Source organism: Meleagris gallopavo, chromosome 4 (genome assembly GCF_905368555.1).
Source record: "Meleagris gallopavo chromosome 4, MGAL_WU_HG_1.1, whole genome shotgun sequence".
Lineage (NCBI taxonomy): Eukaryota > Metazoa > Chordata > Aves > Galliformes > Phasianidae > Meleagris > Meleagris gallopavo.
In genome coordinates, this window is record NC_139407.1 from 599,196 (window position 1) to 671,284 (window position 72,089).

General features: G+C 39.8%; 1 protein-coding gene across 1 annotated transcript; it reads right to left on the reverse strand.

The window, feature by feature from the left end:
* Window positions 1-6,875: 6,875 nt before the first annotated feature.
* Window positions 6,876-60,520, reverse strand: DCHS2 (dachsous cadherin-related 2). Its single transcript, XM_085221924.1, is given in 21 exon segments — window positions 6,876-8,306; window positions 8,308-8,376; window positions 8,378-8,440; window positions 8,442-10,630; window positions 11,989-12,127; window positions 15,105-15,391; window positions 16,891-17,021; window positions 20,458-20,609; window positions 22,399-22,610; window positions 23,478-23,588; window positions 30,918-31,775; window positions 32,968-33,177; window positions 33,391-33,525; window positions 37,485-37,724; window positions 38,591-39,431; window positions 40,092-40,249; window positions 43,551-43,650; window positions 44,439-44,682; window positions 45,938-47,003; window positions 48,395-48,631; window positions 60,448-60,520. Coding segments are annotated over 21 exon segments (7,767 nt in total). The 3' UTR covers window positions 6,876-8,054.
* Between the last annotated feature and the right edge of the window lie 11,569 nt (window positions 60,521-72,089).

The window sequence follows — 72,089 nt, forward strand, 5'->3', positions numbered from 1 at the left end:
CCCTTCCTTGAGACTTCAAATAGCATGCCTTCCTATGCTAGGCCAAGGACTATTCTTTCCCCTCTGTTTGATCATGTTAAAATCTCTGAGGTATCCTCCCACCTTCTGTGTTGTCCCATTTCCTTCCCTGCCCTTACTATTTGCTCCACCCTGTCATTCTTCCATGGTCAACATCACTAGCTTTACTACAAATTTAAGGTCAAACATGCTGTTACTTAAGCCAGGGGTCATAATTATTATTATTATTTTTTTTATTTCTACCTGATTCCCAGTAGTCCTATTTCTTTTCTTCCTTCTGGTGACCAAAGAATCTTCTCCAGTCTATCCACTTATTTTTGCAGTCCTTTGTGCCCTTCAAAACACAAACAATCCTTACTGGAGAACCAATTTCCTTTCCCTAGATAGCCTTCACTATCCAGACAGTCACAGAGAATGTTCACATCTTTGGCTTGACAAATTCTAAACTTCCTCTTTCTTTCAGACAGGAGTCTGAATGCTGTCAGAACATTGCCCCAGTGTCTTCACCTCTTATCTACAAAAGTTTGTTCTTTGAAGTCAGTAATCCTTGAATATATCATACATAGAAGGGAGCAGTAGGGAGTCTGATCAAAGCTATTTTGGGCAGTGTAGCTATGACAATGTGATGTTCCACTTGAGCTAATAACCTTCAATAAGTTAGCTGGAGCAAAGCATGCAGCAGCACAACTCGAGACATTTAGACAGCTCATTCAGAACTAATTTTGTTCTCTCTGCTGGCTAGATACTGTTAAGCAGACCATTTTAATTGTAGACCCATTTTTTCCTTTTATCCGAATAGTTATTTCTTAACTTGAACATACTAACTAGCAAGCATAGATGCAAGCTCGTTTTGTTTACTACAGTCTAGTGTTCTATAATATCCTAGTCACTTACCAGAATAAAACAAATTCACAGAATTACAGGGGTCTCTGCAGGTCATCCTGCCCAACCTGTCTGCTAAAGCACATTCCCTACAGTAGGTTGCACTGTAAAGTTATCATTACTAAAAAATGAAGGGCCGTATCACAGGACCGGTACATACTGCCTAGTACTGACTATCAGAGGACCCAGAATCATAGATTATCCTGAGTTAGAAGGGACTCACAAGGATAGAGTCCAACTCCTGGCTCCACGCAACCTTTCATTTTCCCCAAGTAGTCAATTTTGCAGGCAAGCAGAAGGACTGGATGTGCCTTTAACTCCATCTAACGTTTTAAAATTTAATTATTAAGATGTCCTCTTTACTTCTTCATTTAATTTATTTATATGTTACTTACAGTAATCACATTTTCCTGATGCTTTTTGTTTGTATGGTATAAATTAAGTAGTTATATTTAAGTCATAAAAATCTCTTAAGCCCCATACAGAGACTGTTAATAGAGGGCTTTCTGTTACTCTACCTCCATTGTCTAATTGTAATGATAGAACATATCACACTGGTTTAATAGGAAACACTAGCAACTCGATTTCACACCTTAACTGATTGGGAAGGGAGGGAGAATCAAAACCTCCAATTTTCAGTTACTAAAACAAAGTTACAAGAAACATATGAGGGATGAAAATCATGGACATTGGAATGAAAAAATTCTGGAAAAAAATGGTGGGAGTTCAAGCATGTCACTGATCCAGTACATGGGATATTCAGCAATTAAGCAATTAAGTTACAGTTTTCTGCCATTTTGCTGTCAGAGAACTGAGTAGGCAGCTGAAACCTCTTATCTATTTCCATCCAGTGAATATGTGGTCAACCAATGGCACAAGTTGTTCCAAAAGCGTCTCAGAAGCCAAAAATTCAGGCTGCAAGGTATGACCATTCAGGCAAGCCTAAAAGCAAGACTGAAATCAAACACATTCACTTCTCAAAACAATTAAAAAGAAACCAAAACACTAACGCCAACCAACAATCATTCAAACTCCAATCCTTTTCCTGCTCCTGTCACGTTAACAGTTGCTAGTGTAATTTTGAAGACTAATTCTACCCAGCACTTGGCCTCAGGTAAAGTGCTTATGGTATAAAGACAAGCAAAGGAATCACTATGGGACAGCATGCTTATTTCATAATTTAAATATAAGCAATAGCAAATCAGGCAACAGAATATACTTTATATAGCAGTAGAATGATGAAACAGTAAAGTGACCTCTTCTTTACAGACCTTCTCAGACTCGTGTAAAAGTATATAAAGCAAGGCTTGCATCAATCACCACAAAGCAGAGGTACCTCCCCTCCAAGTCTCGCCCACCACGTGCTGGTTCTACTCTCTTTTCCAGGGTCTTGATTTCCCTTTTTTCAATACTCCTTCCTGCTGCTTTACAGTCCTGTACACCAGGGAGCCCACTCTCCACTGCCAGGGACTCTTGTTAGAGTATCAGGAAGACGCACGTGTTGTCCATTTCTTCCAGGTGTATTTTTTATTTAGGCCCATTGAAATCAGTGGAAGTCTTAGGGTGTTGGATCAGAACCCAGCATTTTAAAATCTTTTGAAATTAAGTGAACCCTACAGTTTGTTTAAAGGGAGATGCTGGAAACGTGCCTATGCCCAGCTAAACATGGCTCAACACAGGAATTTGGAGGTCAGTGCAAGCAGGCTTCATTCACTACTTGCTTCTTTCCGATATGGCACCACTAAAGCTGTTTTATAAACTCTGTTGAATTTCCCATCTGAAAGTTTTCGACCAAATGCAGTGGGCACCCATAGGTAATGGCTAAATATTCCTCCAAGCTGTGCTGGTGAGGAGGCATCACTTAGCCATAATCATTCTCAAGTACTGCCTTATGTAACATCTATTTCTGGCTGGCCAGCTCTTACAGCACACAGCTCAGCTTCCATTTTCTAACATTTATGACAGCTTTTCATAAGCAATTTACACGGAGTTTTAGGGCAGGCAACTCAGGTTCAGTTAAATACTCTGTGCTTCAGAAGTGTTTAATATAAGATTATTTTCAAGTGGATAAGGTTACAAAGACAGGGCTGATATTTTAAAATGTAGTTTTATAGTGTTGCAAATTCCTTTGTTTTTAACTTATTAGAGATTTGAGTTTTCTAACTGTAATGAGACTTTCAACTGCAGTTTTGAACAGTGTATCATCTCAGTCTTTTACCACATGACTTGCATTCTCATGCACGTTGTTTGGCATCTAATGCTTCATCAGGCATAAGACTTGCTTGGGACAGTCAAACAAATAAACAATAAAGAAACTTTGATTCATGTGACTATAATTAGCTAAAAGGTTTGGTATTTTTTTCTACCTTGCTAAAGTAGCACATATGGTTCAAGAAACAGAACAATTTCACAATTCTAGAGCGCCCTCATGCCTTCCTGCATTCCTTATAGATGGCCCTCTATTACATTTCATACACTTTAGAAGAAAAGCATCTGCCTTTTTTTAATATGAATAATAGCCCTAGCTGCAAAGTAAAGTGCGAGTCTAAATCAGAAGGTTCTATCAATTTTCTTTTCTGTAAGGCCCCTTCTTTTGTCTAGATATCCATATTTTTTCCAATGTTTTAAAAATATTTTCTCTGTTTATAGTAGAATTTTCAAAGCCATCAAGAGGATATGTATGCCAGACTGCAGATCTATTTAATATGATCTGAACATACAAAACCACACTCAGACTGAACACGTATTGTATACATGATGATGAACAGCTAGCAGAGCTAACAGCTATGCAATACCCAGAAGGGCTCAATTTGATTTTGCAACATCTTAGTTATTTCAGCCAGATCATCAACAGTTAACTGAGACACATTGCCACAGTGAGTTGGTTGTTGTGCCAGACAATAGAGACAAAAAGCTGCAAAGCCACTTCATCCTCAGAGTAAGCTAAATTCTAAACATAAACCTCCCATTACAGAATATTCCATTACACTCACAAGTGCCTCCTATACCAATTAGTGTTTTTACTGGATTTTAGAGAAAAGTCATCCTCCATGCTTACCAATTCTGTGCCAGTTCCCTCTTTTACAACGATCCCTCCATGTTCTTCCATTGCAGGGTCTGGTTTTCAAGGAGTGATGCAGTCCACACACATTGGCAGCTCTGACTGAGGAGAAAGTCTAATTACTATGTTCCCACATACTGCATCCTGGAGTATGCTTAGCTACACAGCAGCTAAAGAAAAATGACAGACATCACAGAGAATTGATAGCAACCAAATATAATGATAGTAAGAAATCAATAACGCTGGTTTCTTAGCAACAAGATTCATTTTCACTTTTTTCCTATCTAGAATTGCAGTAGAAACAACTTCTGTCTTCAGCTGAAAAACTACAAACTAAATGTGGACACATGTAGTTAACCAGAGACTTTTCATATTCTTTTAGAAAAAAGTATGAGTATATATAAATATATATATATATATAAATTCTATATGTATATATATGTATGTATATAATATATATATAAAATCCCTACATGATGGATACCCAAAAAAAGTTTCTCTTCTTTGCACAGGAATCTGCTTGAATATCAATTTAATGATTACTACTGGTAGATGGAATTTGGATATCCATTTGGTAGTGATTTACACTAATGTTTTCAAGGCTGCCAACAAGAAATCCAGAAGGCAGGCAGCCAGAATTCCAGAAGAGACAACTGTCTTTTATAGTTATGCATTTTGAGCTTAATACGATTTTCCACTAACAAATTTTGTACCTTCTCCAAAGTGCTAAAACTGGTGTGTGGAATTGCACAGTAACAGCCTTTTCAATTCAAGCTAATATTAAACTCATGGTAAATTATGGATGTTATATACTGTTTACTTGGGAAAAAAAAAAACAGTAAGGTTAAAAGAACTATGCAATTTATTGCAAACATTCAACAGTCACTTTTTAAAGCTTGACTACATACAAAACGTTTCAACTGAATGTTGTTTCCTGTTCAATACAGAATGAGCTAATACTCATACAGACAAGGAAAAGGTTCTCATAAGACTTAAGAGGAACACAAAACATACACTGGTTAACTTGTGTGCATGAGAAACTGGATGCAAGTTTTCTTAGTCTTTCAGAGAGGCATCAAAATATATCTGAAGGAGCAAAAAAGGACAGACAGAAACAGGATTTGCTCACTTTTCAAGCAGAATTGTAGCAAGCAGAGAACAGCATGGTGAGGTCTAAATCTTGTACAAATTATGACTGCATGCTCTGAAGATCTCTAATGCTAATATTTCATTTGCAACAGCAGCATTAGTGAATAAAAAGCTATTCATTAATCTAGAATCTGTACATGAAAAAAAACCTGAGATACTATTTTATATTCATGAAAGTGAAGAATACACCATTTTGCTTTGTGAAGAACTTGCTCCTCCACCAAACACCCACTGCAAAGACAATCTCTACCAGGATAGCACGTGCTTTTTGCTCCTGCTCAGACCAACAGCTGCCACTTGACCATGACTGCATGACACTAACAACAGTTCGATGATGACTGTATAGAAAAGCTAGTTCTCTGGGCCGTGAGCGCCTCCCAAAGCTACAGTCATACATAGCAACACCATAACGGACACTTCTTACTAGAAATTACAATTCAAGATATTAAGTCAACACCGAAGGGGTTGTAGATAGCATAATTTTAACAGGTGGAAAATAAGTTATGTGGGTAATGTTTGTAGGTTAAGTTCTAGAAAATTACCACAATAATAGCAGGGTGGGAAAGTCTTCTACCACAGCAAATGAGAACAAGCCCATATGCAGCAGCTGCAGAAACGAAGGAAAAGAACCCCTTACCTTTGGATGACCTCAGGTAGGCAAAGATCTCCAACAAGACCTCCACTGCCAACCCCTGAATGAGGACTGGGAAGGGGTGGATCTTGGCTGCACCCCATCCATCAATCAGGTGCCTGTGCTCCCACGGGTTTGCCCTGCCTTCCCACCTGGTGCTCAACCACTGCCTCAGGTTGTGACTTAGCATTTCTGCTACAACCACAGATTGCAAAACAGTAAGGATCATGACTTACATGATTGAGGAAATATTGACACATGTCCCACGTAATCATTCAGTCTAACAACACTGTATGCATTTCCTCCATCTGTTACTTGAACAACATACATTTCTATATATATCCAACTTCCCTAGAGCCCAATTTTTATATGCAAAAGCAGCAAAGTCTTTTAAATATACACTGAAGAGAAGCCAGAGTTATTCTGGATGTATTTTCTATTTTATTAGTCTCATACAATATACAAGCATACACAGCAGTATATGTATGTGTACGTGACTGGATATACATACACAAAATGTGATATGTATGATACATACAGCAAACAAGGCCAAATATCTGGTCTTGCAAAGATGTGCCCATAACAGCACCAAAGATCAGCATGAAGGCATAGAAGACCACCTCAATTGCGACACTGTCCTATCCTACAGCTGCATGGAGAACAGGCTGTCTTCTGTAATGGGACAGAAAGACAACAGATAGTTATTTTAATTCTACTAATAAAGAAGGAGGTTGCTTTTATCTTACCATTATTCTTTTTTTTTTTTTTTTCTCCAAAGGTTTCTATGAGTAAGCCATTTTAATGCAGATTATCATGACATGCTGGCCCAAACTGCCAAACGTGCACATCATTCTAGTACCCTTTAGTGCCTGGTTACTTTTAAAGTAACAGCTTTTTCTGGAGTCTTAGTACAGAAACAGGCAATTCCAAAATGTCAGAACTCAAGCAGGTGGGGCAGAAGGCCAGTTTGACTGAACAGTGATCTTATTCTAGAGCTTAGATGGAAAGTGTATGGCTGCTGGAAACAAGGTCAGCCAGCATGAGGGGCACTACAGCGATGTCATTCACCTTCGTAGGGAGATGGCCAATACTGAAGGGGACAACTTGTTTGTTTGTTGGTGGGTTTTTTTAATATGTTAACAACAAAAGGAAGACCATGGAGAACATTTATCTGTTACTTGATGAGAATGGTCATATAAAAAACAGAGACATAGAGCAGAGACATTTAATGCTTTTTTTTGCCTCTATCGTCAACATCAGTGACAGGCTCTGGCACCCTAGGTGCCCTGAGTTAGAGAACAGTGACTGCAGTAACAATAAAATCCCTGCCAACTCCAAACTTGTGTGTGATTTGCTGCTCCACCTGGATACATACAAGTTCTTGGGCCTAATGGGATTCATCCCAAGGTACTATGAGAGTTGGCCAATATCATCTCAATTATTTTCAATGGTCTTGGGAATAGGGAAGGGTCCCAGTTGACTGCAAGCTGGCTAACATTGTTCCAATCTTCAAGAAGGGAAGAAAAAAAAAAACAAAGGAACAACCATGGTAAATTATGGACCTGTCTGTCAGTCTCACTTCAGTGCTGGTAAATTACGGAGCTGCATCAGGGAAGGTCAGGTGGGGGTTACAAAAAGGATCTTCAGCAGAGAGCGGTGGGCATCGAACAGCCTCCACAGGGCAGTAGGCACAGCACCAAGCTTGTTGGAATTCAAGAAGCATTTGGACACCACTCTATGTTATATGGTCTGATTTTGGGTGGTCTGTGTGGAGCCAGAAGTTGGACTTGATCCTTGTGAGTCTCTTCCAACTTGGGATATTCTATGATTCTGTGATTCTACCCTCTCATAATGCAACCACAGAAAAAATTTCCACAGAAAACAGCTACTACCATTAATTTCTTATTAACATATTTTGTTAAAAACATTAGAATTGATCATCAAGTTAGTTGTCAGGCACCAAGCTGTGTGATTTACATGGGAAACCACACTTGTTGGGAGCTGCAAAAGGAGAAACCTCATGGACTGGCAGCATACTCTGTAAAGAACATGATGGATTGTTACAAAGTTTGTGGCTACGTTATACATTAACCTTTTCAGATCATGAAAACAGAAAAGATAGCGGTGATGTTTTGACAGGCATGCTTTGCTTGTTTAAAAAAAAAAAAACAAACAAACAACAAAAAGCATTTCAAGCCATATATTTTTCCACAAGCTACCATCAGTTAATAATCTAGACTTGAATTTCCTCCTCTGCTGCAAGTTCATGGCTTGGACAAATAAGACATATTCCTAGCCTTCTTCCATCAGAGATTAACACAGAAGCGGTAGATGTCTGCATGATAAACAAAGAGAAGGAGAAAAACAGAGGGCCCCCGTTGGTGGGGGGTATCCATGACTCTGGATAAGGGGAGAACAAGGGCATTTTTTAAATACTTGCCCTGATACTACATTTGGCATCCGTGGTGGCACTGGCTTTAAACCAGGTTGAGCTACTGATTTACTCCCTTGGTAACATACCAAGGGAGGAGGTAAAACAAAAGGCTTCTCCTTAGGAAGGCTACAAAACACATCCACTTTCATCATTCAGTTTTGCAATGTCACCGAAGACTGAGGAGAAAGGCTGAAATCTGGGCGGGCTCCCAGCTGAGCACATAATCCCAGCTGTAACTGCCTCTGAGGTCCTCATCAGAGGTGCTAAGAATTTGCAAGCAAATCACAGCCAGAGTCCTGCCTATCTGATTCCAAGGCATAGTCTCTTGTGAGGTCTGTCAATATGTTCTTTTTTATGTCAGCTTTTTTAAGTGTCTGAGACAACACTTTGTTACTTGGATAGGCTGCATCACAGGCTTCTCCACCTTTGCCTTGAACAGCCTGTGTGCTCTCCATGCTTTGCGTGGCAGCCACAATGTTGGTTTCCCCAGACAGGCAGGAGAGCTGGTCAGACTCCCTTGGGATCCCTGAATCTGGCACCTGAGAGTCTCGCTCGCCCAGCATGGAGCCAGCACTCTTCCTGCAAGGATGGTCATTGATCCTTTTGATTTCTTCATCCTCTGCAGTTTCTCCTCTGGCAAAACTGCAGCCATTGAAGCCTGAATGCCTGCAGGGCACATCATCATCTTTTCTCTCTCTGACTCCTGACAAGCTCAGCTGATCTGCTATGGCACCCATGGGAAGTATACCACCGCTCTCAGTACTTTGGATACTCTGGCAGTCCTTAAGAACCATGTCTTCTCCGGCCAAATTCACATCAGTAGCTGAGGAAGATAATGTTTCTTTTTTCACATAAGAGTTCATCACATCTTTCTGCTTACGTCTCAGAATAAGTGCAATAAGACTGACAAGCAAGGAAAGCAGCAGGAACATCACGAGAGAGACGTAAAGGCTAATGGTCAGACTGTAGGCTGACACAATGGGATAGCTTTCAGGAGAATTGGAAACATTCACCAGAACAGTACATACTGCAAACTTTGACTCCGTTTTTGGGCTCTGAGCCCTTACCAACAATTTCAAGGTGTCATCATTCCTTTTCCTGTCACTTCTATTTCGATGAACAGTTTGAGTCAAATAAATACCACCACTGCTTTGATTTACAGAAAAAAATGCAGAAGTTTTTAGCAGGGAGTAATGAACAACTCCATCCGGTCCACCATCATTATCCGATGCTGTCACCTTGCCAAGCAACTGGCCTGCTTCATTTTTCGTAGGGAGATTAAAGAAATACTGATCTTGTGAAAAAACTGGGTCAAACTCATCTCTCCCCTCAATATCTACCTGAACTGTAATTGTGGCCAGTAAGTCACCTTTGTCTTTTGCTTGGATTATGAGACAGTACTTATTCTGACTTTCATAGTCAAATGTTTGCTTTGTATGAATATCTCCTGTCAAAGGGTCAATGAAAAACATGTGATGATCTCCAGGAGCTTCACGCTGAGCCAAACATGAAGACTGAATGGAGTAGGTGAGATGTCCATAGGAGCCTTTATCAAAATCCAAGGCAGTGACAGTGCATACAAAAGAAAAGCTGGGCAGGTTTTCACTGACAATACAGTTCATGCTGGGAAACAAAAACACTGGGGCATAATCATTGTCATCTAGGACGCTAATATGGACAACAGAAAAAGCCACATTTTTTACATCAGCTCCTCCATCTGTTCCTTGAATGAGCAAAGTAAATTTCGTAGTATCCTCATAATCCAGAGTTTTCATCAAATCCACAGATCCAGTTTTCCCATCCATCCGAAAATACTGCTTGTCATTTCCAGAAATTATAGCATAAGTGATCTCTGCATTACTGCCTTCATCAGGGTCATTTGCTAGAACTTCTATGACATGGCTACCAACAGGGAGGCTTTCTTTGATGTGAACGTGGTACTCCGAGCTGCTAAATTCTGGAGGATTATCATTGACATCCAATACAGTTATTAGCACAGTAGCAGTTGAGTTCAAGGAGGGCTTTCCATGATCAGAGGCAAGGAGAACCAAACGATGGGAAGCTGTAGTTTCCTTGTCAAGAACACTGCTCAAAACAAGATTGCCAACAAGCTTGTAGGATGTTTCTGACTCCGTGACACTTGTTTCCACGGTGAATAAGTTCTCAGCGTTGCCATCAATAATAGAGTACTCAATGTATGTATTTTCACATGTCCAGTCATAGTCGGTTGCTGAAAATGCAAGGATGCTTTCTCCTACTGAAGCACTCTCACTCACACTGAGACTGTACAGTGCCCTTGTGAACTGAGGGGCATGGTTATTTACATCCTCTATGTGTACCTCTACACAGGTGACTGTGCTCAGAGCAGGACTGCCACTGTCCACGGCAGCTACCAGTACCTGAATAAAGGCATTGTTTTCCCCACGTGCCACTGGCTCAGTAGTGAACAATGAACCTGAAAATAAAATACAATTTGTAAAAGTTTGCACTCTTTAAGGCATATAAACGTGATTGCAAAAGCTGAATCTTATCAGTCATGTTGGAAAATGGCTCAAATGTTACACACCCCAGTGTAACTCTATGAAATCACAGCTAATGCTGTAAGCCAAGGTCTGCCCACAAGGATGCAGTATCAAATACACATACTGCACTCAGACAAACAAAAATTTCTCTCTTCCTCATAGTAGGTTGAACATGCAAATGGCAGAAAATAGAAGGCAAAATAAAATATAACACGTTCATCTTTAGGGGTGGCTCTGCTGTTCATTACTGAACATCATTAGTTCTCCTTTGCTTGCAATCTAGTAGCAGCATTGTGGGCATATTTGTAATTTAGATAGGTTTGGCAATGTGTCAACATGTTTCATTCAACTTGCTTATCTGAATACGTTCATAAGCCATCCACTTCATTTTTTATTTAAGCACCACAGAGACAACCTTATGTGACAATTACAATTTTCTATTCTCTGTTAAGAACAACTTCAAGGTAAGCATAAAAGAAAGGTCAGTTAAATATTGAGTAAAAAATAGACAGTTTTATTTGGGCAAGACATTTGTACATTCAGTGTTTATAGTTAGCATCACTCAATAAACACACATTCAAAAATTTACGTCATGAATGCCTAGAAACAAAAAATAAGTGATAAGCACTTGCATACTAAACAGTTACACATCGTTTTTCCAGTATCTACAACAACTGACGCTGACATCAGCAAAAAATTATATGCATATATGTATATTGAGACACACACACACCATCTTTGTACCTCTCAGGGCATTACAACATGATATCAGAAAAATTAAATCACTAAATCTGTTAACTACTAACAAAGTTGGTATACTTCGAACAGTGAGTTCTCAAATTAGAAGACTTTTAAATTCCACTTTGGATAACTGAATAGCATGCAGTCCAAGCTGTAGAGAACCTCCATTATGTTAGGCTCAACTTATTTTGAAAAGCAGCAGGTATGAACCTAAACTTAATGCAGCTTAATATATGAGCTGAAAGACCCTGAAACACTGAAAAGTGTACAAGAGTTTCTCTGTTAAGCTACATCAGAGGAATAGTACCTATGCTAATAGATGTTGTGAGTAGCTGTTTTGAGCATGGTTCACGGACAAATTGAGAACTGGTCTTTGATGCTGTCAGTTCTTCATCAACAATGCCAGATCTAGCCAAAATATATAGTGGAATTGGTGAAATAACACCAATTATTTCCAAAACTGATCATTGGCAACAAGTGAGGAAGAGGAACATGACTTTTCAGTTTACAGTGAAAAAGTGGAAATAATAAACCATGCTTACAGACTCACCATTCTTGTGATCAATGGAAAATCCTTTCGAGGAAGAGAGGATTTTGTAGGAAATCAATCCATTATGCTCTGAATCTCTATCCACAGCAGAGAGAGTCATAACAGTGGTACCCACTGAAATGAACTCCAGCAAGCTCACCTGTCACATAAAGAAAAATTGAAGTTTTGATACAACTTCGTGAAAGATTTTAACATAAACAATTGTTTTTCCTTCATTTAACCTGATGCGGAAAAAAGAATACAGTTCTTGTCCTTAGAAAAGGTTTCACCTACCTGTTTCCTTAATGAACAAAAGAATAAAGAACAATTATACTGAAAATGATGCATACAACACAGTTGGGCTTTATAGAAACATTTAAACAGAAGTAAAATTAATCTAGTTCAGGCTCCATTTGATGAGGTCAATGAATCCATTAATCTCTCTTCAGTAATACACTAACAAGAGGAATACTTAGCATTGCACTGCAACTAGGACTGGCTTTTTTCCTTCATGTAAGGAACACATTGATTTCTGTACATACAATACAGTTTGCAGTCCCATTCTGTAGATACCAAAAAAAAAAACCACAAACCAAAACCAAATCCTCAACCCCCAAAACTTGAAAATCTCAGCACCAGAGTCTGAAAAATTACCAGATTACTCCAAATAATTTTTCAGATTTCTCCATTTCCTACACATAACCTGGGACAAGACAGGCCACGTCCTTCTTAAAAGCTCACCCACAGAATTTATTTTTGTAACTACTTTCCTTTTACTTTCTAAGTTCAGTTTCAAATTAATAGTAGATACAAAGGCAGCTGCTTCAAGTGTTAGTCTAAATCATTTCAACATGCAGATTATATGTGCATATAACAGACATATATAGTATAAATATGAAAACACTTTGAAGGACAACAAAAGGATAAAAATTACAGGGTTATGAATAGGGAACTATACATATCATTGACTGAGAAGAAGCAGTGCATCTTACTGTTCAAGCATATCAAATAATCAGGACTGTAGAGAGAGTTCAGCTGTTTCTGTTAGCACAGTCAATAGAGCTACACTGATTTACTACAGGTCATAACGCTGCCTGTAACGTTCACTTTGATCCACACAACCTTTCCTAGCACCTGCACAAGCAAGGACTTCCCTAAATCATTCTTCAAAATCAGACACACACGAGAGTTAAGGAAAACTTAAGGCCAGATTCTAAAAATCACTTGAGCCTTACAAGTGCATTTTTTTCTGGGATTTTGACTTACAGGTTTAAGTGGATGACTTACACAAATCCTTACAACTCAGGTACCTGAAAGTTTCACAGGTGCCTACAGTCTATTCCAGTTATGCGAGTGGCTTAGCTGCTTTCTGTGCACAGGCTCAGAGGTTGAAATTCTCCAGAACATCAACTACTTAAGCTTATTCCTTAGAGCTGCCTGAGATTTGTAAACGAAGCATTTCTCAATCCAAGTCTTCTGTGATGCCCCACATTTTTGGCTCCGAGCAGACCCAACAGACACAAAAAGCACCAACTCAAGCCAATAGCTGAATTCACAGGCTCGCAGAATGGCTGAGGCTGGTAGGCACCTCTGGAGGCTATGCTGTCCAGGCCCTGCTCAGAACAGGGTAACTTAAAGCATGCTGTCCGGACTGTAGCTGCCTCCAGAGATGTAGGCTCCACAACCCCACTGTCAGGACAAAGTTCTTCCTGAAGATTCAGTGGAATCTCCTGTACTTCAGTTTGTGCCCACTGCCTCTCTCCCTGTCACTGGGCACCTCGGAGAAGCTCTTCTTCACACCCACCAGGTATTTACATACAGTGGCGAGATCCTCTCTGAGCCTTTTGCTTGTCAGACTGAACAATCCATGCTCTAGGCTCTCCTGGGCAAGCCCCGCAACCTAGCCACACATGAACGAGCCCTAAGGAGACAAATTCCCCTCAGTTCCAGGCTGTCTCTCCCCTGTCCATAACCCTAACCTAAGCTACTACATATGCCTAGTCTTAGCCCAAGCCCCACGGCCTCTGTATCACATGAAGATGCCAGGCCAAAACCCTTTCAGCAGTCTGATCCCTACCTTCAAGAGCCTTGTATGACATATGTTCCAATTCCTTCAATCATCTTAGTGGCCCATAGTTGCTAAAACAGCAGTGGTTCAAAACGTCGTTGGACATCTTGACTTCTAAAACAGTCTAGCATTCAAATCTCTATCCAGAAGTCCAAAAGCTGAGCTGTGTCCTTGCAGTGGAGTTTGTAGGTCACAGCCTGAACCAGTACGTGAGCACATGAGGAGTAGGGGGAGCCTAGATCCACTCTTCCTCTCTCCCAGTCTCAGTGATGCTTCCAGGAGCACGTGTGCAGTCTGAGTCTGTGTGGGCCTCCCCCCACCCTTCTCCTTCTGGTGCATCAGAGTTTGAATCGCAGAAGGCTGCATTTCTCAGCCTTCCTTTTTTTTCAGGCTGTTGCTGGGAGAGGTGAGTTAATTCCTCTTTCTTTGATATCTTGTTCTGTGGTGCCTGTGTCTCAAATAAAGGCTCTCTCATTGCCTTTGTTTGCCTTACAGTCCTCCTTCCAGCAGGAGTTGCTAGGGAAGTCAAAACTGGTCTCCCTCACTGCCTACAAGTGTGCCACAGCTGTAAGACAAGGCTACATGCTACAAATGTACATGCCTAACCTGTCACAGGGACAGTTGCTACACCTCTATAGAGCTGTGTAACTGAAAAGGAAGAAATACATGACATAGTAATTGAGTCAGAATAAATTTACCAACTTTTTTTTTTTTTACTATTCTGTCAGAAGGAACAACCAGTCCTGAGCAATGGACACTGCTCACCAAACCAGTTTTGGATTATATCCAGTAACTTTGAGTGATGAATGCACAGTACAAGGAGTACAGCTGGCATTCTCACCACGGTTCTTCTGAAGCCACGAAACACAAACACGAAAAGTGAACAAAACCTTTGGTCTTTTTCACAGAATTCCTGGGAAAGGGCAAGGATTTCTGAGAAGAGCAGTTTGTCTGCTTTGTAGAGACATTCCTTCTCAGTGGTGATCAAATGCAATTTTAACACAAAACTCCCACTCCTAGTCCTCTCTCACAGAGACACCACATAGTTGTCTGTTTGCTGCTTCCTCACCTGATAGAAATCCTGAGTAAACACTGGTGGGTTATCATTGATGTCCAAAACATAGACTGTGAGTTCTGCTTCTGTTTGATGGACTGAGTCTGAAACCACGATTCCCAGCTTATACAGAGCAGTTTCTTCAAAATCCAGTGGTTCTACCACCGAGATTACACCGGTGTGTTGATTGATAGCAAATTTCATTCCAGAACTTTTATCATCAATTAAATCAAACTGAAGTGCTGGGCTAGAGTCCACATCAGTTGCTGACACATGAATCACTGTAAAACCAGGTAGGACATCTGAAACAGTAATTTTCAGAGTAAGTCACAGCTAAAGATAATGTTTCAATTTCTTAAGATCTTGCCTTTCCTGATACTAAATCTTAGATAGAGGTAACATTTCTGCATTAGGGTGTTTCTGGTCTTTTTTTTGTGTGTGCCTTTTGGCTTCATATTTTAGAATAAAAGCAAGATTCAGAAACAATACAAAAGTAGTAGTAGATTTCTTCAATCACATCTGATCCTTCCCAATTTTAAACTAGGTTTTCTTTAAACTTTCTCTGAGCCAAAATACCCTTAGACTGTTTCTTCACTCAGAACAGGAACTTTCATGTTTTTCCCATGCAGCAAAATGTGGAAATGTGATACATATTTAGCTGACATGAATTAATTGCACAGTCTCACAGACTTCCACAGGAATATTTAACTGAGGCATAGTCCCCTGATCTTTGTAGAATCAACGGCTGTAGTCCTGAAGCTTTTCCACAGGAGGAAGGGGCCACCAGAGGGACATCCAGGTAGAGCCAAGAGGCACAGAATCTTAAGAGACTGATGTTTACCTCTGTGAGATTTAGAGATTTAGAGACAGCTTTTGTCCTGTGTCAAACTGACAGATCAGGAACTGCAAACAGAACCCCACTATCAGTGATAATCGAATCAAGCCCAAAGTCAACAGAGATTAAACCATTTCCCATTTGCATTCCTGGAGCATTAAGCTTTAAACACACTGTGCCATGCTCTGGGACAAATGTTCTTCATCCGAATAGAAATAATGAGCAAGTACTTTACAGTTTCTATACTTCCATGACTCCCAATTCTTGCTGTTACAAGTGGAAGCTAAATTCAGAAAAAAAGCTATAATGAAAAGATGGCCTTCATGCCTTTTGCTGATAGGAGGATTGGACCAAGTATTTACAAACATGTTGCTGCTTATCTCAGTGCATCACATATACAATGCCTGTTATTTAAAATTCTGAAAAGACTCGAGATATGTAAATGCTGAGCTAATGTCACACAACCTTACCAACTGATTGCTATGAGAACAGGGTCTGAGTTCTCTCATTCATGCCATCAACCAGATCAAGCTACACGACACTTAAAACTTTCATTCAAATTTACAGAATTACTTTCATCACAGTGAACTTCAGTATGCCTCATTTCTATCAATGCTGGTTTTAGCACCAAGTTTTGTTATTGCAGAAAAGAAGAAATTGAAGACATCTGATCAATATGGCATCGGAGTCCAAAATGAACAGACTACAGATGTACTTCTGTAGTTTCTTCTCTTTCTGAATTGCCTATAGTTTTATGTGAAACTGTTCTTAAACACAATATCTAAAGATAAAGAATAATGCCTCTAAGAACAAAAGCATATTATAGTCTACTTAGATATTTCAATATTAATATGACCAGTTATCCATTTGGCTATAATCTCTTGGTTATATAAAATCACAGAAAACACTACAGTGGTCTGACAAGTGCCAGTCTTATACATTACCTAGCTGTACCATCACACTTACTTTCTGGGATCTTCACTTCACCAGGTGGTTGGACAATTGGAGCATTGTCATTAATATCTACCACTTGTATCCTCACAATACTTGTGGCAGAAAGCCTGGGGTTTCCTTTATCAGCAACTTGTACAACCAGTCTACAATTAAAGGAAGCAGTAACTGTCACCATCTGTCAGAAAACACAGAAATATTCACCAGGAAAAAAAAAAAAAAGCAGGTAAAAAGATAAGCTCTCCCTGCTCCTTGCTGTTTCTCCTATATTTGTCATGGTTTTGTGATTTTTGGTTATTGGTATTCCACATCATAACGTGGTGTAGTGCACCGGGAGTTAAACTATTAATGCTCCAGTTCCAGGTACCTGTTCCAGAAGAGAAGAACTACATACCCCAGGGAGCTTCGTGGCCAGAGAGGAGATATAACGGCTGGCAAGGTCACCCGCTGCGCTCTTCTTCGTCAGGCTCTCCTCCCTGCTGCTCAGCCGAACTGCGCATCTCACCTCAGCGTTGTGGTGAGGCCTAACCACCTTTCAGACACTCCCTCTAATTATATTCGATCTGTTAGCTTTAATTCTCATTATATTGTATTATAGTGTGCTATCTTGCATTCTGATACCATATTTAGTAAATCCCTCTGCCCTGCTAGTCATGGAACCGGGCCGAACCAGCCTGTAAACTGTTGACAATATTCCATCTTTCCTTCTGTGTGGGTGACTGTTTGAAATTTTAATTTTTGTATATTACAAGAATGGTGTCCAGGAGAATCCAGATAGCAGAAATACACTGAAAACATAAGGACATAGTGATGCATTCATTTCAGCCAAATTCATATAATGTGCAGGTAGTTTTAAGAAAAGAAAAAAAAAGCCTTGAAAAGATTTTTCAGGTAAGATATTTCTCAAGAAGGCAATCAGAGCGGGAATTAAAACTTAAGTACTGACTTGTCCCTGGGAGAAATCTGACTCTTCTCATCGATTATGAAGGGACAAAAGGAACATGAAAATCAAGCAGTATTAAAACTTCCAAACTAATATACAGCCAGGATGTCTACAGAGATACAGAAAATACTGACACCACCCATCATTGTCAAAGCCCCTCTGGTTTTAGAAGGACCAGAATCTCACTGTCAGATTGAGGGAGTTTGACTCAGACTTCTGTTTTACACCTGCATAAGGATCAGTAGAAAATTGTTAACAACCTTTTCGATTCCACAAACAAAGTAGCAAAGAAAACAGTAAAGGATGAGCTGATAGATATGGATAGAAAGAAATCTACTCTGTGGGAACCAGCTTCTGAACAATAAAAAGCAAATGGTTCAATAAGCAAAGACGATTTAGAAGACTCCATCCTTCCCCAAGATCATGAAGGGAATTAAAAATTACATCTGACTCAACAGGTGCTCTAAGAAGGCAACTGATTGAAAGCAGAAGACATCAAGCTACATGAAAAAATATACGTCAGGGCTTGGCATCTCTACTGAATGTTTTGGGTAGGAGCAACTGTTCACATGTGTGTCAACATTTTCTGGGTCTCTCAAGAAATCATCTCAGTGCTTCACTTCTTCCTCTTAGTTAAAAATTGCTGTTCCAAATGTCAAGAAGATACTATATTCTAAACATTCACACAACAGTATGGAACAACAAGGCTGTAACTCAAGCTATGGATTGCACTTCCATTCCTGAGCCATGCAAGCTCTGCCCTGGGCGTCTCTGTGGTTTCCTATACTGAGAGAACGCACAGCTTGAATTGTAGACTGGTATTCAATCAGTGATCACATATAATTCCATATAGAAAGTGTATTTTTTCTAGAATGAATATTGGTAAGGTATATAAAGAAATATTTTACTGCAAATAATCACTTTCTATGGTTTCAGGAAAAAACTCTCAAAAATACTTCAGCCAAGGCCTTAAAATTAAGGTTCTGTCAAGACTTCCATTACAAACCCACTTGTAAGAGACTTAGAACTTCTGGGATGAAAACATTCAATTTAGATTAAATAAATAACTCCTTGCAAATTGGAAAGAACCAACAGTCTAATTCTGAAATTAAACAGCAAAAAAGTTTTAAAAGCTTCTTTTGTTATTCACTCTCCACCTAGTGACACAGATTAAAAGGTAATAAGTAGAGGGAATATGAATATTCTAATCCTCAAACAAACTGCCTATCAAAAATGCTAGAATTCCAACTTAAATATTGAAATAAATCAGGTTTCCAATTAAAGATAGATACCAGAATTGTTAGGATTACGTGTTCAGTGCTTCACTAACCACAAACGCCCTTCCTTTGGAGGACTTATTCCAGGCATTCTTTTAAAGTACTACATGCAAATAAAACGTATTACATTATTTAAATAGTGACTAAAAATCAGAACTGATGTTTTTGATTCAATGAAAAACAGAAAAATTAACTGCAAGTGAAGTCTTCTACACATTAATTTAAAATAAAGGATTAGGAAGCTTTTATCAAATTACACTTACATTTTAAAAAAAATCATATACTGTTAATCTTTTTCATGTGGTTTTCTAAACGTTATTCTGACTCACAATAATTCTGATTGGATGATTAAAAATTTGAGCCCCACACCGCCATGTGGAAAAAAGAAAAAAGGAATTTCTAACATATAAAGCAATCTAGTTTTCATAGATATTGCAGTATATAAAAAGGGTACATTTATGAATCAAGACACTTGCACTTTCTCTTCAAAGCATAATTTCTTACTTTCCCTGCAAGGCATGATTTGCTTTCTTTCTAAATTCAATTATAGCATGCCTGATAAACTGTCACATTTACTTGATCATATTTATTCACAATTTCTTGGAAAACAGGAAAGAAACTAATCTGAGCACAGGACAGCTTATAGATATAATCAGCTTACAGAATAATTTTATCAAATGATGTAGAAGAAAGTCTGAAATATATTCTATTTTAAATCAGAAAGCAGATCACGAACCAAATCCAACAAACAGGGTTTGTTCTTTATCTCTGTCTCAATTATTATTTAAAAAAAAAAAAAAATCCAAAAAGGAAGAGCTGTATGTATTAGATATAATTTCTTCTCAGAAAGAGCAGCTCAGAATTGGAGCAGGTTGCCAGAGGAAGTGGTGGAGTCACTCACCCCTAAGAAACATGGAGATGTGGCACTGAAGGACATGGTTTAGTGGGCAAGGCTAGTGGTAGGGGCACAGATGGACTAGGTGATCTTAGAAGTCTTTTCCAACCTTAATGATTCTATGAATCTATAGTTCTTAGTAAACTGAAATCCAGGAACACTTGTCATTTCTCTAGTGAATCATGTTCATTTTATCAGTAAATATTACAACTGACCAAATAAAATTATTTTCCTTCCCCTAACAAGTAACCAGAAATCTATGGTAGAAATGAGCAGCTTTAGGGCTGTTTTCAGTGCTGCCTAATTTTGCACCCACGCTCTACAGGTAATGGATATCAATAGAAAATTGTAAAATACATATTATAAGCAAACTTACATTAAAAAAAATATATATATATATAAAATATATATATTATTAATATATATATATATTTTTTTTTTTTTTAAATAGAACTCTGTATACAAACCTATAGGATGAAGCCTTTCCATGATTTAGGACAGTATTAGTTGATAAAGTCCCTCGTGCTGAATCAATTAGAAACACTGCGTTTTCATTACCAGACAAAATTGTGTATTCTGTCTCTCCGTTCAGCTGGCTGTCAAGATCAGTTGCAGATATCTGTTTGGAAGCAAATCGGAGGCTTAATTCAAAATGGCAGAACATGATTTTGCAAAGAAAACTTTACAGTACTATATTTCTGGTTGCTTTCCTCTTGACTGCTCAAATTTAAGCAAACAAACATACTGGCCCCCAACATAAGTGTCATGTGAGGTTGTATGGGAACTGCTGAATCACAGCCTGAACCTCTGATTGATCACCTGAGGCAAACAGTGAGTCAGCCACGGGAGCACAGCTGAAGGCAATTCTCCTGTGCTGCAGGAAGGGGTGGAGCCTGGCTGCACCTCTCCTAGACCCATTGAAGAGCTGACTGCCAGTGGGGAAGGATCTCTCTGGAGATCACTTCTCTTGGAGTCCTTTCGGTGAACTCAGAACAAGGGTAAGCTTTTCATTCATTCTTCTTTAGCATGATAACCTGTTTAGCCTAACTTCCTGTATATTTCTTAATTATAACATCTGTATATTCATTGATTACATAGAAGTCATGAACTCTGCTCCTGAATTGAAATAGCATCCCTGCACAACCTGAGATCCAGCTACACAAAGCATTAGGTATGAATATAATCATTTTTACACTACTTATTTGTGTAAGTTGTTGTGAGAATTCTGTCTCTGTTGGGTGACTAAAATTTATTTTTCACTAATTCAGGACTACCCCTTAAGATCTTACCACTATACAGTTAAAGAATGTGTAATTAATTATTAAGGTTTTCAGAGCATTCATGGGATAGTTTTTAATTTGCTCTATAAAAACACAAATCAAAAAATGCAAAAAGGGCAGAGGGAATCTATAAAACCAGCATAATAAATAAAAAAGGGGGAGAGGGAATCTATAAAACCAGCATAATAAATAACATTCAACAGCAGTAACAACTTTCTCAAAGATTTTTCTGACTCTTCAATGAGTCGTCATTGCATTTTGCTAGTTCCTGAAGAAGCAATATAATAAGTGTGAGATCCAAACCATGGCAGTGACAACCAGTCACTGAATAAAGAAAACAGACCGTATATTGTCAAAGTTCTGACTCAACCTCTGGGTTGACTGCCTTTTGATCTTTCCCTATTGCTGGACACATGTTTCTCTAAATGCAATGTCCATCAGTTTCTAATCACTTTGCCTGTGAGGCAGTTATAGCTTTCCATTTATGTAATCTCTAGAGGATGAATATCTTTAGTACCTAAGATGGACCTTTACTGCAGCCTGACTTGCAATGCAAGAACATGTACTGAGGAAATTATGTGATCCTCTTGTCTGACATCTTCTTTTGCTCTTACCTGACCAGCTGGAAACACTTTTAGATCTATTCAGAGAAGAAATGTTGCCACACTTAAATTCAGACAAGCTGCTTTTTAAGCATCAGATTTTAAATTGAACACTTGAATTTAACTCCATTCCTGGTTTGAAGGGTTGGAAGTGCTCTTTTTACAGCTACGGCCCTTTCACAGTAGATGTATTAATGCAGGGTCTAGCCTACATCGTAACTACAATCATGAATTTGATTAACACTTTTCAACTACTAGAAGAGAAACAGAATATTAAAGAAACTTGAATTTGAAGTCCAGCTGCTCAACTAGTAAGATAAAGAATTCTCCCCAACTTGATAAAACTGAAAAGAATTCTGAATTATGGTCTACATAAAATACGTTTTACATGCAAAGTAGTAGGAAGAACCCACTCTCAGTTTTTGAGAGATCACCCAAAACAAATTGAGCAGGATCACATTTGTTATCCAATCAATCCAATTTCTTCTTAACAACAGAACTGAGCCTATGAAGATATGTTTCTTACCTGTATAACATCTGTTTTAGGAGTTTGGCCTTCCCATATTGATGCTTTGTAAGAGCTTTGTTCAAATTTAGGTACATTGTCATTAACATCTTGTATCAATACCATAACTTTGCATAGCGCTGAATTCAAACTATTTTCAGCCAAGATTGATAGATGTATTTCATGCTTAACTTCATAATCAAGCAACTTTGGCTCCTTTACTGTGATTGTACCTGTTTCATAAAATAAATCAGTCAGAGAAATCCCTGAATACGGCACAGAATTTAAACAAACTTTTCACTGCATTCTCCCTCTACATGACATCATCTTCCACACACAATTTACTGTACTCTGACAGCTATGCTTTCACTGATTAACTACCATGCAATTTCCTAAAACAAAGACCAACCTGTAGAAAGTCAGAGAAGAAAGTGGCTATACGTGTGCTCTAAAGTGACAGCAAACCAGCTGGTACTCCTGGCTCTCATCTCAGTATATCTACATCTAGCCCTTCACCTACATTCAAGTAGAGCAGTAGCTTTATCTAACTGACGCATAGGCAAGGCAATGTGTTTCTTCTGATGTGGTGAGCTCTCCCAACAAAAATAATCACTGATTGAGACAACAGGCACAACTGTATATCTCCATGTTATACTCAAAGTTTCCTTGGTTCTTTCCTGTTCTTTTTCCAGTTTTTTCCTGGAAAAATTAAGCATAGGCACTTTAACAGCCCCTCATCTGACCAAAACAAAATCATCCTAAACTGTCCATCAGCAGTAAACATGATAGTTCTAAGGAGAGTTCACTGCTTGATGCCTGAAGCCATCAGAATAATCAGAGGTGAAAACCACTGGGAACTCAGGCATCTGTTATGAGTACAAACTATTCCCATTATTTCTCAGGAAAAATACTTATGTTGCCTATGCCAACCCAGAGAGACTATGGCTGTTCAAAAGGCCAAGTCTCCTTCTGCTGACATTTGGAAAGAGCTAAGAGATGACTGAAGGTGCTATGCCCTCTAAACAGGCCTCAGACAAGGCCACGCTCTTTAAGCTACAGACAGACACTTGACAGAAGCAATAAAGAAAATACTAGTTTACCTGTAATGGGGTGTATGGAGAATATGCTTTCCTCTTCACCGAGGATGCTATATTTTATGCTTTCTCCAGTAAATTTGCGTTCATAAGCTTCTACAGTTAGAAGTGATGTACCTATGGAGGTAACACGACATTTTCATAATGTCTGTTTAAGGAGGGTATATTGTAATTTGGTGTTACTATGAGTAATAGCAGATGCACAGCCAAATATCTGTGTATTAGCCTAGCTGCTTATTCATAACTTAATAAAGCAGACGACAAAAAGAAGTCTTCTGTGATCTCTCACCATAACGACACATCAAAGGAAAGGTACTACCTCTGTCTCCTTGGACAGTAAATTAGTCATTTGATTGAAACTTCATGAGCTACCTAATGAAAATATGAGTTTTTAACTTTTGCTGATTCCATATTCCTCGTACCACTGAAATTAAGTCTTACCTGGAGCCACAATTGGAAAAAGATAGCACTGATTCAGTGGAAGGCCAAAAAAGACACTGACTATGAAATTCCTTCTTGGAGCTTGTCTGGAAGAGTGGCTGAATTCTGTTTATTCGGGTTATGCTGTCTTGCAATGTTTTAATTCAACCTTTTCAGGGATTCTTCTAAGGAAAAGTCCCTTTTAATGATATGCATAGGAATGCACGTTACCTCTAAATGGCTACAAAGATGTCATTTATTGTTCCATTTATCTGAGCTCTATCTGGATTTTTGAGGAACACTTAGAATGAAGCATATGTAAAAATTTTATGTAGCCATTTTCTGTCAGAAAGAATACAACACTGAAACTACATGCACAGCCATGTGTCAAAGGCAGCTGAATCCGGCAGAATCTCGATTCCATGAAACAAGTAATCATTTAAAATAAAATACAAAAAATGTGAAATATATTTCATATTTGAAATATTAAAAAGAATCATAGCAAGCTTTAGTAAAGCTCATACTTCCAAATAACTGTTGTTTCCAAGACAGCAACTGCTACTTAATAGATTTTAATTGTTTAAATTAAAATTAATTTATTCCATTCAGCTGTGATGGAGTGATATTACCATACAACCTTCCTAACAGTATTACAGAAAACAAGCTATTTTATTACATAACAAAGGACATGCTACTCATGCAAAATTTTGGAAATAAGGGTTTTATAAAATGTACAATATTTTATTATATAAAATATTCTTAGTTTCTATCTGCTACATTTTGGCTTTCTTAAGCTTTATTTTAGTACTGGTAGCCACTGATCTTAAAACCAGGAAATCTTGTTTTAAATAGACTGTAATTTACTCCTAAAAGTTTGGGAATCAAAAGCACAAACACACCAATCATGACAGATGATTGTGTCTAGTGAATATACTTACAGGATACTTATAGGGTACTAGTGAGTATACTTATAGGATACTAGTGAGTATACTTATAGGATATTTACTAGAAAAGTTCTGTAAATAAAATCTAACCAAAAAACAAATGGATGTAAAACTGACAGTTTTTTTTAGAAAAAAAAAACAAAAACCCAGTGGGTGCTTTCTGAATGATTAGTGGGTTGAATTTTCTTTGCTGGGTATATGAGAACTGCTGAATCAGGGCCTGAACCTCTGATTGATCACCTGAGGTGAGCAGTGAGTCAGCCCTGGGAACACAGGTGAAGGCAATTCTCCTGTGCTGCAGGAAGGGATGGAGCCTGGCTGCACCTCTCCTAGACATATTTAAGAGCTGATTGCCAGTGGGGAAGGATCTCTTCTGGAGATTGCTCCTTGTGGAGTTTTCTGTGAGCTTCTAACACCGGTGAGCACTTTTCGTTTATTTTTCATTTATCTGTGATTATCTTTTCTGGCATGTTAATCTTACCAGCCTAATTTTTCTGTATACTTATTGATCATATAATTCTGTACAACATCTGCATACTTATTGATCTCACACTGAGCAACTTTGATTTACAACAGAGAGCAGCAAAAGGATGATTGTTTATAGCAACACCAGCTAAAGGTAAAAGAAAACATAAATCAAGGACTGCAGGATGTTAATATTTCTCTCCTAACACTGTTAGCAGTCTTGTTTGTTTATTGACTTAAAAAGAAACACTACCAGAAATAGAGCAAGCAGCAGTATTTCCATTTGAATCCCTGGTTTTCTGGGACTAAGTTAACAAAATGTTGCTCTCAATTATAATACATCTATATCATAGTTTTCATTCTCTCATCTGCAGTGAGTACTGTAGTCTCTTCCTTCTCTGTGGTCATATAACTGATTCATCCTTGCCCTTTTTTTCTTGATATCTCTTAATTGCTAATGAAATAAAGTCCTGAGGTACTCACTCAAAACACAATTTTAGATGAAATTAAAGCTACAGGCCCTTGACTTTGGCTTTCATTGTTTACACTGTTTTGAGTTTCAATTCTTTTAAAAATAAACTTAGAGCTTTCCCACTCTATTAGTTAAGGTAGAAATAAAATTAGGAGGAAAAGCCACGTTTATTAATACCAGTTCTACAAATAATCAGTATGTAAATCTCCATCAGACTGAATACACTGGGACTATTCATACTTGTAACTAAAATTTGGGGGTAAAACCCTCTAGCTCCTAGCTCAATCTGAAGCTCTGCTAAATTTCCTGTAATCAAAACTTTTTAAGTTGAATCAGATTAACGTTTTTTCTACAGATCGGACTGCAGAGCTAAGGCATTCTTGTTGCCACAGATCCTTGGGAATTAGCATAATGGCAGGCTGGATTGCCTGGCCTGGCTGGTGAATGAACACTTAAGAACAATTAGGATTACAACTGTTGATTTCTGTAAAGCTCTCATTTTCATTTTCTTTCTTTAATCTTGTTTCCTAACAAAGCCTATTTTTGCTGTCATGGTTTTTTCTTGGGTAGAAATAAATTTACCTCTTTCTTGCAATAATCAGTTAATTAATGCAGATTAATCCAAACTCTCAAGAAAAGAATGAAACTCCAGGGCCTTCTCCTTACTCTTCATTGAAGACTCACAATTAAGTTCTTGTGATACTTCCTGAAAACATAAGCTTGCTGTAGCAACAGGTAGACATCAAAGAGAAACACAACTAATTACTGTACAAAGCAGGGCTGAAGCCTATGGTATATCTGTGGCTTGATTATGGAAACAAAAATCAGTTATAGGGCACCTAAAAATATTTGCAAATCATGGTCAAATTAATGGAATAAAAACCATACATTAAATGTCAAGATAAATATGAGATTCATTTATTGCATTTGTAATTGAAGCTACAAATGAAGCACTGGTTTCACAGAAATTTAAAAAATCTATCCTGTTCAAAGCCTTCTAATTTTTCCAAAATCTTACATGTTTTTTGACATGTGAGATTGTGAGAGGGCAAGACAGATGCTCTAACCTGGTGGTTTGGTCACAATTCACAACATTAGTAATACTAATAAGCATTATCTTAATTTTAAAGCACGCTGCTGAAAATTTGGCTTGTAGCCTTAAAAAGGCATGAAGGAAGAAATGGCTGAGCAACCATAGAAGTAATTTCTGCCACGGCCATCTTCATCCTTACTTCTGTTTCTAATTAAGCATGAATACTGATTGGTTTTCCTAAATTATTAACACATTTTTTTTTCTTTATTGATTCCTAACCAAATACGTAGGCTATTACTCAAGATCTGAGATTTCACTATTCTCACAATGCTCTTAGGATATAAAGGAATATTGCCCAGAGGGAAATTTGAACTACAGAGGATAAATGAGAGGTTCAAGCTGAACCTCACGAAACATCTTCTGAATCTTGAACATAGTGCAGACCAGACCTGTAAATACATCTGGTCAACTGTACAGTGGGATCTATGGGTGGAAAAAATGTGAAAGGCACTATATTCTGCCCCTCACTGTGATGAGCACAACCCCTGAAGCATTACCTACTGTAACTCATCAGCAGGATGCACAACAAATATCATCTAAAGATAAGTACAGTTGTTGTTTAGAGTATTAGAGGATTACAAATTAATCTGTAAGTACCTTGTGATTTAAGCTTTTATCTATTGGCAGCATGTAGTAGTGCTGTCTCTGTCTAGAGATGTACTGTGGAAGTGCGAATGTCAATGTCTGCAAACTTTTCCTCCCTTCACCTTACCTTGCCCATATTCTTCTGAAAAGTCCAGAATGTAAGTAGGTTTTATGATATCTCTAAAAGCTTTTACAGTTCATTACGGGTTTTGTAAAAACAAGAACAAAACATCTCACGTTGCAAATAGTATACCCATATATACTCATCTCATCTGAACTTGATTGTGTTGACAAGTAAAACAAGGAGTAGGTGGTCAACCCATCATTAGAGTCATTTTCCAAAGGAATGAATCCACTGGTGCTCAGGGTTTCCCAGACTCTGGGGTGCAAAAACACCATTTCTGTCGCACAAGCTTAATGTGAGCAACACCAAGGTATGGGAGCAGCAAACACGTGTCAGACAATTCCTACAGATCACAGTTCTCTTGCTGGTACACTCAAAAAGGGCAGAAAGGAAACTTTGTAGAATCACAGAATGACCTGGGTTGAAAGGGACAACAAGGATCATCTAGTTATGGGCAGGGTTACCAGCAGCCCGGGCTGCCCAGAGCCACATCCAGCCTGGCCTTGAATGCCTCCAGGGATGGGGCATCCACAGCCTCCTTGGGCAACCTGTGAACAGTGCCTCACCACCTTCTGGGAGAAAAACTTACTCCTAATATCTAACCTAAATCCCCTGTCTTAGTTTAAAACCATTCCCTCCTGTCCTATCCACTATCCACCCATGTAAACAGCTGTTTCCCCTCCTGTTTATATGTTCCCTTGAAGTATTGGAAGGCTACAATGAGGTCTCCCCAGAGCCTTTTCTTCTCCAAGCTAAACAAGCCCAGTTCCCTCAACCTTTCCTCATAGGAGACAGGCCTTCTCTGGGCCCATTCCAAGAGCTCCACGTCCTTCTTCACAGAATCACAGAATGGCCAGGGTTGGAAGGGACCTCAAGGATCGTGAATTTCCAACCCCCCTGTCACATGCAGGGCCACCGACCTCCCCGTTTAATACCAGACCAGGCTGCCCAGGGCCTCATCCAATCTGGCCTTGAACACCTCCAGGGAAGGGGCATCCAGTGCATCCAGCACCTCACCACTCTCATAGTAAAGAACTTCCCTCTGACATCCAACCTAAATCTCCCCCTCTCTCAACTTAAACCATTTCCCCTTGTCCTGCTATTATTTACCCTTTCAAAGAGTTAAATCCTTCTTGTGCTGGGAGCAGTGAGCAGTAGGCTTATGTGCATTGAAAAGAATGAAAGTAGTGAGGGTCACATTTATTTTGTTTCATATTTTATTGTCTGAGAACAGGCAAACTAAGCCATTCAATTATTTTGGAGATTTCTAAAGTTACAGTCAGAACCTATTCTTATTGTATTTCATTTCTCTGTAGATGTGTAATGCTTTATGATATACTCAAATATAGTATGCATATACCAGACTCAGCCCTAGGAATTATCTGTATCCCAGGCCTGGATGCAGTGCTGCAGATGGGGCCTTACAAGAGCCGAGTAGAGGGGGACAATCACCTCCCTCTCCCTGCTGGCCACCCCTTTTTTAATGCAGCCCAGAACACAGTTGGCCTTCCGGGCTGCAAGCGCACACTGCTGGCTCATGTCCAGCTTCTCGTCCACCAGGACCCCCAAGTCCTTCTCTGCAGGGCTGCTCTCAAGGGGTTCTTTGCACAGTTTGTATAAATACCTGGGATTGCCCGGGCCCATGTGCACCACTTTGCATTTGGCTTTGTTGAACATCATTAGGTTTTCACAAGCCCACTTCTCCAGCCTGTCCAGTCCCTCTGCATGGCTTCCCTTCCCTCCAATGCATCGACTGCACCGCTCAGCTTGGTGTCACCTGCAAACTTGCTGAGGGTGCACTCGATGCCATCATCTGTCATTGATGAAGATGTTGAAGAGCACCGGTCCCAAGACCGACCCCTGAGGGACACCGCTTGTGACCGGCCTGCACCCTGACACAGAACCATTGATCACAGCCCTTTGGCTGCATCCAGCCAACCGATTCCTAATCCATCCAACAGTCCATCCTTCAAATCCACACCTCTCCAATTTAGAGAGAAGGATGTGATGAGGGACCATGTCAGAGGCTTTGCAGAGGTCCAGGAAGATGAAATCCATCGCCCCTCCCCTGTCCACTGATGCCATCACTCCATCATAGAAGGCCACCAGATTGGTCAGACAAGATCTGCCCTTGGTGAAGCCATGCTGGCTGTCTCAGATCACCTCTTTATATCGTCTGTGCCGTAACATAGCTTCTAGGAGTATCTGCTCCATGATCTTTCCAGGCACAGAGGTGAGGCTCACTGGCCTGTAGTTCCCCAGGTCTTCTATCTTTCTCAAACATGGGAGTAATGTTCTCTTTTTCCAGTCACCAGGGACTTAACAGACAGCCATGATTTTTCAAATATGATGGAGAGCGGCTCTGCAACCACACCAGCCATCTCTCTCAGAACCCTGGGATGGATATCATCTGGCCCCATGGACTTATATACGTTCAATTTCATGAGGAGGACTCAGACTTGTTTCACTGTTACAGTGGGACAGAAACTACTCCCCACAGCCTCACCTAGAGGCTCAGGGTCCTGGCAGACATGGAAAGCCTGACCACTCGTGAAGACTGAGGCAAAGCACTCATTGAGTACCTCAGCTTTTTCTATGTCTGAGGAAGCCAGCTCCCCATTACCTTTCATCAAAGGGACAAAACTCTCCTTGGCCTGTCTCCTCCTGCCTATGTACCTGTAGAACCCCGTCTTGTTATTTTCCACATCCCTCACCAAGTTCAGCTGCCTTGACTTTCCTAATTCTATCTCTACACACACAGACAACAGCCCTGTACTCCCAGGCTGCACAACCCTGCTTCCACTTCCTGTACATTTCCCTCTTTTCCCTCAGTTTAAGCTGCAGATCCTTGCACAGCCACGTCGGTCGCCTGCCTCCCCTGCTCAACTTCTTCTGCTGGGGGATGGGGAGCCGTTGTGCTCTCAGAAGGGTGCTTTTAAAGAGCTGCCAGCTCTGTTCTGTACCCATGCCCTTGAGGACAGTTTCCCAGGGGATTCCATTCAGCAATTCTTTGAGCAGCCGGAATTTTGCTCTCCTGAAGCACAGATCCTGACTCTGCTTTTTGCCAGGCCTGCATTCTTCAAGATCACAAACTCCATCATATCATGATCACTACAGCCCAGGCTGCCTCCAATCTTAACCTCTATAATGCTCTCCTCTGCATTAGTGAGCACCAGGTCCAGTAAGGCTTCACCCCAGGTCGGTCCATCTAATACCTGGACTAGGAATTTGAATCATCCAACTTCACTTTTCCCTGCTTGTGCACAATTTGTTACAATTACCATCCCAAATAGAGAGGAGACAACCCAGCAGCTGCAAGAACAGCAAATGGTTTGAGACCCACCTGCTGCACTGTTCTCAGGCACACTTGCTTCATACAAGCTACGGCTGAACAAAATCTCCTCCTCTTGTTCCTTTGTAAAGATAATGACCAGAGTCACAGCTGTTCGAGGTGAGGTACCTTGATCTGAAGCCATCACTAGCAGCTCTGTACTGAAGTCTTCAGAAGCCAAGGGCTCCTGAAGAACGATGTCACCCGTCTCTGGGTCAATCTCAAATAAAGTTTCTGCTGCCAACAAACTAAAAACAACAGCTCCATTTGGCCCCAGATCCACATCCTCTGCTCTCACAGTGGCTACCGTCTCATTCACTGTGGTTTCAGCAGGCACAAAGGCCCTGATGGGGCTCTGCAGAAACACCGGATTGTTGTCGTTAACATCATCGATGTGTACCACAATGCTGGCAGTACTGCTTCTTGGCAAATGGGGGCTACAGTCACTTGCCACAGCCCTAAGCGTATATTGGGACTTGATCTCCCTGTCCAGCTCCTTTGTAGTAACTATGGAGCCTGTTACACTGTTAATGGCAAATGCTCCGAAGGTGTCTCCAATGAGTGAATATGTAACTTTGCCATTCGGGCCATCGTCTCTGTCAGAAGCAAAGAGGTCCAGGATGGCTGTGCCTTCCTCTACGTCTTCTCTCACAGAGATGTGATACTGGTTCTTTTCAAACAGTGGGCTGTGGTCATTTTCATCCAGGACTGTTATGTACAGCAGTGCGGTGGAACTCCTTGGTGGACTGCCTAGGTCATGGCACTCTATTACAAGAGTAAAATTGCTGACATCCTCTCTGTCTAAGATACGAGTGACCAACAGTTTTCCAGAAGTATTGTTTAGTGTGAAGTATTCTCCAACGTTTCCACCTTTCAAACACAAAAAAATAAAATTATGGCAAACAACTGCGTTTGGAAAGAGAATCTCTTGTGACTACCACAATGTTTATTACAATAACACGATCCAATTGCAAGGGCAGCTGGTGTGCTCGTGTATCCTTTGCATATTTTATTCCTCTTATAAGAATTTCATATAGATCAGCAGGTGGCAACGACAGTAAATACAGAACATCATATCAATTTACAGAACAGCTATTTTGTCAGATATATGTCTTTTTTTCCCAAAGCTGCACCCTTTATAAGTCTCCTGTAACTATGCTGCATCACAAGATGACCTCTTCTCAACCTTAGCTACAAGTTCCAGAAACCTATAAAGCACTGCTGACAATTGCAATCAGTTACTCTTTGCTCTATTCTACAAATCTGTTTCTTGGAAATGAATAGTTGCACTTCAAGATCTTGATTTTGGGGGAAAGAAAAGAGAAAGTAAATATGAAGCAGTTGACAGAAGAAAAGCCAGCATTTTCAGTTGCAGTGAATGGCATACATACTTTATAACACGTAGAAAGACCAATAATGGCAAATAAATTTAAAATTGTAAAGGATCATGAAATTAAAACCAAGAAAACAAAGAAATTCTTCACTGCTTCTTGAAAGAAAAATTTGTCAGCTGGTACCACAGTAGCTATCTGCTGTTTGAGCTAATGTTGGGAGCCACAAACCGAAGTAAGCATAGCATATTTGTATTTATGTGAAGAGGCTTTGAACAACTGTGGAGCTTACATTGACATAGCAGACTTGGGGAGAGTTTGGCAATATGAAAACCAAGTATTACTTTAATTGGTGAGTGAAAGCTCTGACAAAATAAAATTAAAAAATTAAAATTTGATTAGTTCTTGTACTTAATAAAAGAGTATATTTATGTTCACAGCTTCCACAACTATAATGAAAGGGATAAAATTATGCATTTGTGATGAATGCCTTCTTCCAGGATTTGATAGCTTTTGTTTTTCTCTTCTGTACCATTTCAAATTCACAGAGCAGACTTAAAGTTTGCTTGGAAAAGGCTTATTAATACTGACAAAGGGGCGATGACTTTTTTCCCCACCAGCACATAAAAAAAGCACGTGGACAAGGCAGTACATAGGAACACTAGCCTAAAACCTGGACACTGTTGTTTATATGCTTCCTGATCTAACAATAACAACAAGATATAACTTACCACTTATTTTGTATCTTAGAGCTCCGTTACTGCCAGCATCCATGTCTGCAGCCCTGGCAACGTAAACTGCTGAAGGTTGTTGATTCTCTGGAATACACATCTCAAAGACAGGAAAGAAAAACTTGGGAGAGCTGTCATTTTCATCCAGCACTTTGCAGATAACTGTCGCTGTGCTTGACAGAGATGGAGTTCCACCATCTCGAACCAAAACTAAGATTTAAAAACAGAAAGCAAATATTATACAGGTATACTACTCCTTAGCAATAGCAGAATAGTCATAGTTTTTGCTATAAATAAAGCACATACTCCCCTGTTCCTGAATATATTGGCACTTCCATGTAACCCAGACTAACTCTGACAGTAACACCACAACCATTTTCACCTCCCGCTGCACAAGCGATCATAGCTACTTCATGCTGTTACCTTTAATACTGTAAACCTCCTGCGTTTCCCTGTCCAGTGGTACAGCTGTTAACAATTCTCCGCTGTGCAAATTTATCCTGAATTTCTCATATCCAGGTCCTGGTAAGACATCATACTGAAGCAAGGAATGTTGTCCTAAAAAGGAAAATAGAAGTGCTAATAGAACAGTCACTCTCCTTACATGCCCTCTTTTCCCCCCACCTTTAGGAAATGGATTAGAAATAAAATTATTACTCTCAATGCAGTGAGTAACTGCTTTTTTTATTAACAAAAGAGATCAGAATTTATAAGTGGATCTTCAAAATCCTTGTCCAGCTACTGCATTGTGTGTAAGTTTTCCAGGCATTCCAAGAGACCTCAGCAGCATTTTGAGGGACCCAAGGCAAGTTACCAAACAAGCTGGCGTATCACGAACTCAGACCATGGAATCCACACATTTGTCTTGTGCTCTCCCTTAGGTAATAAGTTATTTTTCAACAGGACAGTGCACCAAGCTGTTCTGGCTCTTGTTTTCCTCTTATTTCACTCACAGCCAGTACAAGCATCTCTGTAAAGTATGACATTGAATAGCATAAACATTCAGAGAAAACATCCACTTTCTGACACATCCACAAGTTCCAGGTACTGGTAATACTGAGCTGACAGAGGCCTAAGTCCTGTCAAAACTCACAGGGTTGACACTGACTTGACTTCAACTCAAAAGCCTACTTGATGGGCACTTCCACTGCACATCTCAGGCCTTTTAGACTGTTTATGCTTGCAGACAAACCCTGAAACGATACGTTTGTCTTTAAGAAGTCTTGTAGGGTTTTCAGTAGGGTTTTTAACTTAAAGATCTTCCCTCTCTCAATGTTTTTCTGAATGTCATTTTCAACCAGTTCCTAATTAGATCTACCATTTGTATACAATACATGAATATTATTCTTCCTGTCCTTTTCTAGGAATCATAGCACAGAATCACAGGGTGGCTTGGGCTGGAAGGGACCTCAAGGATCCCAAGTTCCAAACTAGGGCTTCCAGCCACTAGAATATGCACTAGATCAGATTGCCCAACCTGGCCTTAAGTGCCTCCAGGGATGGGGTATCCACAAACTCTTTGGGCAACCTGTTCCAGCACCTGATCACTATCTCAGTAAAAAAATTTCCCCTTGACATGTAATCTAAATCTCCCTTCCTTTAGTTTAAAACCATTCCCCCTTGGTCCTATCATCATCTAGAATAGTAGGATAGTAGAATAGTAGGATAAAACTGTACAGGACTTTACAAGTCATGCTTGTCCAAAGTCCAAAGCTGCCTGAGCTGAAGGAGAAATGGAATTCCACATTCCTACTAGTTATGACCATAACATAATCTCTCATATTTCTTCTGTTTTCAACACCCTTCAGAGGAAAATACTGCGTCCTCTCTATTAGGAGATCTTCAACGAGTTTAACCTCACATTCTACATAAAGAGCAACTACTACTCCACCTTGTACAATTGTGCTCATTTATTTGCCTTTTTTCTTTTAACTAAGTTTCATTCAGTAATTCTGTGTTTTTTCATCCATCACAATCTTTTGGTAGTGTGGGAACAGTGTACCTGGAAAACTATAGCATTCCTAGTAATACTAAACTTAGTCAGAGTTACTACATTCTGTTCTCAACTAGAACAGCAGAAAATAAGACAATCTAAGCTGGAGTTGATGGAGAAACAATACTGCAAGAAAAGAAACAGAGCCTACAGTTTAAATGTCCATGACTGCCTTTGTTTGCCTTTGAATAGTTTTGCTAAATAGTTAACAAAGCTAATGACATTTGATTGAAAGAATTATTACTGTAAATGCACTTTCATCTAAACCAATCCAAGGAAGGGACTTATATACGCGCGCGCACACACACACACACACACACACACACAAAATCTTCCAGCTTTCCAGAAAGCAGAGTGATTTCATGGTGCTCCTGTTGCAACGTGCAGGTACAACTCAGTGGTACAAGATGATTTATGCGAAAAAAATCAGTACAGGCAAAAATTTTAGCAGTGATTTCCAAGAAAGACCTTTTGAAGTGAAATCAATCTTAAAGCCTGGAGCAGGTACGGAGCAGATGACAGCTGCTTGCTCTTCCCTTCACAGATAATCCATGAAGTAGGAAAACAAATAAAACTTAAGGCTGATAACTGTGATTGTCAGTAAGAATGATTCCTCCCTGTGGTCAGTTAGGGAACATTTAAGGTGAAAAAAACAACAAGGGGAAGAAAGTTCTCTACTGAGATTACACAAATATTCCTGGGATTTGAACTGCAACTTAAAAGCAAATAAAAATTATATAAAAAATAGGAAGTAAAAAATCAAGGCCACAACGAGGAGTCTTCTACACAAAAAGTAATAAAAATGAGCTGTGTTTGTATGACTCCCATATAGATCTCATTTTCTTACATTATGAGCATCACTTTCAGTATTTGGAACCGTCCTGTAACATACATATGACACTGGGCCAAAAATTGAAAATGTGAGAAAAAGCCCCAGCAGAAGGGCTCTGAAAAACATATAGATTAAAATAATAACAATTAAACAAAGAGACAAAATTAACCAGGAAGGAACCATGAGCAACAATGCTGTTCCAGCCCAACCTGTCTACACCAGCAGACGCACACTGGCCAGCCACGTGCCACCCAGCAGACCTGAAGTGCCTTTCCTCTGCACTCAGCCAAGCCAGTAGTGCTCCCTCCTACTAAAGGCTTACAAAATGCATCTCCTGCTGTATCTCCCATAAAATGCACAATGCAAAATAACAGTAATAATAAACTTAATAGGAAGAGGCATGCCATAATAAGAAAAAGGAATTCAAGAATTCAAGATAGCTATTTCTTTTCTATGTTATGTACCAATTTTTTACATCAAATACTAACTTTGTTTTTATAGGATGAGCCAAAAAGAAAATACATGGAAGGATGAGGGAGACAGAGGTAGACAGTAATGCTGCTCAGCTATCATGAAGATTATCATATATATGAATACTGACTCCTTCCTAATTTTCAGATACTTCACATACTTGTGGGGAAATGGCTCTTCCATTTCTGTATATCTCACATCAGCCTTTTGTAATCAGTATGTGCTCTGCTTTAAAATGTGACATCTTACTAGAGGCAGAAGACCATTTTGCTAACAGAATTTTTTTTTTTTTTGATAGCACAATCTTAACCAATTGTAAAGACGTGCAGAAAGTGAATCCATGGTCAAGAAAAAGTCATTTACAGAGCAGAGACAACTTCTGGGTCAAATGCGGCAATATCCCAGAGTTTAAAATCTCTCCTCATTTTTTATTTTAATGCAGATCACAGGTTCAGTGTAACTGCTTCAGGTTACATCAACTGCATATACCATGCTTTGCATTACTGAAGGCAAAATTTTCTCTAGACCCAGACTATCTATGACATCCTGTGCATTTCAGATATTAGAAAAGTTCAAGAACTGGAGGGAGTTTTTTGTTGGTTAGCGAAGATTCTCACGTTTCATCATTATCTGTGAGCATATTAACCATTCTTTTTATTCATCTACTTTCTGTATGTTTGAAAAAGCACGTATGTGAAACCATATTAGAAATCCAGGACAGTTCTCAAAATTCCTTCACAGCTCAAGTGCCTGGAAATTCTTGGATGACAGTGCCCCTCTCTGGTCAGACGACATTAGTGCATGGTTGCTGTTAGAAAACTGGGATTTGAACTTCTGAGATAATTTAAAACTAGTAAAAACTCACTGAGAGAAACAGAAGTGTCTAAATATTGAGTCTAATGGAGATTACTATTCCTTTCTGAATTAGAAGCAGAATCCCCTAGCTGTTTTCACTTGGAGTGTGTTGAGCTACCCCACTTCGCCCATGCACTCTATTTATGTTAAATATGTTAATTAGGGCTGAGGCTAGCCGAGTGTGTAAGTCAGAATATTATCTCCAAGCCCCGAATGAATGTTGAGAAAATGAACTAACAGCCATGTTTTGGAACTGAAATGCAGACATTACTCTGGGAAAAGCATGACGTTTGTACATGCAAGCACAGAGCAAAGTAAGATTTGATCAGTCTACAATGTCCACAACAGCAAAAAGGTTGAAATTACCTGCATCTCTATCCACAGCTTCCACTCTTATGACCAGCTCCCCTGGATCCTGGTTTTCATAAACTGCAGTCTCATAAAGCTGCTGCAGAAATATTGGGCTCTCATCATTCACATCAAGAACAAGGATGGTTAGAACCTGCATTGCAGAGAGAGCTGGAGTGCCGCCATCAAGAGCCATGACTGTCAGACTGTAGTGCTCCTGAACCTCGCGGTCCAGGAGCTGGGCTGTACTTAGGAGTCCTGTTATAAAGAATGGAAACAGTAAGGAAGCCTCAGCTCCAGATTAGGATCTTGACTGCTCCTGCACTCACACTAAAGTACATTCTTGCCACTGCTGCAAGGCTTCCAGATTTTGGAGTAATTCCCGTGAGAGCAGCCCAGAAATTCTCATTTTGACCAGAGGGGTAATTGGGATTCATGAAACGTTCAAATGAGGTTCAAAGAGAGAAATATTTTAACTCTGGGGTTTGCGTTATACTTAACTTCATATATCTTCATAGTTGTTGTCTTTTTGCACATCAGTTCTCCGATTAGCAACTCCACAAATCAATGTCAGCTGTATCACATTATGGATTTAAAATCAGAATAAGAATCTGAAAATACTGTAACTATTACAGTGAAATTCTTATTTCTGTGGAATAACAGCCACAGAACTCATTCAGGACCCAGGGAACTTCAGAAGGCTGTAGAATAAAATTTGGCAGCACTTTGAGCACCTACAGAATGCATTCTATCTGCAGTGTGCACTCCCTCATTCCTTTGATCTTGATTTTGCCTTTCCTCACATCTACAGGTAGCACTGTAAACATGTATACAAGCCTTAAGTATGCACTGTGTAAAAAATCAGTGTGAAGCATTCCACTGCACACACTTTCCCCAATAATGCACTGGAAGGGCATTGCAGCACATCTGCACCACACACAGTCAGAGTGTCATGCAGAAATTTCTGAGCTAAGTCTCACTAAGCTTTCAGCACTACCACACTTGTATGGTGCTTGATACTCTGGTTAAAGTGTCATTGTCATTCATTATTTTGTTATTGCACTGTATGCATTCCCATATATTACCATGATAAGAACAGTATTAGAACAAGAGAGTTACAGTACCTGTGATTTTATCCAAAATAAATGATCCATTTTCATTGCCTGAAATTAATTGATACATAACATGTCCATTTCTTCCCTCATCAGGATCCTTTGCAGTTACATGGTGCACAAGGAGGCCCACGTCTGCATCCTCCATGACATAGCAAAGAGGTGAAGATATAAAGCTGGGACTGTTGTCATTGACATCCAGAATAACAATTTTTGCAGTCAGAGAATCACGTCTGCGATCAGCCACATTTATTGCCTGGTCTGTTGCAGATACTGTGAGGATCACAGAGCGAATAATCTCCCTGTCCAGTGGGGATGCTGTGACCAAGGCACCATACAAAGGGTGAACAACAAATGGATTTTCAGCCATGCTACTCATTTCCAGGGAATATTGTATTTTGCTGTTTGGAGAACTGCCATCTCCATCTTTTGCATTGAATGTGTAAACCAGAGTGCCAATAGGTACATTTTCCTCTATGCCAATCACTATGAAGTCATCTTGAAAATGTGGAGAATGATCATTCAGATCTTCTACATCAATACTGAGGAAGACAGTATTATTCTGTGGGGGATTATTACTGTAATCCTTTATAATAACTTGCAAAAAGAAGTGTGAAGATGTTTCATAGTCGAGTTCCTTGGAGAGAAAAAGGTCTCCTGTCCACCTATCTACTTCAAAATAAACATCACCATCATCTTCAGTGACACTAAAACACAGTTTCCTGTTAGTCGTCAGATGATTACCAGGCAACTTTACAGAAGTGAATACTTGTGCAGGTTTAAAATTTTCAGGTATGACAAAGTGCTTGAAATCTTGAGAGAAGACAGATCTCCCTGTGGGAAGTGGGATTACCTGCAACAAAAACACGAAGACTGACAAATTTTCCCAATGCTATTAGAGGCAGCGTAATGATAATTATTTTCCTTGACAGTTTAATCATTCATCACTTGTGAATATGTTATTATATGTATGTTATTATTATATAGATGTTATTATATGTACTAGGTATGCCTCGAAGATAGAAAACAAACTTGACATGCTACAACAGAGTTCAAACAGTACTTAACCAGACGCTCCATAATTCTCTTCTTCATTCCCACACCAGAAAAAAAGGAAAAGGAAAAAAGAGAGGGACAAGACTATCTGTTACCCACTGAATCATAGGCATCCAAATACAGGAACTTTGAACACCACTAGTAGATATTTTTCTTCTCTTTTCCAGTGTTTGTAATGGATTCCTACTAATGCATAAACACCTTCCATTCATAAGGCAACTCATAATGCTGCTCTGTATTCAAGACAAAAATGAGTTTGCTCTCTCATTTCCTTACTCAAGAGAAAAACAAACTAAAGAAAACTATAAAACAACATATTTAGTTCCAAATTTTTCCTATCTTCAGATTATTTCCCTGGATTCTCCCAAAACAGTTTAATTGCTTTTTAATTTTTATTTTTATAAAGAAAATAAGTACGTAGCATAATTTTTCCTATCTGTACAATACCAAGAAATACCTGGATGTCAACAACAGCCTGTCCTTGAAGAGGAGGCATCCCCTGGTCCCTGGCTGTGACCATCATTCTGTAGCTTGATCTCTCAGCATATGAAAGAGGCCGGGTTGCTCTCAACTCCCCGCTGACTGCATCGATCTGGAAGTATCCTATATTCTCTTCTATTGGGGAAAAATGGGTATCAGTTACTGCAGACCTCATCAACTCGCCATATGCCTCCATCATAACTAATGAGTAAGAAGGAGCAGAACACAAAGGAAAGGGAACTCACTACAATCACTTGGATTTCTCAGACTCATCTGGCACACCTCTTTGAGTAAGTAATTACTATAGCCAGCTTAACCTATACCAAAGCAACTGCTTGTTTTTGTATTGATGCTGCTCATATTAGCGATGAGCATCAGGAGAACAGCAGACACCCCAGGACTGCTACTTCTATCTCCAACACCAGTTGGGAAGCAGGGACAAAGAGAGAATTAAGACTTGGCCTCTGAAGAGGCAATGAAGGTCAAACAGGTGATGCTGAATACATTACCAGAAGCCAAAAAAAAAGACTTCCCTGTCCCTAAGACAATGCAACCACAGCAATGCAACCTTCCCTGCCTCTGCTCCCAGCACAGACACAACTGGGGATGACCAGTGTCTTACACTCACTGGTTCCAGAGCAACGCATAAATAGTGGGAATTAGGCTTTAATCTGCCACCAAGGACTGGCTGCGTGCTAATAACTGGCAAGTTCTAGTTGAACATCCTATTGCATTTATTCCAGTTGCAAGGAAAAAAATCTGTGATGGAAGAGTAAGTAGCTCTTTGTGAATTCTCCATTTTCAAGGAACACAACTGAAATCAATTTCCAGTTTTTTTAGTTGGAAATTGGAAAATATCTATTACTTGGTGTACATTACCAGAAACTGAGGAAATCAAAGTTGTCATAACTCCCTCTCCCTTAAAATACTATGCAAACAGTTTTGGTACATTAATTTTTAATAAGGTGTGCTGGCAGGTTAAACAAAGTAATGTAGAACAGCTGCTACTCTAATAAGCAACTGTGGTAGAAATAAGCTCAATGCATATGGACTAAAGAAAACACTCATAAGGAACCATACTTCCATAGGCACCTAAGAGAGCATGAAGCTGTTTATGTTCTCCAAATCTGCACATGCAAATTAGTTAGCTGTGCATAGAAGTACTCATTTGTATATACATTTTTATTTGTCTGTAACGACGAAGTAGTTGCACCTGTAGAATACGATCAGATGTTGAGCAGGCAGGTTAGAAAACAGAGTTCTGACAACCAACACATCACTTTTCCCAACACTGTTCTGTTATTTTTGAGCAACTCTATGTTTTTAATGCTCCACGAGTCCCTTCTGGGTTTCTCTCACAGTCAGAAACATAACAAACAGATTGCCAAAGGGACACAATATGTAGAGACAATGATACTGAATGAGACAGGTCCACATGTACTTGAAGTGACAGCTTCAAAATACTAGTGCTGTTATATTAGTATTCTCGTACAATCTGGTTCAGGTCCCAAGAGTGTGTCTCCATGCACAGATAGGCTATTTTGTTCCATGTAATGTTTCAGGAAACAAAATCCCAGTTAAGCAAAACAGAAAAGATAGGAAAAAAAAATACAACATGAATGCCATTCAAATATTTTTAACATATTGCTAAAACTGACATAATTGATAGAGAAAGCTAACAGCTACTGACGACATCTTGTGACTCTAAACACTGCTTAAGTGGCTAAGGACCAATAATTGCTCTTTTTCATTTGAAGTAACAGAGTGTATAGTTAAGGTCAACTGAAATAGGCAACAGTCAACACAGTTTCTGGAGGTTCAAGCTCATTAGAAACTTAAAGGTAAGGTTCAGGATTTATATTTTTTTTAGTAAAATAAGAGTGATGATCCCGAATCCTCAACATTCTTCAGAATATCTCAAGCTGGAAGGGATTGATACGGATCATCAGGACCATTTAGACGACCAGAAAAGGAACATCCTTTAGACACTATCACTCCACTAAAATTCAAGTATCGCAGGAAATCATCAGTTTTGTACATTTTGCTGGAGACAGAAGTAACAAGGAAGTCTGATAATTTTAATATATTCATGAATAATTTCAAAGGAGAGACAATTGATCCCAAATCAGAAACATATGGCACACACTAAGAAAAAAGACAAATCAATTATAAATATTTTGCCCAAGCTAATAGAGGGCAGGTGTGAATGAGTGTTAGGCTGAAGGCTGAAACTCATCCCCCAGCCATATTTTCATTTTTCTCTTTACAGACTTTTTCCTCATATAATTTTCCAGCATCTGTTATTAGCCCTCTTGCATGTCTTAATCTCGTTTTTATCTTTATCTACAGTTGTATTTCTCTAGTCTCCAGTTCTCCAATTAACAGGATGTCTACGTTTAGCAAACATGGTCTTAAACTACATCACATTTCTTCAACTTTTAGTACTGAACAACGCCCCCGAACTAGAAAATACTATTTTAAATATAAAGTAGGTAAGAACTTCACCATGTCACAGAAGAGCAGATGCTAAAGGCTGTAAGCCAACCAAAACCAACAACAAAAATTAGCACCAGAGAAGTTCAGCTGTTTCTGTATTTGTTTACCAGGAACATATCCACTTGTAAGGCCAGGAGGGGTCCTTTAGTGGGTTGGTTTTTTTGTGTGTTGGGGTTTTTTTGTGTGTGTGTTGTTTGTTTGTTTGTTTTGTGTTTTTTTTTTTTTTGGTGGTGGGTTTGTTTTTTTGTTGGTTTGTTGCTTCTGTTTTTACCCTTTTGTCCTTTCTAGAGACGTCATTTTCAAGACCAGACCTATTTTGTGTTGCTACTCTTTTTTACAATTGGAATTCCTTCTCGCTCCCCTCTGCAGCTCTACAGAAGGGGATAAGAAAATCCAATGTGCTGCTTAAAGGAAGGAATACAGCCAGATGCACAGAGAGGCAGTGACCCCTGAAGAACGCTGATACAAGGCTAACAAAAGGGTACAGCATAAACTAAAACCCACAAGCTTAACTGTTTGCTCAGATTATCTGCTGATCCTTCGGTCTATCATAAACCATTCTTCTAGCAGGAGAATCTTCTGTTGGTCTTGGGAAAGGGAGATCATCTTTCCTTTGCCATGTTAGACAACTGACCGAATCACTGAATTGTTCAGCACAACATCATGGTCCTAATCCCTTGTGAGTGCTGTTCAGATGCCCTCTGTCTGGCCACACAAACACCCAAATCCCTGGGAACATGGGGTAGAGGGGAGGGAAGAAAGCTGTCTGTACCTTCAGATATACTTAATTAAGACACAGAATGTTCCTCTTTCATATTTCTATGGGCAGCACTTTTCTAAAAGACAAAACAGACTTGAAATTCTATATGTATGCATACATCTCTAACACACTGATTATTTCAATGTATCTTTGCTTATGAATTCCACTTTACATTCTTACCTGGTTCTGTTGAATATAGTACGGTACCATTGTTCCCAGAATCAAAGTCCTTTGCAAAGACAGAGGTGATGAGCATTCCCGATGGCTGCCCTTCCAAAACCTGTCATCGAGCAGTTGATAAATTAATTTGCAAGCATAAATGGATAACTGTGAGCCTCAAAAGAAATTCCTTCCCTTAGCACAAGAGCTTACGGCTGCTGTATTTTCCATCTTAGTAATGTGTACAATCAGCACAAATAGCATTTCAGAAAATGGTTAAGTAATACAGTTCTAACAATCATGGAACCACAGAATGGTTTGGATTGGAAGGGACCATCAAGCTCGGTCCCCTCAGCCATGGGCAGGGTTGCCAACCACTAAATCAGGCTGCCCAGGGCATCATCCAACGTAGTCTTGAAAAATCTCCTATTATCGTCCGCATATATTACTAATCCAAAAATATATTTGAATTAATATAGCAGACTCAGAGGTCAGAAGCTGGAAAAGACTACTACACACAAACAAAATTATACATATATCCTTTGTGCATAACAGTCTACATATTTTGCTTTTTTTTTTTTTCCATCTTTAAAATTTTAATTGTTTACAAATTTCGAAGGTCCTGAATATACCTGGGTAAAAAAAATGTGCAAAAATAAATAAATAAATAAATAAAATCAGACCAGTTGCTGCTCCCTCGACAATTGATTAACCTTAACTGAATCTGTTAGGTCAGGCATTGCAGGCAATGCACTGGACTGAAAGATGTGTGCTGCGGTAGCTGTTTCACTCAGCAGGTACCAGCCCCGCTCTCTGCTACGCTGACCAAAACCTGATGCACAGTTTGAGCTCTTACCACAGGGTGGTGCTCAGAACAAACCCTGAACTGCAGCACAGCCTGCTACAGACCTTGACGCTTAGCTCTTTTCCAGGCGCAATCTGAGGGAAGATAGGTTTATTATCGTTGACGTCCATCACTGAGATGTACACAGTTGCTGTGACATTAAGTGGTGGTGACCCATGATCCGTCACTAGTACAGTCAGCTGGTGGTGTGCTTGTTTTTCACGGTCTAAGGCAACCCAGTTTATAACTTCACCTGACGGACATGGAAAACGAGGGAGAGAGGGAATTAGATATTATTGTACACTAGCACTAATCCTATGACAGGTAGTAATCATACGTCTTTGATATAGCTTGTTGCTGACACTGAAATCCCAGGTTTGTGAATTCAACTCCATACAAATGTTACATCAAAGTGTGCACTTGTACTTCAGTGATACATTACATTCTCCACTGTACTTTGGATTCCCCTGAGAAAGGGCATAAAGCAGCACAAAGCAACACACTGGCCTTCTAAACAAATCCAACCGGGATTTTCATCAAATTTCAGGACAGGTAATCTATGAGCACAGGGTTTTAACTGCTGATAAATGGCCTTTATTATGCCCATGGGTTAGGCCACTCTGAACACAACATCTGTACATTAATCAGGAAGACTTATGTCTCCTATACATTCTGGTAAACCCAGTAAATAAATCTAACGCAATCTCCTCTCCGTCTGCTCACCCATACTCAATATAGCTGAAGATTTGTGGTTGACCAAAGCCCTTCACACAGATAACAGAGGTACTCTTAAAATAACACGTGGTTAATTCCTGGGATTCTGTTCACCTTTAGATTTCTTTAGGAATTCCCAATAAACCTTTGCTTTTAAATAACAGTTACAAAATTCATAGAGAAATTCTGCCTATGAAGACAGAATCTCCAAGAAAATAAATTTTAAATAGCAGATCTTTAAGCATTAGGTATTATTTTGCTAAACTGGGTTACTTAGAATGCCTACGTTCCTTACAGGATCCCCTTCCTCTGGGATCTCCATGCTGTATTCTGTACTGCTACACTGCATGGATATATTATCTAAATGCATTTGAGGTTCCCTGCAGAGTACACACTTTGTGAAGAAATTATTTCAGCCAATTTGCTTTTTTCAGTACTATGCACAATATGAACTCCATATTGATTGATGTAGCTTGCTGAAGCTTCCAGAAATGCTTCAAAACACTGTCAAACATCACAGTTACTTTTATAATTTTTTACAACTGATTCATACTTTTCAACTGTACTTGATCACAGGCAATTGCCTGTCAAGAGTCTCATATCTACTGGAGCTATAATTTAATATTCCCTTTTAATTTGGAACAGTCAAAACTTGTACTGAAGTGATTAGAATGAAGCTACGAAAACAATCAAATCCTAAGGGTTAGTTTATCCTTCATAAACGTGATTTATTTCGTTCTCTCAACTGTGAAGCTTTCAGTTAGAATTTTCACGTACCAACCAACCCAAGAGACTCACAGCATTTCCTGAAAGCTTTACACTTTATTTCCATTCCTTTAGGGTGGGTTGCTTTCCAAAAGCAATATTAGGCAGATTATAAATCATAAAAATGCTACCTGTGTTGGAATTCATCTTGAAATACTTTCCATCAGACAGGAGGAAATATGAAAGTTGTCCATTTCTTCCCGAGTCTTTGTCAACAGCTGTGACAGTGCCAATCACACCCCTGGGAATTGGATTTTCCTCCATTTTGAAGAAGTAGCTCTCATGCATAAACAAAGGGGAATTATCATTTTCATCCAGGACATTTACTATTACTGATGCACTTGCATTCTGCATGGAGTTTTCCTCTTTTGAGGTGCTGACCAGGGCTCTAAAACTAAGAATCTGTGCACATTCATAGTTCAAACGTTTCCGAAGATAAATACAGCCAGTATCAGATCTGATTCCAAATGCAGCAGAATCTGTGCTGGACTCTATGGAATATGTCAGCCTGGAGCTAACACGGTGTGGATCAAATAAGGAGGCTTGAACCTGAAGGATATGAGAACCTGGAGATGCAGCTTCACTGATTTCTACTTGGTACACCAACTTCTGGAAAACCAAAGTGGGGCCCATCCTCTGCTCTTCAACAGTCACTGTCAACAACAGCAAAGAACTCAGAGGAGGACTTCCATGGTCTTCAGCTGCTATGTACAGAGTATATTCTTGCTGTTTATCCTCAAACACCATTTTGATGAGGCTTACCACTCCAAGACCTGAATCGATACTAAATGCATTTGTCTGATTGCTGATAAGACTGTATCTGATTGCCCCGTTGAGGCTGCTGTCTTTATCTTCTGCATGAGCAATGTACACAGCAGTGCCAGGAGGCTGTGTGCGTGAAATAATTACCTTATCAGATCTGGTAAGAAATACTGGAGGGTTGTCATTAACATCTATCACAGATATATTGACGTGGGTGCTGCTGTAAACAGGAGACTTTCCCAACTGTGACTGAATGGTGAGCGTGAAAACAGACTGGGTCTCATGGTCAAGCTCTTTCTTGATGCGAATGATACCAAACTGGGAGTGAATATAGAATCTTCCTTGTGGATCACCAGAGGAAATTCTGTATGAAACCACTTCTAAAGAATCTATAAACAAAAATAATAAAAGTTAAAAAGAATAATACTAGTAGAGTGATAGCATGAAGGCTGGCGAGAACTGCGAAGAATGCATGCTGTTCAATTCAGTGGGATAGGTGTAAGCTACACAGAATTTGACTTGGGTTTTCTATGATTCTTAGTTCCTGTCCCCAGAGCCCTTCAATAACATAAATACTGCATAAGCTTCATCTGAGTTTATTTATTCTATCTACTTGTGCACTGTTCGCTTTTCATCTACGGTATGATAAAACTATAGAGTGAAAAATTGTATAATAGCCTCTTGTTTTTCCCTACTCTGAACTGCAGAAAAATGCTCCTATAAATTGTTCTTAAGGGAATCACTTCACTATACACAGACATTCACTGCAGCAAGAAATGAGACAGGTAGCAGACCCCTCCAAGAAAGGCATTATACTGAAATTATTGATCATGGATGACCACTGCTTCAACCTGAGGAAGCCAGATGCTGTCTAAAGCAAGAGCTACGTAAAGGCTTACTGCCGAGGCTGCTCTGCAGATGCTACGTCTTTGGGGACAGTGGTCAATACACTGTCCCTCCCAAGGACAAGAAAATGGAGGGACACGACTAATCACAAATTCCTAAAACTTCTCTCTCTGCTGCACTTCACTTGCAGATTCATCACTAAGCCACTATATGGACACGTGGCTCCCAGTGCTCTGCATAAGAACCAAACATACATGGTTCTCAGGACAGGGTATTTTATGACAACAGTTTGGCAAAAGTTAACCCATTTCCCTCTAAAAGTGACTAACAAAACAAAACAAATAGCTTACCCATATGTATTTTTAAGGCCCAATAAACACCCATCTAAACTTCACTGTTTGATTTGGAAAAAAATTTCTTTTTTGTGGCAGCACATCTTACAGATTCTCTGATAACTCAGAATACTCTCCGCTCATGAGTGTTGCCCTCAGATATTCTTTCAAGGCAAATGTTTTAACACAAGCCACAACCAACCAGACCCTTCCTTATACTTTCACAGTGTACTCCTCATCTCCACATTTACAATTACACAAATCCCTCTGGAAAATACAGCATCTTCTTGCATGCTAAATTCGTATTAGAAAACTAAGGTTTCTTTAAACCATATTGCAAAGCAAGTAAGTAAATTAAAGTTTAAAAACGGGGCCATTCCCAGTGGGCTACCAAAGAAATGACCATCAATCTCCATCTGATCTAGAGGGCATCCCAAAATAGCAGCGATTACACCATTTGTTTTAAATACCAGCTGTAAATACTATTTGATGCTCAACAGAACTAGTAAGTCATCTGAAAGTTTAAATAAATATTATCTGTAGACATTTCCCATTGATGGCCACAACTGTAAGAGAGAATCATCTCTGAACACACAACTCACCTGGAGGCTCTCTGGCCTTTACAGCTCCCACCAGGCTGTCCTCAGGTGCATCTTCGGGTATAGAAAAAGCATACCGGGATCTCTCAAATATGGCAGGGGCCGAAGTGGTCTCAAGGATGTGCACCGTGACAGCTGCATTGGTGGCTGAGGAAAGACCACCCCCATCCTGTGCAGAAACTACCAGAAGCACCATAGAATGTGCCAGGTGACTGAAAGCTGAGATCAGGTAAATAATTCCTGAAAGTGTACAAAAGTAAAGGAATAATGAAAAAGGTTCAGGATTCTCTTCTCCCAAACTAGCAGGCTGTCAAAATGGCTTCAGCATTCCTCTGGCTCTAAGAGAGAGGGCCAGGCAATGTTGAAAAAAGCTTTCCAGGACTGTGAGACACAACGAAGAAGAAATGTCCGAAGGTGGTGACTGTGTACATGCTCTGCCACTTTCCAATCACTAGGCATGCAGTGTTCCCTTTTTAAGGGCCAAATTTTCTCAAATTATACAGTCTTCTACCATGCACAAAGCCAGTCACAGTAAGCTCTGTGTCACAGCACAGCATTCCTGTTCTAGAAACAAATTTGGCTAGATCTCAGAACCTCACTGAGCTAGTGGGGTTGTTCTGAGCTTTCAGCAATGTCGGTAAAAAGACACTTTCACCAGTACTAACATTTAAGAATCTTGAAGTGAGTTAGAGGAAAAAAACATGCTAGGAGAAGGAATTTATCTTTGCAAACAGTAAAAATTAACTTTATTTCCAACAAAATTTGCAGACAGTTAATTCAATTCCCCACTGAAAACATCCACCCAGAGGGGAGTTGAAGCCTCAGGAGCATTGGGCTCTGTGGAAGTTATCTGGAAAGCAATCACCCGCTGTCTGATTACAAGTTTCTATTAAAATACCATCTACTGCCATCAATTATATTTCATCTAAACTATGTGAAATAAGTAATTCTGTGAAAAGAAAATGCAATTCTCTGTCCAGAAATACAGCACTTTGGATGTACTTTACTTAAGATAAACACATTTTCATCCACTAACTCTGGTGAATGAGAGACTAGCTGTCTCCAAATGCATTTTCTTCACGCTACTAAAATAAGTCTTTATGAACATCAGATAATTCTGCCTGATTTTCAGTTACTCTGTATATTGCTACAGAAATCCACATCTACGTCAGCACCTAAATATTATTAGATAGAAAGAATGCACATGACAGGAATCTTGTCCCATCTTCTGCAATGAAAGGTTGTCTAACCTTCAAAGAAAGCTTTACTTGAGCAAAGACATCTCAGGAGTGAGAATTGCATCCAAAATGTAGCTCTCTACTTTTAAGCTCTGAGCTATGTTTGTAGCTTCCTCAAAGATGTAGGCTCTTGTAAGTTCTCAAGATAGGTTTAGTAAGGATGATGTTGGGCACTTAAGTCAGTCACTGAATGGTCCCATTTGTCATACAGGGTAAAAATTAGGAGAATCAGTGCATGATTCCACTACAGCATATCTTCTGAAAATTCAGCATGAAGCCATAACATGGCTGCAATGCACTTTTAAGCAGAGTAACAGAAAATATATAAAAATCCTTATAAATATTGAAATGTGCATGCTTTATATTTTCCAAGTACTGTCAGGATATTATAGCAATAAACTGTGCCTTGACGTGCTTAAAATGCCTTCCAAGCGCCTTCATGATCAAGGAAGAACGCTTTCTATCAACAACAAAAGACAGCTATTCCAGTGTGACAAACCACACTAAAACCTCGAAGATATAGGTGGATTCAGAATTCATTATCAATCCATTTCCTATGTCAATAACTGATGCAATTCCAAGAATCAACCTTTTTTTAGGTTTGTTTTTTTTTTTTTCCTGGTCTTCTTATAATTGGGTTTTATGATTAGTTAGCTTAACCTGATAGTATTCCAGAGACATAAACTTCTGTCATTTCCTGAGGTAATCTGAGCAACTGTAGCTCGAAAGAAAAAGGTTTTTAAACTTTTTTTTTTCCCCCCAGAGGTTAAACTTATAAGTATGGATTTTCAACATTGCTGCTGCCAAATTAAGTGAAAACATGAGATGGACTGTATATTACTAACTTTACCTATTAACTAATGGGTAGTTTTCTATTGAAAAGCCGTACAATCTCATTTTCATTTTGGATACTTCAAGATCACAGAATCACAGAACTGTAGGGGCTGGAAGGCACCTCCAGAGATCATTGAGTTCAACCCCCCTGCAAAGCAGCCCCCCTACAGCAGGCTGCACAGGTAGGCATCCAGGCTGGTCTTGAATATCTCCAGAGGAGAATCCACAACCTCCCTGGGCAGCCTGTTGCAGTGCCCCGTCACCCTTGTTCCTTCACATATTGGTGCAGAACTTCCTATGCTCCACTTTCCTCTTGTTCTGTCCCCACAGACTGCTGAAAAGAGATTGGCCACGTCTCTTTGACTCCCACACTTAAGATTCTTACAAACATTAATCAGATTACCTCAGAGTCTTCCTTTCTCAAGGCTGAACAGACCTAGTTCACTCAGCCTTTCCACACAAGGGAGATGTTCCAGGCTTTTTATCACCTTTGTGGCCCTCCACTGGACTCTCCCTAGTTTTTGTACTAGGGAGCCCAGAACTGGATGCAGTACTCCAGGTGAGGCCTGACCAGGGCAAAGTAGAGGGAGAGGATCACTTCTTTTGCCCTGCTGGCCATGCTACTTTTAATGAACCCAGGATCCCATTGGCCTTCTTGGCCATCAGGGCGTACTGCGGGCTCACGGCCAACCTGTCATCCACCAGGACCCCCAGATCCTTCTCTGCAGAGCTCCTCTTCAGCAGGTGATCCCCCAACCTGAACTGATACTCACAGTTATTCCTTCCAAGGTGCAAGATTCTACACTTGCTTCTGTTAAATCTCATCTGGTTTATTGCTGCCAGCTCTCGTCTGTCCGGGCCTTGCTGAATGGCAGCACAGCCTTAAGGTGTGTCAGTCACTCCTTCCAGCTTTGTATCATCAGCTTACTACTGATGGTGGGCACTATACCCTCATCAAGACCGTTGATAAAGATATTGTACAAGACAAGACCCAGCACCAACCCCTGGGGAACACTGCAGGTTACAGGTCTCCAACCAGACTCTGCACCACCGATCACCACCCTCTGAGCTTGGCCAGTCAGCCAGTTCTCAACCCACCTCCCTGTCCACTCATCTATCCCACACTTTCTTAGCTTCAATATAAGGATGTTGGGGAGACAGTATAAAAAGCCTTGCTCAAGTCAAGGTAGTTGATATCTACTGCTCTCCTTCCAACTACCCAGCTGGTGATGCCATCATAGAAGGCTATGAGGTTGGTCGAGCACAATTATCCCTTGGTGAATCTATGCTGACTATTCCTGATGACCTTCTTCTCTTTCAATTGCTTGGAGATGGCATCTAAGACAAGCTGTTCCATTACCTTTCCAGGGACAGAGGTGAGACTGACTGGCCTGTAGTTTCCAGGATCCTCCTTCTTGCCCATTTTGAAGACTGGAGTGACACTGGCTATCCTCCAGTCTTCAGGCACCTCTCCTGTTCTCCAAGACCTGTCAAAAGTGATAGAGAGTGACCTGGCCATCACCTCTGTCAGCTCCCTCAGCATGTGTGGATGCCTCCCATACGGGCCTGTGGATTTGTGCACATTTATCCCACCTAGGTGCCCCCAGACCAGCTCCCCCTCAACCACAGGAAAGCTCACCGTTTCCTGGACTCTCTCTTCCCCCCAGGGTCCAGGAGTCCCAAGGGGGAGTCTCTGAAGTGAAGACCAAAGCAAAAAGATGTTCAGCATCTCCACCTTCTCCACATCCCCCATTACCATCTCCCTCAATCAGCAGGGGACTCACTTTATACTTAGTCTTCTTTTTACTGTTAACATAGTTAAAAAAAAACAACCCTTCTTATTACCCTTTATCTCCTTCACCAGCTTCAGTTCCAGGTGAGCTTTAGCCTTCCTTGTTGCTTCTCTGCAGGCCCTGACAACACTCCTATACTCCTCCCAAGAGGACAGGCCCTCCAGATATCTGGATGGTTGAAGTCCACCATGAGAACCAGCACACAGGATTGTGAAGCTACTTCCAGCTTCTTATAGAAGGCCTCATAGATTTGATCTTCCTGATCTGGTGACCTGTAGTACACTCCCACAGCAACGTCAGCCATACCAGCCCACCCCTTAATTCTCACCCAGAAGCTCTGCACACGTTCTGCCCCCTCTCCCAGGTGGAGCTCATTACATTCTAGTTGGTCTCTCATATAAAAGGCAACTCCTCCACCTTATTTCCCCAGATTGTCTTTCTGAAAAAGGACGTAGCCCTCCATGACAGCATTCCAGTCATGCAATCTGTCCCACCACAGTCCTGCAGCTGTACACAGATCTCCAGCTTATCCTTTTTATTTCCCAAGCTACACGCATTGGCATACAGACATTTAAGGGAAGCAGCAGGTGCAGTTACCCATAGAGGGACACAAGAAAATTTTAGATGAGGTAACGGCAACATGACCTTTTCTGAAGAGTCCTCGCACAATCCTATGGGAAAACTCAAAGGTTTTTCCTTGCTATCTCCAACAGTGACAACATCCCTCAGCCATACACTGTCACATCTAACTCCCTTTCCTTCCACCTTTGGACCTAGTTTAAAGCCTTGGTAATCAATCCAGAGACCTTGCTCCCCTGAACACTCGTGTCCCACTTGCTCAGTCAGAGTCCATCAGGAGCCCAAATATCCGGTTTCTCAAAGGCCTGTCTAAGATCAAAATGCCCAAAGACACCGCGCCTCAGCCAATCATTTCCTCAATACGTTCTCCTCCATCTTCCTGGGTCCCAGCTACCCATCAGAAGAACAGAGGAGAACATTACCCGCACCCCTGATCCCTTCAACATCATTCCAAGAGATGCAAAGTCCTTTTTAACATTCTTCAGTTTCATCACTGCAGCATCCCGGGACCCAGTCTGAATGACAATATAAGGATAGTCTTCCGGCTTAATGAGCTGTGGTAGAACCTTCCTAATGCCTCTCACTTGCGCCCCAGGAAGACAGCACACCTCACTGGAGAGATTATCTGGGTGGCAAACAGGAGCCTCAGTGCTCCCAGTAAGGAGTCCCCAATTACCAAGACTCTCCACCCTTTTTTTGGGTGCCCTGACTAGCCCCGCTCCCTATGCCTGTTACTTCCTGTATTCTCAACATGTAAACAAAAGAAAAACTGCTCTACGTTTACAGCCGTTAGTAGGGAAACATTTTTTACTAGTTAAGCACTGCAAAGGCAAAGGGATAAATCCGGACACACTGATTTCAGTAACAAAGTCTAGATCAGATAGAAAAATGTACTCATTTAACTAGCTTCTATTTTTTCTCACTGTTGATGGAAAAGTGAATTCAGCACACAGGAAGAGGAATAAAGTCAACAAACACTAACATTTTCTGAGATTGTGGAACTCAGTGCCCTAACAATTGTAGATGATGTTAGTATTCCTTTAGCAAACATCCTAGGATGGGACGTGGACTGATACAACTCAGACAGTAAGCAGATGGCGAAAAGCTATGCATAGTTCACACCTCCAAAGCTGGTCTCTAAACCTGCAGTTTAACACCACGTAGGTCAGTGCAGACCCACTGATCTATTGGGAGCATGTCTGACCCAACCCAGCACACTAACTCCTCAATGCAGGCATTCATACAGCTTTGCTTTTTTACGTGTTGCAAAGAAATATGTGAGAAAATTTGCCTTGGAGGGGCACACACAGTCAGGTGACAAACTGCATTCACATTAAAAACAGCACTGTCCCAGGGAGAACCAGAGTGTCTGACAACTCCAGTTAACGCTCAGATTGCAATTTTAGCAATTCATCTGTATTTAAGATGCACCTGTTTTGCTTTGTTGTTGTTTTTTTTTTAATGAAGCTGAATTTTTGATGGTAACCGTATCAACATTCTGCAAAATTCTGCACTGTTTGAAGAGCTAGTTTATCAACTGTTAAGGGAAAGGGAAGAATTAATGAGGAACTATGGTGTTATTTACTGTCTACCCACATAACGTGCACAGCTTCAGCTTATAAAAATTACTTGTAAGAGCTTAATCTTCATGACATAAGCAGTGGTTGGGATTTCAGTGAGTAGTGGTTATCTACAATATAAGGAACTAGTACTTGGATATTTATAATGTAGCTCTGTAAACGTCCTCAGGTCCCAGTCAATCCTAAAACAATGCTCACCAATCCCATGAAAAACTCCAAACAAAATTTACAACACTTAAAAAAATAACTTCCAATGATTTCAAGAAGCTTGGAGTTCAACAAAGGCAAATTTTTTAGAGTGCTGGCTCCACCAATTTATGCTTTTTTTACAAGAAAAGTTTGTCTTAGCTTTTCAAATAAGATGGAGAGATGCTTTGATCCTTTTCTCCCCACGTTAAATTTCAACATAAAAAAACAGCTCAGATTTCCAACAAGTGTGATTAATGCACATTCTTCAGAAAACTGTTAAATCAAACAGCTCCTTGAAACTCATTTTCTACAACACATTATTAAAAAAACCTGAAGATGCCGAACTGCCTGCCTGTCACATTAATCCATTACTATCTTACAACTTCAGCCTGCTAACAAGCCCAGTCCTGTCCTGGGTTGGTTGGTTGGTTTGTTTGTTTGGCTTACCGTAAGGCAAATGTGAATGTAACAAAGACTCTTATGAATCACCACAGGACATCAGAACTAAACTGAACTCGGAAATAAACAAGTGTTTCATTGACACAGCTTTCTTTATGTTGCACTATTATACATTTAAGTAGCAATTCCCTGCCACCTAAATAAATAAATAAACAAAATCCAAATTGTCAATAAAGTCCCATACATCTGAAGAGACCCAATTTGCTGGTGCATGGACATTTCCTTTCATACTGCCTTATTTTGTTATTCTTAATCTAACATAATGGTAACTCAGAACCTAACACCAGTTCTCTTTGTGTGCAAACATATAAGGCTAGGCTTGAGTTTAAAAACAAAGAAATGGTTAAAAACAGCATTTAACAGTGAAGTGGGCTGGACTCTTGCCACATAAGCTGCTGTCGAGCCTTCCCCACACCCCTTGCAGCTCCAGCACTGCCATCTCACCTCACTTTCAGCTGCCTAGCTGACTGAAGTTTTCCAAAAACATCTTAATGGAAGACCTTTGCAATCCAGCTGCCAGCTTGAAGATTCAAAGCCAGTTCAATACACAACCTGGTGACAAAGCTTCACAGCCAGAGTTACCAAAGGTGGTATTTCCTTGAAGGCACTGCACACAAAAAGATACACATTTCCAGCACAGGCACTAACTGAAGCATGATAAGCACAATAAGAGATATTTGATGTTTTTGTACTGAGAGCACTGCAGAACAATCCAGATGCTTATCTTAATCCTCTAAAACAGAATTTCTACTACATACATTCCTTACTATGTTCACTTTAACAGCCTAGCAGTGAAGGCATTTTGTCAAGCCTATTTGTTCTTTGTGTGACTTGGCACCCTTTTCTTTTAAGTTAACTGTGAACCCAAAGGAGAGCCTTCACTTTTCTGCAGAAACCAACTGCAAGGCCCCAGGACTGTCACCTCCCTGAAAACTAAACAGCGCACACACAGGAAAGGGGCAGTGAGGTGCCAACCCCATCCATCTGAGCTCTGCTGAGAAAGGCAATGTTCAGCTTGTTCTGCTGAAATGGAAGAGAATGCAAGAACAGAACATGTCTCCACTGCCAGCAATAACTGATGGTTTCTTACTTAACACTTCATGCTTGAGAACTATACAATCTCTATTAAAGAAACATACTGATTGCCTGAATTTAACTGTACTAACCTCATGTTATTCCTTTCCTACAAAATCTGAGGTTTGAGTACAATTTTTCTCATCTTCATTTTTTCTGCTGCCATCCCTCACCAGCTGCCTCACACAGACCAAGAGCAGCACCCCAGCAGCTCATTCCCAATTGGTCTCATCTTGTGCATTTCTGAGATCTGACATTGACTGAGATACAAGAAAGGAGGGTAGGTTAGAATTTTCTTTTTGGAAATACTTTGCATTGTGTCACGCACAATGAGTCTCAAGTACACGTATCACTACTATTGCATTGTTGAGCTTTTGGCATGTAGCTTGCAGGAATTTTTCTCTTTGTACATGATTGGTTCTATACAAATTTTATTTGTATGTTTCAGGGACATGTATGCTTCAGGGACATGTATGCTTCTTTTTGTTTTACTATTCAATAAATGAGAACTCAGTGATTAAGGTCACTGTTCATGAATTATTCGGTTGAGATCTCTACTTGTGTCCTAACACGAATAAAATTCTTCAAAACTGAAAACTTACTGAGCTAATCCAATGTCTCATATATATTCCTTTAATTTGCAGCGTTCTGAATATGATATCAATTTCATGTGAAAGATTAGAAAAACAGCAATGGAAGAAACATCAGTTAAAAGATGTAGTCTCAAAACATTCCAGAATAAAAACACTCCTAATTTTACACGTTATTTATGAGAACTTCTTCATATGTTTAGCAAATGTACTATATGCTGCAAGAAAATGCCAGAAGTAGTTTAAAAATAAACTATTTTTTTCCTACAATACGGTATGAAAATATCATTAATCACCATAAAAACAGCCTTGCTTTCTTTAAAAAGGATGCTTTCTCAATTTACTTTGATGCATATTACAATCTGCTACATATTAAACATTTAATAAAACATACAGTTGAAAAAAATTAGATATTTTCTTTCCCAAAAAAAGAAATTTTGGTATTTTAACTTTTATTGTCAACCTATATTGTAATAAAAACAAACAAGACTGTTTCAGGCAATGAAAATCTCCCAAGATGCAACTATCGAATAACAGCATTTCCATTTTCTTCAATAAAACAGAACTTGTCAACATTCTTAACTGGAATTAATCTATTCTTGTGCTCTACACCAAATAAAGAAGGTTATTTTAACTCAGTTTGACATTAAATTGAATCTACATATGGTGCTGCAGTAGAGTACTGGAAGTAGTACAGGACTGAATTGCACGCTACCAAAGCAAGCCAAATGTACCAGTGGAAGAACCATGCTGCAGAAGTCCTTTCTTAACCTCTCCTTTTTGCTTTCATTACTAGGTGCTGTTAAAGAGATAAGATACTGGACTTAAATCTGCTTTTTGGATGACTAAAGTAGAAATTGCTACACTCTTAAACTTGCATGTTCTTCAGCTGTCTTCTTCCTTTATTTCTATCCAATGGACTAAGCCCCTGGATTGCCCTACATCTCTTCCAGGACATTTCAACTGCACAATGCCCAATGCTATTCAGTTAAACAGAAATCAGAATGCATGTTTAGGGAAATTTTAAAGCTAAACTACTGACCAGCTTGTGAAAAGGTACGTCTGTTCTACTCAATATGTATTTTTTTGCTGTAAATAAAAAGCAGAATGCATTATGACAGAAGTCTGATACAAGTGTCTTCAATTCAGTGGAGAGATCTCTAAATTCATCATAGAAATGGTCTTTGTAATATACATGGACAGCCTCTGTTCTAGACATCTAATATAGAGAAGATTCACGGAAACAAGAGCCTAAATGTCTTAAATTGTCAAAAGAAAGAGAAAAGCTAAGTTAAATGATTGTACTACTGTGATGACAACTGTGTGAACTCTACCTTTTCTACATCCTTTTTATACTATATCTTCAAATGAACACAAACCCACGGCTATTGACTTTCATGACTTCACTTCTCATACACAGTGACTAGCCCATTGTTCTAGACTGTTTTAAAAAACAAACAAACAGTTTATCTGAAGAATGACATGATAAAACCACATTGACTATTATTATTTTTGTTCATTTGAAGCAGCTTCTTTGAACCAGGACTATAATGAGATGATAACCATATTTTTCCAGCTTTCAAGAAGGTTATCACTAAGATCAACGGAAAAATTACTCTTATGCCCATGGGTGAAAGAAAATATTAACGCAACATAATGAAAGTTTGTGAATTCAATTTAATTTAAGCATTGTGTAGGTTTTCTGCCACACTTGTGATCATATCCTGTGACTTACAATTTTAATTACTTACTCAGCCACAAATACAAACACCTTGTCTTTCAGATAGCTTATTACGTAATGACAGGGAAAATAAACAAGCATAATTCAGATAGCTTCTTAGCCAGGAATGCTGTTTACCTTGCTCTGACAATCAGTTCGCAAGTGGTGTTCATAGACCACTTACGGATCAGTTACCTAGAAAAGGAAATAAACAAAGCCAAGATGTTCTTTACAGCACCACAAGAAAGAAATGATAATAATTCGTGATCTAGAGAAGGAACCAGTCAGCAGTTCTTCAGCCACATGTTTTTCTAGCTATATATTTCTTAAAATGTTTTATTTTCCTGTGGACAGTCTATCATCAACCAAGTGAAAAATACTGCTTCTATTTTTTCTCAAAAGAAAACACAATACATTATTTACATATATAAGAGTGTATCACAAACAATAAATACAGAATCCAAAGACTAAAACAGTAAAAAATATATATATATGCTATTACTAAATAGAATAATAGAATTCAAAGAACCTTTTAAGCAAACACCTGTCTGACCAATGAAAAGCTCCTCCTTCCTTCTTCCACTGAATTTATCTATACAGCATCCACATCACAGTGCCTGAAACAAAAGATGGAACCCCTTCAAGCAGCGTGGATGTGGCCTGACCTCAACCTCTATGAACAGAAGTATCACTGATAAATACAGCAAGTGGTTAACCAGCTAGTGTGATACCTGTATTGCGAACACAGTTCACTATGCAAAGCAAAAGACTTTCCTGATACGTCTATATAATTGCTTTCACAAAGTGACAGCCATAAATCAGCCATAGAAGAGGTTATAGTTTTTATTTTATAAATTTACCCATCTCTCTTCTAAAAATGAAAAGTGATTTGGGAAAAAAAGTGAGTCTTTAGTGAGTAATCTAATGCAGCACTCCAACAGCTTCATCTTACATATGATTTTCAAATATCATAGTGTAATGTGACAAACTGTTCACTAGTAATTAATTTACATCTCATAACACTGAAAATATCTTTGTCTATTTATACAGGCAACACTCAGGGCTATAATCAACAAAGTAATTCAAAGATGAATGCACTGACTTTAACTTCTCACTTCTAAACGCTCTACTAGTGAGAAAAACTAGCTGCTTAAGAATAAAACTTATCAGAAAGGTAAATTCATGGAACACTCCAGCACCATTGCTGTGCCTCCTTTTAGGTCCTATAATACTAAAAGGAAAATAAATAAAACAGTAGTGTTGTGTTCAGCTGATGGGTTTGGCAATCAGAGTGCTGAAGAACTGCTGTTCCAGTCATATTTGGACAACATCTGCCATTCACAAAATGCAGTCCACATAAGTAGATAATCTAAAGATCCTCACATAACCTTGTGTGCAACCTCTGTAAGTGTACAGAGAAAGTTTACAAGGACAAAAACTAGAAAAAGTCAACATCCCAAGAAGTGAGGAGGAATAACTGAAATCACTGCACCACAACGAGCCATTTAGTCGCTCTGAACATCGAACAGCTTTTGCAGCTATTTAACCCACAAAGACTGCAAAAACTTTTGAGTAGCAAATTGGCAATTTTTAGGTTCATTTTGTCTACATATTGCCAACAGTCTAAAACAATAAGCAATAAGCACTGTTGTAGGTACACTAGCAAGAACATAAATAGAAAACGTGTATTCCTCAGAAATCACACATGCCACTAGTATTAATAAGTGAAAACAAAACACAGTCTGATCTCTTGAATTACCAGGAGATCTGATTAAGTGCAATCAGATTCTGACTGGTTGCTTTTACCAGTCTTTATTAGTGAGGCTTATTTCAGCCTCCAAGATATTCAGCTCTTGGGAACCCGCAGTCACCCCAGAAATACCAGTGCTTTATATTTCTGTGGTTCTGATGTGCCAGGCCATCTAATCCACACAGCCCAATACACTCTATTGTCTCTTCCCCCCCCCTGGCTGGGGGCAGGCCCCTCTATGACAGGTTACCTCTGTCATTCTTAAGGCTTTTGCCATGTCCCGAAGCAACTGGAGCAATCACCTTTATGGAGAAGTTCACCATGGTGCTTGATCTGTCTTGTAATTTTATTATCCGTGCTTGAAGTGAGGAGTGGGTTGTTTATGCCACTTCTTCCTATCTTCTCCGTAGTCACGTAGGTAATGCCACAAGGCAATATGTGTCATAGTCTTACTGTTGTCACTTGCTCAAGCAGGAGGTCTTCTTTTAATAGCTGAGATGTTGGATGATGCAGATTGGGAGGAAACTGGTAGGCTGTTTTGGGAATCCTGGTCCCCATCAGGTGTATCTGATACTGCCATGGATTCATCGGTTCCATCAGCATAAAGCACGGTAGACAGTTTGTCTATTATGTCTTCTTGATTGCTCTCCATTCTGTCTTGAAGTTTATTAATCAGTTTATTTATCAAGGGTATTCTTTCCCCTCTGCCATACATTGCTGCTAATGTGCTGGCATACCTTTCTGGTGCAGTCTTTGTGAATGTACACCACATATTTGGTGTACACCTGGCTCTGTCAGGATCACACTCTTGGTCTGGATCATCAGGAACAAACGTGTGGACATGTAACATTTCCACCACAGAGTACTCCCTGAAATAATGGATGCCTTTTTCTGTGTCAGCCCATTTCTTTCTCTCAGGCATCAGAACATCTTTGAAGGGATGCTCTCCTTTTATGGCTAACAGCATCCACTTCCAGAGGGTGAAGGCCTCATCCTGGCATGTACTAATACCTCTGTCAATGGCTGAGTCCCTGGCAATGCTATCCAGTTGGAGAGCTTCTCTCTCTAGCGTCACACTGTTGGCCCCATTGTCCCAGTATCAAAGTAATCAGGTGACAATAGGCTCATTTGGGTGGCATGAAGTCTCTCGGACCTCGAATTTCATTCATTTTCAGAGTTCAGTGGTAATGGTGACAATATCTTGCGCACCTCCTACTCTTTCAGGACTCGCTGTTACCCTTCTAGGCGTTGGTGACTGTGATCTTACTGGGGGTCACAGCACTCTCTCTGGATCCCTTAGAGCTCAGAGCCACTCCTCTGGACCTCTTCCCTCATCTTCTCTTACAGTATCTGCTTCCTCTACTTTCTCCTCCTCCTCTTCCTTTTGTTCTACTTGAGCCAACTTCCATTTTACTTTCCATCCTGTTACAGGTGCAATTGACATCAATTCCGGTGCCTCCTGTGGTTGATCAGGTTTGTCAGTTTTGATGCTCCCACTCTCCAGTTTAGCTTGGAGTCTTTCTCTTTCAATTATGAAGGTATTTAGTTCAGATTCAAGCATGACTCAATGAGCCTGAATGTTGTTTAGTTCACTTTGGAGACAGAATTTTGTGAACTGGAAGGTGTCTCGCTCAGTTTGGAGCACATCCCGTTCAGACTTGAGGATGTTCCTCTTGGAACTGGAGGATGTCTGGCTCAGACTGAAGGGTGTCTTGTTGAGATTGAAGGCTGTCAAGTTTAGATCGAAAGGAGTCTCTCTCTGATTGGAGGGCGTCTCTCTCGGATTGGAAGGCTTCCCATTCAGACTGGAGGGTGTCCCAGTGAGATTGGAGACTGCTGAGTTTGGATTGCAGGGTGTCTCTCTCAGTTCAGAAGATCTCTCTCTCAGATTGGAGGGAGTCCTGCTCAGATTGGAGGGTGTCTCTCTCAGACCGGAGGGTGTCCCACTCAGATTGGAGGTCTTTTCTCTTGAGTAGGAGACAATCTTTCCAGACCTGGAGATTCTCCCTATCAGCTTGGAGACTCTCCCTTTTGGTTTAAGACTCAATTTCAGAAACCGTCTCCCTCTCTGGGATAGTATTAAATAAGGCCCGATAAGCATTAGACAGACTCCAAATCATTTGTGCCTCCTCAGATCTGCCTGAGCCGCAACATCCCTCTCAAATATCTGTTTAGGCTCTCAGGATCTTGCAGGTGTTCAGGAGTAAAGTTCCGTGACACCAAGGATGTCCATCTGTCTAAAGTCTCTCCCAAGACCCTCCACACTCCCTGCCACTCAGTATTCTCTGGTTTTGGGGAAGGCTTCTTCAAAATATGACAAATACAAATACTCAGTGAAATAATTAAAATAATGAACAGTATATTCAGGGAGATTAACGTGAACAGATGAGCATTCAAAAAGCACATAAAAGATTCAAAGGGAGAGACTGGGAGCCTGCTTAAATCTGTTTCTGCCTGCCTTCTCCACCAAGCATGTCAACAGTTTATGGGTTGATTTAGCCTGCTTCCGTGACTAGTGAGGCAGGGGGACCTGTGGGTCTGCATCTCTGGAAATGGGAAAATAAAGGGAAAGAGAGATGGGCCCCAGAAATAACAGTGGCAACAATCTGAGGAGAAACAAACTAATTTGCTAAATAAGATATCAGAATGCAAGATAACACACTATAATACAATATAATACAATATAATTAGAATTGCATCTAATAAAACGAATATAATGAGAGAGTGTCCAAAAACTGAAGGCCTTAAACTAATGCTGAGGCGAGACGTGCAGTTGGGCTGGGCAGCAGGGAGCAGAGCCTGGTCTCATGACCTTGCCAGGGGCTTTATCCCCCCTCTGAACACAAAATCCCCTGGGGTATGTAGTTCTTCTTCTCTTCCAGACAGGTACCCAGAACTGGAGCATTAACTCTCTAACTCCCAGTGCACTACATGATGTTATGATGCAGAACACCAATAACCAAAAATCATAAACCCATGACAGAGTCCAAGCTTTACAATGTTGGGAATAGCGTTTCTAACCTAATTGTGTTTCTCATCATGAAATGTCAGTAATGATCTCACATTACTTCACCCTGAACTTGGTCTGCCTTTGATCAAACACTATGGTAGATCTGCAAGGTAATGGAATCTTCCATGGTCTTCATGATTGAGAATGACATTTGTCCTACATAAAGTGCCAAAAGTGAAAAAAAAAAAAAAGCTTAAAAGGTCCCAATCTGAGCAAGAACCCTTTACAGAAGGAAGCACTGCAGCACAGCCAGTACTTCTAGCACAATCAACACAGACTCTCCGACAAGCCTACCGATGCAGTTTTAAAATGACCAGTTAAATGCTGGTGGAGAACCAGCTTTTTAATTATTCATTTACCTACACATGTTTGGCAAAAGGTGTGCCCTAGAGAATTTGATGTGACAGGCAGTAGAAGTCTGTAGTTAAACTATGAAATAGACAAGTCAACCAGACCAAATTCCTAAGAAGATTGGAGTCTTCTGTTCATTAGAATATTTTGAGGAATGTACAAGAAGGTAAAAAGAGGCACTATTTTGAAAGAACAAAGATTTATAGTGGCTCGTAAGCCAAACAACTAATATATGTAAACCATGCACGCAATACAATGACTCTAAAGTCTTAAAAATATATATATAAAATGATCCCCTGTGCCAACATCATCAGGAAGCAAAACTGTTGATCAGGATACATCCAGTACATAAGCAATATGCAAGGGTGGACTCCCAGTACAGTGGGAGCTGCAGCTTGGTTAGCTACTCTCTGAAAGATGAGGGCCTTCACGGATACACAGCTCATGTTCATTCCAGCTGACAGTGCTAATTACTTTAGGATTAGAAAGCAGGCTACACAGGCTGCTTTATGACTGTTGGAAAAGCAAATCAATCTGCCAGATTCAAACTGGCATAGAAAAAATTAATCTAGATTTGTTTTTGCCAAAATTGCGTTCTTGCCTCCATTGTCACAGCTTCATTGATCCTCTTATTGGAAACCAGAAGGGGGAAGGGTCACACCAGAAAAAGAAAAAAGGCAGAAAAAGACACTTCTGTGGCTAATCATCAAGTCATGCAGAGAGTCAGATGAATATTCTAAGACTGCAAGAAGAATGGGAGACATTCTGTAGCACAATGCATGGAAAGATTAGGACAGAAATGGAGAGATGAAATGAAAGAAGAAACATTTTGAGAGGGCTTTGATTGCTTTTCAAATACATATCTAAAAATTTGAGGAATTGAGAGCGGGGCTGGTGTCTTCTCTCTGGTAACAGGTGACAGGACGAGGGGAGATGGCCTCAAGTTGCACCAAGGTAATTTAGGTTGGATATCAGGGAAAACTTCTTTACAGAAAGGGCTTTAAAGCACTGAAACAGGCTCCCCAGGGAGGTGGTTGAGTCACAATCCCTGAATGTGTTTAAAAATCATGTGGATGTGGTGCTCAGGGACATGATCCAGCAGAGGATTGTTAGAGTCAGGGTAGTATGGCTAGGTTGTGGTTGGACTTGATCTTCAAGGGCTTTTCCAACCTGAGCAATTCTATGATTCTATGAATTCAAATATTACTGTAAAAAGTCATTATTTCTTATAACAGTGAGTGGATTTCTGTCTGGAAACACTGAAAGGACATAACTGCTTGTCCTATATTGTAGTTTCCTGTTCTCCTGTTTATTCCAGGGAACGCAAAAGCTTCATGTTGAACCTAAATCCTCCATCCTTTGATGGAGAACTTAAGTTTCAGCTGTATTACATGATTCCAGGTGAAAAACAAAACAAAACAAAACAAAACAAAACAAAACAAAAGAAACAAAAAACATCCAAACCAACTTTCAAGGAAAAGATACAAAAGTATAATTATAGTCCTTCTGAATCAGTACCTGTAGTAGGGTCCACTGTGAAAAGAGAAGAAAATTCTCCTGGGACCAGCTCATACGTGACAGCTCCATATATGCCTGAATCTCTGTCTCTGGCAACAACATTGATGATCTCTGTTCCTGGTTCTGTGTGACTGCTGATGCTTGTCACGTAGATGGTTTGTTCAAAAACAGGTTCATTATCATTAATATCTTCTATCTCAATGCGAACAAAAGCTTGGGCACTCAGCCCACCCTGTTAGACAAATCAGAAAAATATTTCAATATCATAAATGTACACAACAGAATGACACATCTAGCTTCAGCACATCATTAAAGAACACACTGCAACACTACTGAGCAGTGAAAATGTCTATTGAAAACAACAAAAGGTATGAACATCCCAAAATATTGACACCAGGCCAGCTACGTGCTCAGGACAGCTCCAGCATGCTCGCTAACAATACATTCAGAAGTTCGACTTCTCGCAACTGCAAAGTCAGCTGGTGATTTCACATGGAAATCATCTTATACATCATCTATTTCTTCAGACACAAAAGTCAGGGTTTAATAGCTTTTTTCAATCTTTGAATCTTTCAGATTTAAATGCATGACCACTGCAACAATGCATGCAAGACTTTTTCGGTGTCGATTAATAAAACGTGTTGGGAGCAGACCAATGCAGGACAGCCAAAGTCCTACCTGCCACACTCCCGCCTTTATGTAGGCATAAAGGATTGCGCACACATGCACCCTGCACACACTGTATACACTACAGCGATGCGCAGATGGAGGAAGGATCCTGCATGCTACAAAGTCAGGCTGGGAGCATGGTGCTTGGATCTGTTACGGCACCTACCAAAACCACCGACACAGATGGCATGCTGGCAAGTACAAATGACAAGCTATGCTGAGCAGTCCAAACTTCATTTTGCTGTCACAGTAGCGGTGATATTTAAAAATAACTACATTGCACGTCTCCACAACCTAATTCTATGTGTTAGATACTGTATGGAACTGTTGAATCAAGCCTAAACCTTTGATTGATCACCTGAGTCAGCCATGGGAGCCATGGGAGCTCAGGTGAAGGCAATTCAGTTGTGTGACCAGAAGGGGTGGAGTGTGGCTGCACCTCTCCTGGACCCCATTTAAGGGCTGACTGCCATGGGGGGAGGATCTCTCTCTGGAGGTTGCTCTTCTTGGAGTTTTTCTTCTGAGCCTAGGGCAAGGGTAAGCTTTTCCATTTGTTTCTGATTATCCCTTTCTAAGGTGATCATCTTTCCAGCTATATGCTCTCTAAAGACCAACCTAACTTCTCTGTGTACTTGTTGACTCTGCACGTGCATACTTTTAAACCTAATCATCACAGAAACCATCCAGTAATTCTGACTGGGTATTACTTTATGCTTGCACTATGTGCCAAACTTTTGGGGAATTTGCTTTTTATCTCCACAGGATCAGACTTAAACCTGAGGGAGAAATACTACTATCATTCTCACTAGATTCTCATTTTCTCTGTAGAGCGAGTGTTTCTCCAGTACTGTGATATCCATGAGAAGGAAACCCAAATGCTCTGCTAAAAGCCCACTACCAGGTAATTCCTTAGGGCTGTGGCTCCACAGCTTTAAAGTACTTAATGACAGGAATCACAAACCTTCCTAAAGGAAACAGGGCAAGGAAGAAGTGAGGTCAAGAATAAAAGGTATCTAGAAAGATGCAAAGGTTAGAACTGCAATAAATCAAACTGCCATATCTTATGAGTTACACTGCTTCTTCCAAGTCTCAATATTACTAAAGAGACATGGAAAAAATGGCCCCTTCAGCCAATCTAAATTTATCATAAAGAGCTGTGTGAAGAGTAAAATCTTTGGAAATCGATTCACTCTAACTATATGGGAGAAGCAAGTTGGAAACCTATTACTTAATCTCTCAGAAAACACATCAAATTTTATGATGGATTCAGGCACAGCTCTTCTTGAAGCAGCAATATAATCTTTCACATGAGTCAAAAGCAATGTTAACCTGGTTATGGCCTAGTTCTTACTCTGCATATCAAATTTTCTAAGTAACATCCTGACTGAGAAGGAGCAAGGTGCTTCTTCTAACCTCTGGATATACTTAATCTACTCAAAAGCAAACACAAAGTACATATTCTGAAATATGAAGGCTGATTTAAACAAGTATTTCGTTGACAAAATACTTTTGTTGACAAAAACGTTGACAAAACATATTAAAAGCAACAAACAGCATAGCTGTTTATTTTGAAACTGTTTCTCAAGCATGCAAGTATTTTAACTACTGCTTGATGCAAAAAAAAAAACTCACAATTACATCAGCTTCTTTATCAGAATCCTGTCATTTCTGTGACCCACAGAATAAGGATGGGGCGTAAGAAGTTTTCACCAAGGCAAATAACTACAAGTAATATTTTCTGTTCTTTGGTAGGATCAAATTTTTCAGAAAGTAGGAAGCTACCAGTACACCTCTTCATGCTGTTTCCAATAAATAAATAACTGTGCTGCCTTGGAGGTTCTTTAGCTTAGTAAGTAGAAATGGTGCAGTTTTGAATAGCTGTATTTCTTCTTGTTGACTCTGTAAAACACTTAGAATCTGTCAGGATTTCCACTACAGCCTCCAATGCTTTTGTCAGTGAACAATACTGTTGACTTTTTGTTCCCAGCTCAGCTGGGAACACAGGATCTCTGATATGGAAAATCTTTTCTTTGTTAAACTTAAAATATGGTATGTCACCATCAAGTCACAATGCTGTCAAAATGGAGAGACAGTGCCAATTATTTTAAAAGCATTAGCTTCTTTAGAAGCTTTGCCTGCAAGTGTTGAGTGCTCATCTCAGCGTTTAATTGCTTCAGTGTAAAAGACAAAGAAAACTGCACAGGCAGCATGGCCTACTAAAAAAAAAAAAAAAAAAAAAAAAGGACAAAATAGAAAATATTTATCCATGTGCAAAGACAGTGGAAAAGAAGCCACTGTACTTTCAACGTTCTTAGAAGTTCTTCAGAATCTAAGTAAATACAAACTGACTTAACTGGCATTTGGCCTTGTTGAACCTCATCCCATTGGCTTCAGCCTAGCTCTCCAGCCTGTCCGGATCCCTCTGTAGGGCCTCGCTACCCCCAGGCAGATCCACACTTCCAGCCAACTTGGTGGCATCCGTGAACTTACTGAGGGTGCACTCAATGCCCTCATCCAGGTGAAGTGTTTAATGAAAGACTGTTTGGGTACCACTTCCCCCCTCTTCTCCCCTCCCTCCCCCCCCCCCCCCCCCCCCCCCCCCCCCCCCCCCCCCAAAAAAAAAAAAACAGCCTGTAACAAAATTTGGTAATGGCATACTTGATGTTGATAGGAAATTTCATGAGCTGCTGTAAGTCAAAATTTAAAAACTTCAGGATACACTCTGAATTTGCTCTTATAAATAAATGTAGCATTGCATGCCAGCCTGAAGTCCTAACCTCTTACCTTCTTTCAATAATAAAGTTTCCACTCACAATTTCATGACAAATTGAAAATCATGACTTTTTTTTTTGTGGCTTTGTTATTATTTTTAAAGAAAAACATATATTACATCATGGTTTTATGATTTTTGGTTATCGGTATTCCACATCATAACATCCTGCCCATATGAAATATGGTAAATTTACTAAATGTTATTTTTTTTAAATAGTAAACATTAATAAAAAAAACTCTCACTGTTTGGTGTGCCGTTTACCTTCTTGTCCCTTGGTACATTAAAGCTATTGCACACAACAGACCTTGAAGACATTACATACCAAATATGTGGTGTAGAAGGAAAACCTTGGCACAGTACTGCAGTCAGCACTATAAGCTTTAACAAAGTGTTCTGTGACAGCAAGGTCAATCTTTGCACAGTACACGAAGCTCAGTCTTTTCTCTCTTTTCACAATTTTTCAAATATGTGCACTTTGCTTATGCATTCTTAATGCATTTAAGCTGGATTTTGAGAAATGTTTCATAGCAAGGAGTAAATGACAAAACCCATTCGTGTAAGGCCACCCATAATCCTGAGTAAATACAGTAGGTAACCACCCTGAGTATTCAGTACAGATGTGATCATAATCTCTTTGTGCCTTATTGAGCAGATCCACTTGTCTATGCAAGTAGATCTGAGTACTGATCTACTTTAAAGAACTTTAAAATCTCATTTTACTTTCTACAAGTGAATCTGATTTTGAAGCTATTAAAAAAGACAAGTTTCTCAGAAAAAGATGGAAAGACTAACAACTCAGAAACCTAGAAACTAGAAAATACACCCCATGTCTTCTTATCTTACTACTGATTAACCACAGATGAAAAGAAGCATTCTCGTTTCTTTTATAGGGAATGCAAGATCTTCAAGTTTTTCAGCTACTGCGTAATCACTGTAGAAGGTTCAACACACCACTCACAGCCTGCTTTGTTCCCTCTCACCCCGAGAAACACACACATCCTGCAGCCTGCACAATTAGGAGCTCTTTGCTGTTGTGTCAGTGTCTGCTGCCAGCTTGCAATGGGAGAGCACACAAGAAGCAACCCACATTTAGCACATGAAGCACCAAAGGGTAGCAGAAGCCATGGGGATCCATCTGAGATTAGATCAATTCAAGCTCATACTGATGCATGCAGATCCACTGCTGTGAGGATGCGGTGGGGCACCAAGAAGGGAAAGAGCATCCTTCCTGTCCTCTGCAGGTTTTGAAACTGCTTGCCACAGTGATGAAGAAGGATGGCGGACTGGTATGAGCACCACATTAACTAGAGAGATGCTATTGCTGGAGTTGGCCATCCCTGATGGAACCTGTGCAAGTATAGATAATCAGGTCTTCCTCAGCTACTGGGGAAAACTGCAGGGAAAAAAGCTTTCCTGTATAACAATAAATTCATGTTAAGATTAAGATAGACTACACAGGAGTAATGGAACATCAATATGCACATGTAACAGTTTGGAGATTCCAGTGCAAGTAGGAAAAACACAGTGTAGGGTCCACGTCAGTCATGTTTCAAAAACAAACAAAAAACCCAAGCGTAAATAGCTTAGCATACGTAACTTGCATATGTTCAAAAATAAAAATTAGTAATCAGAGAATAATTTCTGTCCCCCCTATCAACTTTGTCCTCCATACCACACTTGAAAACATAAATACTTTTACTAGATTCCCCATTTTCTCCATGTTTTCCATTTCTGAGACTTGGCTTTCCACTGTAAAATCTGATCTAAATCTCTCAAACGTTTGTGAAGGTTTCCCAAGCAAAGCCATTTGATCAGAGTTTTTGTTTGTTTTTTTTTGGGAGGGTGAGGAGAAAAGCAGAGGAATGTTAATATCATCATAAGATTTTTTTTTACCTGAAGGTTCAAAGCTTCCCAAGATGCCTACTGGACTCTCTGATGTGCTACGAGTGCCTGACACAGCTGTTTGCAGCTGGGGCTGGCAGCGCAGGTTGGCTGGGAGCAGGGACAGCAGCACTGATGTGTTGATCAGGGGACTGCAACCCTTACTACAGGAGCAGTCTTACTGTCTGACACAACCAAAAAGACCCGAAAGGTCTTTCACAGAGGAATACCAAAGACATATGTGAAGTAAGTGGCTTTGGAACCAGAACAAGCGCTGCTGAAAAAGCTAGCGCTACCACTATGACTCGCCTTGTCCCCTTACAAGTCAGGGCAAAGCTCCCACAAGCTCTCACAGGATGTTTATTTAACACCAGTTAAACAGAATCTGTTTTACAGCTGCCTCTTGAGGGGCTCCCATGTGCAATTTTAGTTCTCCCATCACCGCTTGTAAACAGCACATAAAAGAGATGACTGACAGGCTCCAGAAGTGTGTAATAGAGAAGGCACAAACAGGTAGAAGAAACCGATAGCTATACTTTAAGATAAGCTGCGCACTACCTGGAAAATAAAGCATTTTCCTCATTTCTACTTAACTGTTTCTTTCCCCTTCATCTCTCCCTCCCCTTTGTCAACACTGATGTTTCACCCTTCTCTGACTTGGCTGTATGCACTTCTCCCCTGGTCAATGCATCTGCTTTGAACTGCACGCCTGACAAGTTTAATCCATCACCAGGAAACAAAATACGCCACTGTAGCTCTGCTGCAGAAGTGGTGGTGGCTCAGCACATGCTCAGGTAACCCCGGATGTTTTGAAAAGCAAATACTGATTTTAGGTGATTTGAACTGGCTGTGTCAGATGACCTAAATTTTAGGAGTGCAATCAGTGGTAGCTAGAAAGTGCTGGGTTCCTATAAGAAAATCACATCTCACGTGCCATGGGCAATCTGAAATTGTACCCCTCCCCCAGTACTGAAATTCTGAAAAATTCAAGGTCCCTAAATGAATATAAATTACAGATCAATCTTAAAAAATGTAATAATCTTACAGTTTCAGCGCACTGCCTGCTTTTCTGTAACCAGTGCAACAATTTAATAAAAAAAGCATCTATCATTTTCATGCAAAGCTATTTTCTTTCTACATGTTCAGAACAACCTTCTGATTCAGACCAAAAACTCACATGAGAAAGCTGTCAGACTTTCCGTGCTGCCGTTCAGTGCTCCCATAGACCTGATGTATAAGATTAATTTTGATATTGCGTTTGTATATGTTTATTATTCAGCTGCAAAACATGTGAGGCCTTGCACAAAATCAGCATCGGATCCATGAGAGAAAAATGAAGTGATAAGCTACAGCAAATTATATAATATTCTGATGTTACACAATGTATTATTGACTTATTCAAGTTATTCCAAACCTTATTCAAGGTTTGGAAGTTTATACTCATATGTATACTATCAAATATCACCTGGAAAGGAATTCAAGAAATCACATTTCAGAGAAATTCCAAAATGAGCACATAAACTTTTGCTGGAAAAAAATAGGTGCTGTCCCAACAAAAAGAATTCTCTGTTTTCAACCTATTTCTTAGTCTGAAGAAATGGCCTGTTCTTCATAATGCTTTTTGTCACCATGAATACTTTTCTGACAATTCTCTGACTGCCATTGTTTACCTTGCTTTGGTTCTCACTGT